Source organism: Myotis nattereri, assembly GCF_964212035.1.
Source record: "Myotis nattereri genome assembly, chromosome: 10".
NCBI lineage: Eukaryota > Metazoa > Chordata > Mammalia > Chiroptera > Vespertilionidae > Myotis > Myotis nattereri.
Window position 1 is genome coordinate 11037800 of NC_138085.1, and position 72089 is coordinate 11109888.

At 48.9% G+C, this 72089-nt stretch overlaps 1 protein-coding gene and 1 long non-coding RNA gene across 2 annotated transcripts in view; one reads left to right on the forward strand and one right to left on the reverse strand.

Moving 5' to 3' along the window:
- The window catches only part of LOC308525685 (uncharacterized protein), a 12988-nt gene extending 8000 nt beyond the window's left edge, over window positions 1-4988 (forward strand). The window contains exons 6-7 of the mRNA XM_081100485.1: window positions 1474-1649; window positions 4731-4988. Coding sequence (XP_080956611.1) covers window positions 1474-1649; window positions 4731-4825 — 271 coding nt within the window. The 3' untranslated portion in view covers window positions 4826-4988. The remainder of the gene's footprint in view (window positions 1-1473; window positions 1650-4730) is intronic.
- An 18953-nt stretch (window positions 4989-23941) lies between these two features.
- LOC308525686 lies at window positions 23942-51592 on the reverse strand. Its single transcript, XR_013996464.1, has 6 exons — window positions 51448-51592; window positions 48652-48917; window positions 47448-47606; window positions 39279-39418; window positions 37061-37152; window positions 23942-25486 (listed from the first exon to the last, which is right to left on the reverse strand). It is a non-coding gene; the product is annotated as an uncharacterized lncRNA (long non-coding RNA).
- Between the last annotated feature and the right edge of the window lie 20497 nt (window positions 51593-72089).

The following is a 72089-nucleotide window of genomic DNA, read 5'->3' on the forward strand; positions in this document are numbered from 1 at the left end:
GCAGAACAGCAGCCCCGGTGGTGGGCGGCTCGGTCCCCGAGGCTGCGGGCTTCCGTCCAGCAGGCCTTCCCCTGCGTCCGGGCCTGAGCCCCAGGAGCTGGGCCTTCAGATTGTCCTGCCCCAGCCCAGCCTTGAGGGCAAATCACCATGAATCCTGCAAGGGCTCTCTGTTGACATCACAAACCCACATAATTTCCCACCCTCCTCCTGTCCCTTGTGTTGGCGGGGACATTGAGGCCTCAATGAGGAAAGTACTCGAGTTGAGTCAGCACAGTGTCGCTCTGTGGCAGAGCCAGGATTAGAACCAGCTGCGGTTCTTCTTGTGACATTAGAATGCCTCCATTTCCGGTTAGCTGCACTGTATGACCCTTTAAGTTCACTGTTGATTCGTTTTTATTTTACTATATATATATATATATATATATATATATATATATATACATATATATATACATATATATATATACACATATACACACATATATATATATGTATATGTATATATATTAGTATATTTTAACTGAATTCAGAGAAGAAGGCTGAGGGTGAGAGAGAGAAACATCAGTGATGAAAGAGAATCATTAATTGGCTGCTTCCAGCACACCCCCCACCGGGAATTGAGTCTGTAACCCGGGTATGTTCCCTTGACCAGAATGGAGCCCAGAACCCTTCAGTCCATAGAGTGATGCTCTACCCACTGAGCCCAGCCGGCTAGGGCTATTCTAATTTTGCTCAATCCTCACCTGAGGATTTTTTTTCATTGATTTCTGGAGAGAGTAGAGGGGAACAAAGGGTTGGGGGGAAGAGAGAGAGACATCAATGAGAGAGACATCAATATGAGAGGCACATTGATTGGTTGCCATCCAGCACACGCCCCCAGTGGGCCCAGGGATAAAACTGCAACCCAGGTACACTCCCTGTGCCCAGAATCAAACCCTTGACCCTTCAGTGCTTGGGCCACTGCTCTAACCCCTGGGGAACACCAGCCAGTGTCCACTCTTTTTCATCCACATGGCCCACTGGGCCCACCCTGTTCCCCCCTCACCCAGATTCCTCAGTGCCGGGAAGGGGCTAAGTCTGCCCCCCTGTCTCACCTATTGGGAGCTCCAGCGGGAAATGAGGAGGCCCTGACTCTCCCTGACATGGCCCTGGGGTGCACAATTGCCAGCACACCTAGATGAGCACAGCACCTCTCCCGGTGCCTCCCGGTGACGGAGAATGGAGGCTGCATGTGAGGTTCTGTTTCCCGAGAGGCTAGTGCGGGTTTCTGCCACAAGGAACGCTTCTCCTGTCCCTGGGTCTGTGCGAATGAACTGCCAATGGTGCCCCACGCCCTGAGGCCACATGCGATGGTCCTGGTGCTGGCGATGCAGATTCGTGGGGAACCTGGTGCTGAACCCCAAGGGAAGGGCCGCTTCCCCAGCTGGAGGGGCAGTGGGGGTTGGCAGTGTCCTAACCCTCTACTCCTAATAGGAAAAAGCGCTGGAGTCGAGCCAGAGCCTTCCTCAAATTGTTCCAACGCCAGAGAGGCCGCTCACGAGGACAAGCCAAGTCACCCGCAGATGGCCGTCCTGGGCCCCTGGAGGCCACCCCATCGTGCTCATACTGGGAGGAGAAGGGAGACACCCGCAGTGGGCCCCCACAAAAAGGTAGGAGGGGCTGGCCTGGCTGCAGGAGGGCAGTGAAGGGGAGGATCTCAGGCCTTCCTCAAGGTCAGGGCAGAACCGACGAGATGCGAGCTGGGTGCGCACACGTGTTCTTGGAGCCTGAAGGGGGCTCCGCACGCCCCCGTCTGCCCCCTCAGGTGTGTTAACACCCAAGTAGAACATGTAAGCCCACGTCACTGTGGCGGCAGTTTCATCCAGATCCATTTAGTTCCTTCAGCATGAGGAGCCTCCCCATCACGTACACTGTAGTGTGTCCTCGGATATCCAGAGCGGATCTCCAGACAGTTACCGCGGAGACACGCTCAGGAGAGGATGTGTTTGGGGCTCCTTGTCTCTGCCAGGCCTCGGATTAGCCATATCTGTCGGGGGAGCCCCCATGTGACCCGTCGTGGACATCTGCCAGGCCTTCAGCCAGGCTCGGGCTCTGCTCTTGCTGTTGCTCTGAAAAGCAGGGGTGGTTCTCTTCTCCCACCTGACCTGGCCCTGAGTCCTCCCACCAGGGGGCGCTGGACCTGCTCATTGAGGGCTGTGATGGGAGTGAGCCATTGGCTCCACAGTGGATTTGTAGCTGCATGTGCTGCCTGTGTTTCCTGGGATCTAAGAGGCTGTCAGCTGTCAGCTGCCCGATTTTGTGCTCATAGAAAGAAAGTGATCCGGTGGTGGCAGTGAGGGTTTTGTCAGAATCGCCACCAGCCGACAGTGACTGGGAGGGATGCTCCAAGCTGCACCCTGATTTCAGAGATGGAAGGTTGAGGGTGGGTGGGGGGATTCCTCTTAGAACCAATTAAACAAAGCCATTGACTGAAAGGTGGTTTAGTTTTCACATTCACTTTGAAATATCATTTTATTGATTATTTGCCTATAAACCTGCCAAACATGCCCCCTGAGAAAGTTAACAATTTGATGAAGGACACTAGGACTTTCTGAAGACGGGGCCAGGCCCGAGACTCGTGGGCTCCCAGGGGCTGGGGGGACAGGCCCTGACATGACCCGGGGCCGTGACTAGGCGCCCTGTGGCTGTGACGGGTGCAGCAGCCATTCCGGGTGGCAGTCACCACTGCAAGTCCTGCTGTGTCACTCAAGATGCAGAAATGAAGTGTGCGCACGCGGACACACTGTCTGGGGGCTGCTGCTTGCGTTCCCAGTCTCACAGGAGGTGAAGTCGGGGAAACGCTCACGTGCAGGTAAATGATCATGAAGCTTACTGCCTTGTTAGCATTGGTTTTCTCCAGAGGGTTCTGTGGCCTGGGGTTTTCCTACTGGCTCCTCACACTTTTGGACATGTATCACGTCCACTTGTGTGATTGGCTAAGTTGATGAATGAGCTATAATCAGCCCAATTGAGTCAGCAAAACCTTCTGAGAAAAAACTGCTTGACAGATCCCCACTGTGGTTTGGATCCCTGAGTGAGCAGGTCAGGGGCTGCAGTTAGTAACGGCAGCCGTGCGAGGGGGCTTTCTGGGCTCAGCAGCCTTTCGGTAGTTGACCCACTTTGTCCGTCTCCTTGAGTTCTAGCTGCCGTGGGAGGTCGGCTCCATTCCTGCCCCCCGTTCAGAGCTGGGGGGGGGAGCTCAGGAATGCTTGACCAGGGTCAGCACTGGCCCAGAGAGTCAGTGTTGGAGCTGGGACCCGAACCCGCGTCTGACAGGTTCCGGGGCCCGAGCTCTTAACCGCTGTGAGCACTGCCTGCCCTTCAAGCTGCTGTGGTCCCTGAAGATGCTCAACCAACTTGGGGCCCCAGCACTGAGGAGTGGGTCCCTTCTCTGTGGTGTGAGCTGTGCCAACAGGTAGCGCTGCGGGGGAAGAAATAGCAGAGGTGCAGCTGTGCACTTGAATCCTCCATCAGGACTGGAGAAATCCCTTCTGTTCATGGATTGACGTGTTGAGGAAGTCACAAGACCAATTGTCTGCTCTCATAAGACTAGAACTTAAAGGCTGTGAGGGCTAAACCAAGAGGAGAGGGTGCGGCACGATCTACACTGGAAGAATGCTTGAGTTTGAGGGTGTTTTGGTATCAGAGAGAGGTCGGTATTTTCATTATGTGCAAAGTCATCCTGCCATCAGAGGCTGTGGGAGGTACCAGAATTCTTAGTGAGCCTGCCTGTTTGTCTCAGTGGTTAGAGCATCGAAGGACCGAAGGGGCGCAACTTAGATTTCCAGTCAAGCGCACATACCTTGGTTGCAGGGTTGATTCTGGCCGCGGTTGGGGTTTTTGAGAGAGGCAACCAGTGGATGTATCTCTCTCCCATCGATGTTTCCCTCTCTTGCTCTCTCCCTCCCTTCACCTACGTCCTCCCATCCACTCTCTCTCTAAAGACCAATGGAAAAAAATCCTCCCGTGAGGACTATTTAAAAAGAAGTATTATGACTGAGGTGTCCAGGTGGTCTGTTTCACTGCCTGCAGCAGGCCAGAAGCATGCCACTAAGTGTTTGGAGGGGAGCAGGAGTTAGTTGTGTGTGAGACAGGATGCCAGGGAGCCTGTCATTAAAATGGATGAGTAAGCGCAGCTGGTGTGGCTCAGTTGGGTGAGCATCGTCCCATGAACCAGGAGATCACCTTCTGATTCCCGGTCAGGGCACACTAGTATGGGCGTGCAGAAGACAGCCGATCCATCTTTCTCATCATGGATGTTTCTATCTCCCTCTCCCTCCCCCTCTCTGAAAATCAATAAAAACACATTGGACAAAAAAGCGGATGAGTAAGGAAAGCTGCCCCCTACATCAATAAACACCCTTGCTTAATAATGTAACCCATGGAAATGGAAAAGCAGTCTAAGATATCCACTCCTTGAGCAGTACAGAATGCTCCTCTCGTGCTACGTGGAGCCCTGTCTCCAGCTGCCACTCCAACACTTGACTGGAGTCTGAGCAGAAAGGGTCCACCGGGCCCTGATGCTGGTTGTGCTGGGGGGAATGTTGCCGTCTCTCCCGGGCTGGACTGGATTCTGACTTCCCAAGTACATTTGGTGAATGTAGCGTCATTTGTCCATTATTCAGTTCATTTACTTGCTGTTTTCTGTGTTTTGATCCTTCCTCCCTTGGTTATCCGGGATGACAATTTAGAGACGGAACAACGCAAGAGTGCCTTTTGGAACAGAAAGAAGCATGTTGCGGTCAAAGACAAGCCTCCAGTGGCCAGAGGGTTGTTCGGGTGGTAACCAACTTGGTCTAACGTCATGAAAAGCTGCATTTAATGCACCCACCCTCTCCTCCCTAACTTGCCTCTCCCTTTTTTCCGACCACGAAGATTTATAATCCTTTCCCTTTATCCCTGTCTTGAACATATACCCTTTATTTCTGAAAAATTTTTAAGTTTCTTTTAAAAGAACAAAAAAACTCCAACAACAACAACAACAACAAAAGCCCAAAGAAAACCAGTTCGCTTGGAAGCAGAAAAATCCTGAACCTAATGGAAACCTCAGTCGCCATGACAACAAGGCCACGCCAAAGCAGGAGTCACCATCGCCCTGACTTAGTGGCTTGATGTGTCCCCTACTTGGCCTCTTGCACCGGCTGTAGCTCCTGGGCTGGCACAGCCTGGTCCTCCCTTGGCCTGTCTCTGTGGGCGCAGTTGGAAACCCGAGGTCTCTCTGGCTTGGCTGTGTGCGCCCCTCTACTCCTCCAGGTGTCGCCACGCAGTGGAGGCCTGATGTCAAGCGGTAAGATTTCGGTGCTTCAGACTTCATGGTGGGTGTGACATTGAGTGGCTGAGGGGTAGGGGGGCAGGTCCTGGGAGAGTGAGGAGGGGCCCGCAATCCCCACAGTGGGTGTGGCTCCGGGCCCACAGCCCCAGGGCTGCCTGGAGCCTACGCTGTGCAAACAGCCTGTCCTCGTGCTCCCGGAGCTCCTCCACACACCTGTGCCACTGGGATTGGAGAGCCCATCGCCTGTCCCACGATGAGGTAGTTGCAGGTCTTTTCGGGGTTTTGCCCTCATGTTTTTTTTTTAATTGGGATTCTGTTTAGCTTTGACAAGAGTATACGTTCATGGTAGAAAATTCAGAGATTGCAGAAAGCACAAAATACCAGGTAAACTCATGGTGCAGTCAAAGTCACCATGCGGAGAGGAGGACTTCTTAAACAGAGGGTTGTTCCGGTGGTAACCAACTTGGTTCTCAAATCCTAAGGGTGCCCTCCTGGACCGTGAGGGCCCGGACCACAGGTGTGGAGTGGTCCTAGGCAGACTTGGGTCAGGGTGCTTTGAAATCAGGGATCTGAGGACACAGTGTCTCACGGCAGGTGTGCCCAGGAGTTATGTTTTGGCCTTGTGCCAACATTTGGTGCAGCCTCGTGAGTTGGTCCCCCAAGTTCTCCCAGCTGCTCAGAGCCCGCCCTGTGAGCGATGGGTAGAGTGGAGGCCTCCACTCAGGCCTGCGGCCAGGGCCTCCCAATCAGACCACAGCCCGTGAGGCGCAGCCCCACCTCTGTCCCTGGGCTCCATGGGCCCCGCTGCCTCTGCTGCTGGGCCTCGGTGTGGTCGCCCCCCCTTGGCATGGGGTGTTGCAGCCCCATTTCTCACTGTCCTTCTCTGCCCCAGGCCCTGGGGACCCGATACTGAAGGGAGTGGCCCTCCACGGAGGCAGACTTGACCACTCAGATGCCTCTGCTGACCCAGCACCCAGGCCTTGCGTACTGACCAAAGGCGCTGCGGGAGCTGGGGTGACGCTAGGCTGTGAACAGGCTGAGCAGGAGCGGGAACTTTGGTCCTGGCCATGTGGCCTGTGAGGGGCGGCCCTGGGAGGGGAGGGCTCTCTGAGAACCCTCCTGCCCTCACTCCGTCCTCTCCTTCCTTCCTCTCTTCTCTGTAGGACACTCCCAGGTGCCTGATGACCTGCCAAGGTACCTGCTCAGAAACACCTTCATCTCCTGACCACCGGGGGCCAGGCAGGCGCACCTGCCAGTAGCAAAGGGAGGATGCCCTCCAGCTCTGTGCCCGCAGGAGGACTGTCAGCCCCTTGCAAGGGAAGCTGCTGAAGGCGGGGCGGTATGTGAAGCCCAACTGGAGACCTGCTGAGCCTGAGGCCCACCCAGTGCGCCCTGAGGCAGCCCTGCCTCACCAGAGCCTTTCTCAGGGCAGAGCCAGGCCACCCCATTCCCCCCTTGCCCCCCCACCTCCCACACAGCTGCCCACTGGTGCCTGTCCCTAAATAGGGCAGTCAGCCTAGCCTCAGCCCAGCTGCTTGGGACCGCAGGCCACAGGCCGGCAAACAGGAGTCACCTGAAGGCGGGGACTCTGAGGACTCAAGGGTCAGAAACAGCCAGCCACACCCTCTGCCCCAGCTCCTTCACCGCCAGGGTCCCCAGTGCCAACCACTGGACAGGAGGCGCTTCTCACTGGCTCCCCCAAAGGAGGAGAGACTGGCTCCCCTGCAGCCTCCGCCACGGCCCCGCCATGGCCACGGGAGGTGGCGGCCGCAGCAGCTCCAGCCCCAGCACCACACAGTGACTGCAGCCCCGGCTACCAGGACGAGGCCTCAGCCCGGGACGTTCAGGGCAAGTGGCCACCGTGGCCCCTGTCCTGGCAGTGTCAGCTTCTCAGAGCCCGAAGGGTCCAGGGCAGGACCACAGGGAGGGGCTCCCTGCCAAGAGCCCACGCAAGTCACCGGACGTGGCTCCCACGCCAACGGGCCCCTGAGAACGTCAGTCATGGGAACAACTCAGAGAGTAGGCGGGCGTCGCCACAGCTGAGTGGGACCAGCAGGTGGAGCTCAGACGATGAGCGTGGCTGTGGGCGACTGGTCTTTTGGACCCGCAGCCCCTGAGCCTTCAAACTCCTGACGCCCCTTCTGACCACCAGGGCCCCCTCTCCCATCGGCCTGAGGGGCCGGGAGCGACTTTGGAACGGGGAAGCCCAGACCGGCCAGACGACCAAGACCTCGCAGCCCTGGGTGGACCTTGGAGTCGGGCTCACTGTTACCCCAGAGCGTTGCCGAGCCAGGCCTGGGCCCCACACTCCTGAGCCCGGGGCCGTCCAGGCAGGTGGCCTCAGCCTGTGCCTCTCTCCAGCTGGCTCCTGGGCCCCGGACCTGCCCCCGGGTTCACTTTTCTACCATCATGGGCTCTGCTCCGCCTGGCGCAGAGAAGCCCTGCCCGCCCCCTCCCAGCAGAGGCCACAGTGTGCAGAGGGGAGCGTGTGCGAGAGGCGGGTGCAGCCTGGTCGCTAACGTGGCTGTAGCCCCCGGTGTCTACCATCGAGGATGACACTTTGAGTCTTTGTTTCTGAGTCACTCCCCGGGATAGAAACCCAATTTACTACATTCCATACCCGTGTAGGCACTCATGGAATATATGTGTTTTGAGGTGTCCCCCAAATGGATGTACCACAGGCTGGCTGTCCACCAAATGTACACGCACTTTAACAGCTGAGAACCCAGTTTTCCCTCATTTCAGGGTGAGCGGATTTGACGTAATGGGTGAAGCCAGACTCAGCTTGGAACCAAGAAGATGTGTCCTCTGGACTTTGTGATGGGGACACATCCAGGATGAAGTGTCTGGTCCCGAACGGGCCCCAGTCCAGGCATCCAGGGCCGCTGTGGACAGAGGATGCGCAGAAACACCGAACGCAGCGATTCTCGGTGTGTGCGGTTCCATTGCTTCAGCAGCAGCAGCGCCTGGACCAGAACTGACGCAGCCACGGAGCCGCACACATCAAGAATCATTCCTTCGGTTCGGTGTTTGTACGCATCTCTCTCAATAGCTGCCCTCGATTCCTGGACTGCTGGGTGTTGGGTCCCCTCAACTTTATCTTTTCTGTGTCCCCATAAAAAGTCTTGTGGAGACATGGTCTTCGTTCAAATCTTACCGTCTTCACTGATTTCTTCAAATCTGTTCAAACTGAAAAGAAGTGAAAATTAAGTGCGTTATCAGCTGTTAATGTGTCTACATTTTGGGGGGATACTACATGTACATTCAATGGAGAGAATTTTCCATCAGTTGTCTGACGTCTTTGTACCTGTTTTGGGGGACAGCCTGTATTTACATTCAATGGGGACTCATTGTCCATCAGCAGCCCTACCTCTCTTTACCTCTTTGGGGGACAGCCCATATTAATATCCAATGGGGACTCATTTTCCATCAGCAGCCCTACATCTCTTTACCTTTTTGGGGGACAGCCCATATTAACATCCAATGGGGACTCATTTTTCCTCAGCAGCCCAACCTCTCTTTACCTTTTTGGGGGACAGCCCATTTTTAAATCCAATGGGGACTCATTTTCCATCAGCAGCCCTACATCTCTTTACCTTTTTGGGGGACAGCCCATATTAACATCCAATGGGGACTCATTTTCCATCAGCAGCCCAACCTCTCTTTACCTTTTTGGGGGACAGCCCATTTTTAAATCCAATGGGGACTCATTGTCCATCAGCAGCCCTACCTCTCTTTACCTCTTTGGGGGACAGCCCATATTAATATACAATGGGGACTCATTGTCCATCAGCAGCCCTACATCTCTTTATCTTTTTGGGGGACAGCCCATATTAACATCCAATGGGGTCTCATTTTCCATCAGCAGCCCTACATCTCTTTACCTTTTTGGGGGACAGCCCATATTAACATCCAATGGGGACTCATTTTCCATCAGCAGCCCAACCTCTCTTTACCTTTTTGGGGGACAGCCCATTTTTAAATCCAATGGGGACTCATTTTCCATCAGCAGCCCTACCTCTTTTTACCTTTTTGGGGGGACAGCCTATATTGACATCAGTTGGCATCAATCTTTCTCTTTGGGAGTCACACCTCTAGTGTGTATATGGCTGGTTTCCTGACACATGGTTTCCGGTTTCCTAAGGTGCTCTCCTGGGATGGGCTTGGCCTGGGGACCGGGGATCTATAAAGAGGTTTTCCTTTGGCCTTAATGTGCTGACAAAGAACTGGGTGTGCTAAAGTGTTCTGTCTCTGAGTGCTGTGACCTGTACTGATGAGCCATTGATTTTGGAACACAAGGATGGGTTTGTAATAAAATGAGTTGGAGTAGAATTGAGTCCTGGATTTCCTCACCGCTCGTCACTGGCAGCGATGCCCGGGCTCCAGGCTCCCCGCTTCTGCCCCCGGGTCCTGGGCCCCTGGAATGCAGACCTCCCTCGGCCAGGAAGCCAGAGAAGGGGAAGCCAGGTTTCCTGTTTCCCAGGCAGCCGCTCTTCCCAGGCCTTGGTGTATTTTAAGTCCCTCTAAGTGGAATCCCATTTTGATTTGGGATTTCTATCACAGCAGGAGCTCAGCTTAAAATGATCCTTGGGTTTTCCAAGGCCACTCAACTAGGAAGAGGCCGAGGAGGGAGGAGGACGGCAGGTGAAGATCCCCCCTGACCTGACCTCATGGCGGCCTGTCCAGCTGCCGCCTGCGTGTCCCTCCTCCCTCACCAGCCTCTTCTGTAAGGTGCTTCCTGTGGCCTCCTTTCCCCTTCTTTCCAAGGCCCTGCCCCTGGGGGAGCCGCCCCCTCTGCGAGCTGCCCTCCCCAAAGATGGGAGCCAAACTGTGCATGTGGACCCCTGCAGGCCGCCTCCCCTCCGCCATTGGCTGTTGCAGGGTCTGAACCTGACCGGTCACCCCTGGGAGCTCTCAGCCTCTGTCCCCTGATTCTCTCCCCTCTGGGACAGCTCTTCAGGGCGCACACTGGCCGGTCCCCGGGTCCCCCCTCATCCTTTCCACAAACACTCATTGGAGTTCCCTGTGTGCTCACTCCCAGGTTCCATCGTGGAGGCAGCCCTCTCCCTGCTCCTCTGCAGGGCTGAGCCACCTGCTCCCCAGCACTGACCGCTCCTGAGCTTCAGGCCTGAGGTTGCTGCCTTAGACCCCCTGCCTGGGCTGCAGGCTTCTCCACTGTCCCTGACTCCTCTGGGCTCCCTGCTTATCCAAGGCCACCAGCTGTCAATCACAGAAGCCAAAACCTGGGGTGCGGTCTGGACCCCTCCTCTCTCCACTTCCCACAGGTGATCGCTCCCCTGAACCTGGGTCTGGAATGGATCTGGAATGTGCCCACCCCTCTTAGCTGACTGTTCTCATCCCAGGTCCCCCCGACACCCCTGTCCCTGGGTCTTGGCAGGGCCTGGCCAACTGGTCTGCGTGCCTCCCACAACTTCTCAGCCCCCTGGCACCTCTGGCATCCACCCCGCTGACCTACCTTTGTGAACCTCCCTCCCTCAGCCTCCACACCAGCTACACCCGTCCTTCTGCGGACTATGTGTTCCACGTGACTCACCGCGGGGTGCACCCCACCCGCTCTCACCCCCCTCCAGCCCCAGACAAGCTGGTCGTACCCACAGCTTTCACTGCCATCTTCCCAGAAGGCTCCCAGCACCACTAGCCCAGGCCTCTCCTGGGAACCGCTAGATCTGTTCCCAGCTTGGAGGTCCCAAAGACACCTCCACCCCACAATGCTCAGCACACCGTTCACGCTCCTCCCCCACCAAAGCCTCTGTGCTCCTCCTCTCATCCCCTCTGTCCCCTTGCCCCAGACCATGCTGGGCATCGCCCTCCCTTCCCCCTGTCCTATCCTTCACTCCCAAAGTTGCTCCCAACTCTGACTTCTCACTCACATACCACCCAACCCAGGTGGGGGTCCCCCGGGGCGGTGCCATGGGATCCTGTTGCTGAGGGAGCACCCAAACCAGGCCCTCCTGAGCTCCAGGGCCCCATATCTCTGCACTGGCTGGGAGCTGCTCGATCTGGGGGGTTGTAAACATCCACGTGACTGCTCAGGGCTGAGGTCTGCCTGCAGAGAGGGCGGGGTCACCTGTGGCACCAGAGGGGCTCCCCCTGGGGAGAGCAGGAAAGTGAGAAAGTGGGAAAAGGTCAGACACACCTCGGGAAAGAAGCATCCAGCCACATATTTATCAACCAACCAGAGGATGAGGAGGGAGTGTGTTTATATGTACACACACACATACACAAACACAGACACACACAGAGACACACACACATAAACACACACACACACACACACACGAGTATATAAAGATGTAGATACACAGCCCATTGACTTCCTTCGAAAGCTCTTCTTGATTTTTGCCAAACAGGTGAATTTATAGCTACCCTATGCTTGCCCTCAACTGATGGATGAGTGTCATTCCAATGAGAATGTTGGGTGATGCTTGCTGTTATGTTAGCAAGTAAGACAAACTGGAGGTGCCTATGAGATGCTCACTCTTTTGTTCATGATGTGACTACTCAGTCAGGTAGTGCTTTTCTGAATGCCAGCCCAGTCCCTCAATTCTTATAATGTGTTGGCACTGCAAGGCCTACAGAGGTCTTTTTAAAAACCAGAGAGACAATTTACGTGTCATAATATTCACCCAGGGCACACTTTTAGGTTTAATCTTCACTATTAACATTTTCTGCATCACTTTCTCAAGTCTAGAGACCACAGGCACAGAAGAAAACAAATCAAGTCGCGATTTGGTAACACTGGCCAATTCCTAGGGTGATTTCAGGCTGCAAATATTTTAACCAGAGGTGATTTCAGGCTGCTGACATGGTGTCCCGACCACGAACATGGGAATAGATGTATGGTCCACCCTGCCCTATAATATCACCTCCACGCAGGTACGATACGTCTGAATAACCCCAAGAGTATGGGTAACAGGGAAAAAATTCCAAGTAACCAGTTTTTTTTTTAATCTATTTTTATTGATTTCAGAAAGGAAGGGAGAGAGAGTGAGAGAAAAGAGAAACATCAATGATGAGAAAATCATATATCGGCTGCCTCCTGTACACCCCCACTGGGGATCAAGCCTGCAATCCAGGCATGTGCCCTTGACTGGGAATTGAACCGTGACCTCCTGTTTCATTGGTTTCTGCTCAACCACTGAGCTACGCCAACAAGGCCAAGGGGCAAGTTTTGAGTATTTATAACCTTTCTTTCTTATTATGTTTTTATTGATTTTAGAAAGAGGATTAGGGAGAGAAAGAGAGAGAGAGAGACATTGACCAGTTGCCTCTGCCAACACCCCTACCATGGACTGAACATGCAACCTGGGCCTGAACCCTGACTGGGAATGGAATCGGTGACCTTTGGGAGCACAGGACAATCAATGCCCAACCACCTGAGCGACACCGGCCAGGGTTACCACCTTTGCTTTTAATATAATTTATTGAATCCCCAAGTTCATATAAGTTAATTGTTAGCCAAGTCTGTGTGTATCACGTGGCCTCTGAAGCCCCTGGACACAGCCATGGGCTCTCACCAGCAGCACAGGCTGCTGCAGCTCAGCCAGGGCCACTGCCTGGTAGGGTGGGCTGAATGGCAGGGGCCTGCGAGGGTGAGATTGAGCCCTCTGCCAGCGCGTGCACCAAAGAGGACCCGCAGGAGGAGCTGCAGGACCATGGTCACCAGGATGGGAGAAGAGACTGGGCGGCTCCCAGGGTCTGACCAAATGTTCTCCCCAGGCTCAGGGGGGAAAACAGCTGGGTGTGGCTGGGTGGCTGGCTGGAGGGAGCTGAAGAAGAGGGTTGGGTGACCTTGCAGTCTAGGGTCCTCCCGTATCCTTTCCCTTCTCACAGGGTCTCTCTATGCTGACCTTCCACCTACCAGATGGGCAAAGATGAAAACCCAGGAAGGAGTCAATGAAGGAGGCGGTGTGGCGAACAGGCACTCACTCTCCATTTGAGTGTGAGCTGGCACAAAAGCAGCTTGGACATTTGCACTTACCTTTTCATTAAAATAGATTCATGCATTTTCCCTAAACTATTTCTAGGATGACAGCCTAGGAATCACTGCATGTCCTGCAAACACACACACACCCACACACCAAACACTCTCTCTCTCTCTCTCTCTCTCTCTCTCTCTCTCTCTCTCTCTCTCCCTCCCTCCCTCTCTCTCTCTCATGCACACATGCGTGCACACCAGCACCCTGTCCCAAGCACTCGCCTGTCAGCCTCCGTGTCATTCTTGAACTCTCTTATGTTTGTAACCAGGCCTTTCACCAGGAGCAGAGAAACAGAACTACCTGTCCACCATCTGCCCTGAGTGCCTGCGGAGGGCGCTGGCATTCATTCACTGAGCAGCTCCTCTGTGCCAGAGCCCTTGTCAGCACTCCGTGGGAATAAATGGATTCACTTCATTTGGTTCCTGTGAAAGGGGGCGACTGACTCCCTCTTCCCAATTAGCACCAGAGAAACCATTGCATGAGAAAGAGTCATGGGCTCCAGGGTGTAAGACCGAAGGGAGACGCTGTAGAGACTTGGGTGGGGGTAGTGAGGGTGCTGAGTACAGGCAGCACTAGAGGAGGTGGGCTCAGACCTAAGAGCAGCTTTGTCACGCCTGCTCTTGAGTCTCCCTCGCACAGCCCTGCGCCCTGGTCCTCAGGCCCTCTGGGCAGATATAAACCCAGGTCCACAGGTCAGGGCACAGGATGGGAGGTGCCCAGGGCATCAGGGATGAGCCAGCACCCCAGGAACCCCTCCTCCTGCTCCTCAGCCCCAGCCTGGAGCCCCTTCCTCTCCTGTGGCTTCTCTCCAGGAGCCCAGGAGGCAGTGACCGGGCAGGTGGGCAGGGACCGGAGCTCTCCACGCTGCCTGTGAGACTCTCAGCCCCGGGATCAGGGAGAGGGCAAGGCTGGTCCCCCTGGGGCTGCAGGGAAAACCTCTCCCAGCTTCGGGTGGAGCCAGCTGTCCTCGGTTCCCGGGCTGGGAGCCCCATCCGCCCACCCATCTCTGCGTCCAAGTCATATGACCTTCTCTCTGCCAGCGAGTCTCATTTCCCTCCACCAGGAAACCTGTCACTCAGTGAGGCCCACCCACCCCAGACCCTGAGACCCCTCTGACCTGGAGTCCACCGGCCAAGGCCCTGTTCCCAACAAGGCCACGGCCACTCTGTCCCATCCGCATGGACCGGGGGCACAGAACACACCCCAGAAGAGGCCCCACATGGCACACGGAGGCACGAGGCCCTGGGTTGAGTGGCAACAGCAAGCTGAGTAGAAATTTCCCGTCAATTCTGGCCAATATGCGCCCAGGCCACGGGCACATTCCCTATGGCATGTTCTTTGCGGTCCTTGTGCCCACGTGTGCCTACGTGATGCCTGCGACCAGCAGGGCCCTCCATGGCGGGGCAGGCGGAGGCATCTGCACTGGGACCTGCAGGGCTTTGCTGTGGGAGCCAGAGCAGCCCCTGCTGCCCCTGCTCAGAGCACAGAGCTCCCCCAGGAGGCACCTGGCTGCTGACACTTCCATGTGCTGCCGCCTCCCGCCACGAGGTGGCGCACAACAGGCCCTCGCAGGTACCGCCCACTGCGCGGAAGTCCCGCCCCTCCCGGAAGTCAGCCAGGAGCCTGTGGAGCCAACAGTTTGGAGGTGTGGGCATTGTCTGACCTGTGTGGCTGCTGGCAGTGCGTGGCCAGGGCAGCCTGGAGGCTTCTGCAGGGAAGATGGCGAGTGGGGGCCGCGGGGCCCTGGGGCGCGGGCTGAGGACCGCCCTGCTCAGGCCTGGTCCTCCAGGCAGCGACCTCGCTCTGCCCGCACCAGTGGCTCCAGGAGGGAGGCGCCTTCCTAGTTGGGGTTTGTGTCTGAGGAAGATGCCCCCTCACCAGCCAAGCCGCCCTCCTCCCTGCAGAGGGCGCTGGACCCGGCCACGGCCCTGCTCTGTGTGGCCCCGCTCAGGGCTCTGCTCCAGGGCTTCCCAGGCCCAAGGCCTGCGGTGTCGGACCCGCAACCTCCTCAGCCCCAGGGTTCAGCTCAGACATAAAGTCTGGATGTGGAGTGAGAGCCACGGACCCCGACCTCCCGCTGCCGGTCCAGCGTCCACCTGACGCAGCCCAGGAGATCACTATGCACTTGGCGCTGCAGCCTTCCCTGCGTGCGGCAGGATGGACACCGGCCATGACGCGCTCAGGGACCGCCTTCAGCTCCAGGCCTGTGGCGACAGGGGCGTCCTCGTGGGGCCCAGAGTGTGTCCCCAGCCCGTGGGCCGCCCCCGAGCTGCTCTTGGCTCCTGGATCCATCAGACAGCAGGTCTGCAGACCTGTGTGCACGTCCCATCGGAGTCACTGTAGGTGCTTGAGTAACTCCAGCCACATGAATGCTATTGCTCCTTTTAAAGGGTCTACAAAACGCTATTTTATTTATTTTCATTTTTTATTTCTTTGGCATTTTCTCTCTTTTTTTTTTAAGAAAAATGATTGTAAATATAATAATGTTACATGCAGTAAACAATGTTTCAAGAAAAATAATTTAAATATAACTAGAGGCCTGGTGCCCAGATTTGTGCACCAGTGGGGTCCCTTGGCCTGGCCTGTGCCCTCTCACCATCCGGGACCCCTCAGGACATGTCGGAGCCCCACAGGCCCGGTGAGGGACCCCACAGGGCCTCTAGTATGCATATAAGATCTTTGTTGAAACTCTTCCCGCCCTCCCCCAACCCCTTCCCTCTGAGATTCATCAGGCTGTTCCATGGTTCCATGCCTGTGCATTGAGCCTCTGCCCCCTGGTGCTCACTACGCATCATAGCAGTGGTCCAACTTTCTCTTAGGCTTTTATATATTTAGATGTTATGTGCAATAAACATTAATATTTCAAGAAAAAAATTTAGAGGCTGGGTGGACAGATTCGTGCACCAGTGGAGTCCCTAGTTCTTGCCTGGGCCCTCGCACAGTCCAGGAACCCTCAGGGCAAGTTGCACTGCCAGTTTCAACCCGATCCCTGCAGTAGGCTGAGGGACCCAACCAGGGGCCTCTAATATGGATATAAGATCTTTGGTGCATCTCTTCCCACCTTCCCCCTTCCCTCTTCCCTCTGATATTCATCAGTCTGTTCCATGTTTCCATGCCTGAGCTTTGAGTGTCTGACTCCTGTTGGTCAATGTGCATCATAGCACTGGTCCAAGGGTAGCTTAGGACTTTATATACACTGAGGGGCTAGATTATTATGACCACCTGATGTTTGTAGGCAAATTAGCTGTACAATTCATTGTTCGGGATATGGAAGCTGAAGGCCTCGTCGAACGCCTTTGCTGTCTGCAGTTACCAAGATAAAACATCTCCAATTTGCACAGGAACACAAGGATTGGCTAAGTTGAGCATTAGAAAAAAGTCATGTGGTCCAAAGAATCATGTTTCCAGTTGCATCAGCAGATGGCAGAGTGAGGATTTGGTGGAAACAGCATGAAAGCATGCACCCACATGCATGAGTACAGTCCTTCAAGCTGGTGGGGTCAGTGTTATGGTTTGGGGCATGTTTTTCTGGCATGACCTGGGCCCTTTAATTCGTGTGGAACAACATCTGAATAGCACACCATACCTAAGTTCATGCTGTCATGTTGATGGCGTATCCCTATGGCGTCTTCCAACAAGACGATGCACCATGACGGTGCTCGTATTGTGCAGGAGTAGTTTCAAGGACATGAGGGAGACTTTACCTTGCTTATGTGGCCCCCACAATCACCAGATCTCAATCCAATTGAGCATTTGTGGGACGAAGTTAAAAGAGCCACCAGGCAGCTGGTTCCACAACCATCAAATCTGACAGAACTGGACAGTGCTATTCATCAGGCATGGTGTCAGATTCCTCACATCACCTTTCAACATCAAGTGGAGTCAATGCCAAGAGGAATCGCCGCAGTATTGAAGGCAAAAGGTGGCCCAACGAAATACTGATGGTGTTGTCATAATAATCTGGCCACTCAGTGTATATATACTTGTGGCCCACTGCCCAAAATTTGTGCGTGGGGGTGGTGCGGTGTCTCTCAGCCCTGCCTGGACCCTCTCCAATCTGGGACCCCTTAGGGGTGGTCCGACTGCTGGTTTAGGCATGATTTCTGGGATCGGGCCTAAACTAGCAGTCAGACCTCCCTCTCACCATCCTGGACCGCTGGCTCCTAACTGCTCACCTGCCTGATTGCCCCTAACCACTCTGCCTGCCGGCCTGTGTACTCACAACTGCACCCCAGCCATCTGTCTTAACCTCAACTGCCCCCCTTGCCGGCCTGGTCATCCTCAACTGCCCCCCACTGCTGGTCTGCTCCCCCCCAACAGGACCCCAATGCTGTCCTGCTCGCCCCCAATTGCCCACAACTACCGGCCTGTTCCCCCGACCCATCTGCCCTTCCCGCTGACCTGCTTGCCCCCCAACTGACCCCCCTGATGGCCTGCTTGCTCCCAACTGCCCCCTACTGCCGGCCTGCTTTCCGCCAGCTGCTTGCTCCCAGCTCCTGGCCTAATCACCCCCAACCGCCTCTACCTCAGCCCCACTACCATGTCTTTGTCCCAAAGTACATCTACAAGGTCTCATGGTCTAATTAGCATATTAACCTTTTATTAGTAAAGATGTTATGTGCAATAAACATTAATATTTCAAGAAAAACTTTTAAATATTACATGCAATAAACATTAATATCTCAAGGAAAAATGATTTAAAATATACTAATCTTAACAAAACTTTATTAACAATATATCACAAAAGTTGTAGGAAATATTAAAAATCTGAAAATAACAGGATTACTTCTATTATATTCTAAAATAGTTTTTGCTCTGGCTCTATTTTTTGTTCATCAGTTTACATTTTTCCTTATATTCCACAAATGAGAGAGCTCACATGATATTTGTCTTTCTCCAACTGGCTTATTTTGCTTAGCATAATGCTCTCCAGGTCCATCCATGCTGTTGCAAATGGTAAAAGTTCCTTCTCTTTTACAGCAGCGTAGTATTCCATTGTATAGATGTATCACGGTTTTCTAATCCACTCATCTGCTAAATAGGGCACTTAGGCTGTTTCCAAATCTTAGCTCTTGTACATTGTGCTATGAACAGAGGGGTGCGTATGTCCTTTCTGATTGGTGTTTCTGATTTCTTGGGATATAGTCCTACAAGTGGGTTTACTGAGTCAAATGGGAGTTCCATTTTTAATTATTTGAGGAAACTCCACACTGTCTTCCACAGTGGTTGCACCAGTCTGCATTCCACCAGCAGTGCCAGAGGGTTCCTTTTTCTCCCCATCCTCGCCAGCACTTGTGTTTGTTGATTTGTTGATGATTACCATTCTGACAGGTGTGAGATGGTATGTCCTTGTCATTTTGATTTGCATCTATCAGATGATTATTGCTATGACGTATGTCTGATATTTTGCTGCCTATGATTCTTCTAAGATTTTTATGGTTTCCCGCCTTATGTTTAATTCCTTTATCCATTTTGAGTTTATTTTTGTGTTTGGTGAAAGTTGGTGGTCTAGTTTCAGTTTTTTTGCTTGTATCCATCCAATTTTCCCAACACCATTTATTGAAGAGACTGTCTTGACTCCATTGTATACTCTTGTCTCCTTTGTGAAATATGAATTGAGCTTAATGGCCTGGGTTGATTTCTGGATTCTCTGTTTGATTTCATTAGTCTACACATCTGTTCTTGTGCCAGTACCAGGCAGTTTTGAGAACTGAGGCTTCGTAATATGGCTTGATATCTGGCATTGTGAGCCCTCCAACTTTGTTGTTCTGTCACAGGATTGCTGTGGCTATTCGGGGTCTTTTAAAATTCCATATGAATTTTTGAATAGTTTGTTGTAGGTCTGTGAAATATTCCGTTTGTATCTTAATGGGATTTTCATTGAACCTATATATTGCTACCAGTGGTATGGACATTTTAATGATGTTGATTCTACCAATCCATGAACACGGTATATCCTTCCATTTATTTTTGTCTTCCTCTATCTCTTTTTTCAACATCCTGTAGTTTTCCGAGTACAGGTGATTTACCTCGTGAGTTAAGCTTATTCCTAGGTATCTTAATTTTTTGGGTGCAGGGGTAAATGGGATTGTTTTATTAGTTTCTCTCTGTGTGAGTTCATTGTTGGTGGATTTTCTGAAACAGTCTGAGGAGTATACTAGTAGGTGTTAGTTCTTTTTTGAATGTTTGGTAAAACTCCCCTGTGAAGCCGTCTCTTGGACGATTAGAGACTTTGACTATGTTATCATATGTCTCTTGGCCTTCTGTATGTACTCTTTCCACAAGTATCTAGTTAGGTCCTTTGCCCATTTTTTGATTGGATTATTTATCTTCCTTTTGTTAAGCTGTAGGAGTCCTCTGTAAATTTTGAAGAATAAACCCTTGTTGGAGATAACTTTGGCAAATGTGTTCTCCCATGCAGTGGGCTTTCTTGTTCTTTTGGTTGATGCTTTATCTTTTGATGTAGTCCCATTTGGTTCTTTTCTCCTTAGTTTTCATTGCCCTAGGAGCTGTATGGGTCAAGATATTGCTATACTTTATTTTAAAGACTTCAAATAAATTCAGACTTTGAGAAAATTTGATGTAGTTAAGTAATTCCATTAGTGTGCTGAAAACATTCAACCATTCAATTCTATGCATAATTTTTATATCTGCAGAATTCTAATTTCTCTTTTTTAAAATCTATTTCTATTGATTTAGGAGAAGAAGGGAGAGGGAGAGATAGAAACATCAATGATGAGAGAGAATCATTGACCATCTGCCTCCTGCATGCCCCGCCTTGGGGATTTAACTGGGCATGTGCCCTGACCAGGAATTGAACCGCGACTTCCTGCTTCCTAGGTCGGCGCACCACCGGAGAGTCATGCCGGCTTGGCTATTTCCTCTTTTTTAAGTTCTATTTGAACATAATGTCATGGTCATGGCTTGCTCTCCAGGTTGATGTTTAGTGAAAAGGCTCCACTAGGTAGTTTACAGGTTAAATTCATTAAATTAGGAATAGCCCCTGTCTATGGGCACTGGGTTCTGTGAAGTCATGGTTCCCTCCTACCCATCTGCGCCTCTTCTTGAGGCTTCCAGCATTTAGTGTTTGCCTTCAGCAGTGACACATGTTTACGACACTCTGACCTGTCGGGCCGAACTCACCTGCAGCCACAATTGAAGCCGCCCCCCATAACCTGCTCTTCCCCCCCGAGGTTTCCCCTTCCAGCTCCTGGTCCTCAGAGTTTGATCTTTTCCATCTAGTGGCCGCGTGGCTGGACACAGCTGCTGGGTCTCTGGGTCTTCCTTCCCAAGTCCCGCAGGACTGTGTCTGGTAGGTCTCCCTACCAGGCTGCCCCTTCCACAGGGCTCCACGCCCCCACCTGGTCCTGCTCCCGTCCCCCCTCCCACCTCCGGGCTCAGGTGTGCTTCAGAATGCGGGCTGTTGGCCTAAGTGCCCATCAGTAGATGAATGGATTAGAAAACTGTGGTACATCTACACGATGGAATACTATGCTGCTGTAAAAAAGAAGGAACTCATACCATTTGCAACGGCATGGATGGAACTGGAGAGCATTATGCTAAGTGAAATAAGCCAGTCAATGAAGGAAAAATACCACATGATCTCACTCATTCAGGGATAATAAAGACCATTATAAACTTATGAACAATAATAGATACAGAGACAGAGCTGCCTGAAATTGATTGTCAAACTGCAGCGGGAAGGGCAGGGAGGGTTGGGGGGCAGGAGGGAGGGAGGTAAGAGATCAACCGAAGGTCTTGTATGCATGCATATAAGCATAACCAATGGACATAAGACACTGGGGGGTAGGGGAGGCCTGGGGAATGTCAGGGGCGGGGGGGAAAAAAGGACACATATGTAATACCTTTTGTAAAATTTAAGCAATAAAACAATAAAAAAATACACATGACATAAAAAAAGATCAATGGAACAGAAAAAAGAGTCCAGAAATAAACCCATACATTTATGGCCAATTAATATTTGACAAAGGACACAAGAATATATAATGTGGTAAAGATAGTCCACTCAATAAATGCTATTGGGAAAATTGGACACATAAGTAGAAAAATCAATGAATGCAGACGACCTTCTTACACCATATTGAAGAATAAACGCAGAATGTATAAAGACTTGAAAGTGAGATTTGAAACCGTAAAAATTCTAGAAGAAAATAACGGCAATAAATTTTCATAGAAATATTTTTTTATTCTGATATATCCATTTGGGCAACAGAAGCAAAAGAAAAACTAAACAAATGGGACTACATCAATCTAAAAAGTTGTTGCACAGCAAAGGAAACCACCAACAAAATGAAAAGACAACCCACTGAAGGAGAGAACATATTTGCCAATGATACATCTGAAAAGGGTTTAATACCCAAAATTCATGAAGAACTTAAAAAACTCAACATCATAACAAAATTAAACAATCCAATTTAAAAATGAGCAAAGAACCTAAACAGACACTTCTCCAGCGAGGATCTGCAGATGATTATTACACAAATGAAAAGATGCTGAGCATCACTAATCATTACAGAAATGGAAATTAAAATCACAGTGAGGTATCACCTCACATCTGTCAGAATGGCTATCATCAATAAATCAATAAACATCAAGTGCTGGTGAATATGTGGAGAAAAGAGAACTCTCGTGCACTGTTGGGGGGAATGCAGATTGGTGCAACCACTGTGGAAAGTAGTATGAAGTTACCTCAAAAATTAAAAACAGACCTGCTTTATGAGCTAACATTTCCACTTCTGAGAATATATCTGCAGAAACCTGAAACACTGATCGGAAAGGATATATGCAATGCTATGTTCACTGCAGCATTACTTACAATAGCGAAGATTTCACAGCAGCCCAAGTGCCCAGCAGCAGATAAGTGGAGAAAAGGCTGTGGTACATTAACACAACGGAATGCGACTCACCCACACACGCAAAAAGGAAATGAAGGAAATCTTACCTTTTACAACAGCATAAATGGAGCCGGTATTATGCTAAGTGAAGTGAAGTAAGCCAGTCAGAGAAATACAAGTTCCTTACGGTTTCACTTATATGTGGAATCTAATGAACAAAACAAACTACAATCAAAATAGAAACAGACTCATAGGTGCAGAAAACTGACTGAATACTGTCAGAGGGGAGGAGGTTGGGGGACTAGGGGGAAAAGGTGAAGGGATTAAGCAAAGAAAAGACTTATAGACACAGACAACAGTTTGGTGATTATCACAGAGAGAGGGGTGTGTGTAGAAGAGGGCTTAGAAAGGATAAATTGTGATGGAAGGAGACCTGACCTGGGGTAAGAGGGGAGGGAGGTGAGATACATACTTCAACATACAGGTGATGTATTACAGAACTGTATACCTGAAAGCTACATGATTTCATTACCAATCTCACCCCAATATATTCAATTTAGAAAAAGAGGCCATTGTGGCACATGCTACAACCTGGATGGACCCTGAAGACATGATGCTCAATGAAATAAGCCAGTCACAAAAGGACAAATAGTGTGTGATCCCACTCACATGAGGTCCCTAGAGCCATCAGAGTCATAGAGGTAAGATGGAGGGTACCAGTAATGGGGGAGTGGATGCAGAGTTGTTGTTTATTGGGGACAGAGCTTCAGTTGGAGAAGATGAGAACAGTGATGGAGCCGATGGTGGTAAGGGCAGCACAACAATATGATTGTTAAGTTGTGTTAAGGACCACTTAACACCACTGGACTGTGCTCTGAAAAATAGTTAAAATGGTAAATTTCATTGTGTATATATTACTGTGATAATAATATACCAAAAAAAAAACAATAGAAGGCTCTGTCCTGGGTGTGGGAGAATCAGGTAGAGCTGTTTTCTATCGGCCCTACATGGGCGATTGGGTCACTGTGAATATCCTGGTTGTGAGATTTTTATAAGATATTATTGAGGGAAACCAGGTCAGATGCCATGGGCTACCTCTGCGTTATCTCTTATAAATAATGGAATCTACAATTATATTTTTAAAAGGTTCAAAACTAAAAGGGGCGACAACCAGATTTGGTTGTCTTGCCCCAGGGAACCTGGTCCAGCAGGTCCAGTTGGGGTCAGGGCTGAGGATAAGGAATTGCCCACAGGAACTGGTGGCCAGTGGGATTGAGGGCCACCATCCAGACCAGTCACCTACACAGCTAAGTTCTCATACCATCATGATGCTTCCACAGCTTTTAATACAGCTGCTGTGTCTGAGCCACCTCTAATGCGATCACTCGGGTGAACAGCTCCTTCACTCTGCCACCTGGTTTCTTAAAGGAGCTTCAAACCTTTAACCATCTCACAAAACACAATGCAGGTAGTGCAATCCTCCCACAGTGACCCTCTGCTTCATTAAACCACATCCACCAAGTGACAAGGATGGGCCTTTTGTGCCATTCCTGGAACGCTGGGCCAGGGTCTCGTCGGCAGAGCAGATTCACTTTTCGTTGTCTTGGTTGGGACCTGGGCACAGGGCCCAGGAGTGACGCAACCCAAGGACAAGGATGAAGGAAGGCAGCATTGTCCTTGGAAGCAGGTGCCTTTTAATCATCTACAGATCTCAACTGTAGAAAAGATACCTATGCCCTGTTAAAGGTCAGGAAAGATAAATAATTTTTCTCTTTGTACTCGACAGAGTGGTGCTCAAAATGAACTAAAAATCATACCCTGTCTTCATATGCTCTCTCCTTCCATAGATGGCTCCAATTTTCCTGTCAACTTGAATGCGAGATGGAAGAAGTAATGCTGGTGGATGAAATCAACACATCCCTATTTAAAGGGGTGAAACGTAGATGAGAGACGGAGTGTCACTCATTAAAGGTTTGGTACTTTACTCTGTGGTCAAGTAGGGAGTTTGTCATTGTCCATCCAAACCTGTACCATTAGGGTAATAATGTAGGGCTGTCATGAAGGCCTTTTCAGTGTCTGTACCCCATAAAATCTTGTTCTTTTTGTCCATGATGTGGGCCAGGGAGCCACCAATGCTCATGCTCTGCACGCAGTGACTCAGGGCTCCAGGGCTCCCCTGGCTTGTGGACTTAGCTGGGAATGAGCACAGCTCAATGGTGTAGAGGTCGGACAGATGAGTGGTGTCAGGATGGCCTGGGAGCAGCCACTCATGGCTATCCTTGCCTCTGGCCAGAGCTGATTCACATGGTGAGAGAGGCTCAGAAATGCAGAACAGCACAAACTCCTTGCTACTTGGCACACAGGGCAGCACACTCACCCTCTTGTTCCTTTACCTGTGCAGCCAGCCAACTCAGTCACCTTCAGGGAGAACATCCAGAAAGAATAATAAAATAAAAGTACCTCATGCCAATCCACATAGCACTTCAAAGTACTAAGAGTAAAAAACTCAGTGTCCATGCATTTCTACAGAGGCTACTTGCTGTCCAGACCCATATTCTTGCTCGTTTTTCTTCTTCTCAAAAGAAGGAAACACATCATTCTGGAGCCATCGAGACGGAGCAGACCAATGGCCAGCTGTCCACCCAATGATGTCAACCATGGTCTCAGAGAGAATAGTATCTGTGGACTCCACAGAGAGCAGCAGTGTGCTGAGTGGGGAGAGAATTGAGAACCTGACCAGAGACCAGCACGATGGTGAGCTGATTTGTCTTGAAGGCAGTGAGTCTTAGCACTGCTCTGTGCAGAGGACGGGAATGACTCAGAGAGGACTGGACCAGGGGCCTGTTGGAGCCAGAGTGGCGGCTGCCCTGGACCCTTCCCCCTTGTCACCTGGCCAGGCCCTGGACTCCAAAGTATTGTGGCGACTCCTGATTATTTTTCGTCTTTTCTCTTGCCAGTTTTCCCTGAAAACCATCCTGTTATATGAAGCTTCCACACAGCTCATGGGTGGAGAGGAGTGTAAGGTTCTGAGAGAACCAGAGCTTCTAGCAGAAGGACCAGTAAGGTGGCTGAAATCCAGGGAGAGAGGAGCTGTGGGTGAGCTGGACCCGCACAGAGCACACCCTGGAGGCCAGCATAGGCTCTGCGCATGCTGATGCTGAGGTCACCCCCAGAGCTGCTGAGACACAAGTGACTCTGAACTTCATATGCTCCACAGCCTTACACAGGGGACTCTCACCTCTGACACTCCGTGGTGGGAAGACAAACTGTGGAACCCATCCAGCAGGGGCAGCACATCCATCACCAGCCTCATGTGAAGTCTGGAAGGAGAAAGGATCTGCATGTGAATAGGCACAGGGCTCAAGTGCAAGGGGCCAGGGCAGTAGAGCCCCAGCCTGCAGACCCACCACACCCTGCACTTTAGTTCCAAGTACAAGCTCTTTTTTGCAATAGTAACAATTGTAGATTTGACTTTGAAGAAAAAATAACCCAAATTACATTAGAGATTTCAATTTTGGTTTGTCACATCTTCAGTACATGTTAGCTGAACCCACTGTGGTAGTCATTTCACAATGTAGGCAAATCAAACCATCCTTTTGTCTGCCTTAAACTTATACAGTGGTGTATATTGATTATTTCTCAATAAAGCTGGGAAAAATAAACAGTGCCTTCATAAACGGGAAAAAAGTGGTTATAGATGCAGTGGAATGAAAACACCATAACTAAGAGAAAACACATCAGGATACACACATAACAAATAGTATCATCTTGCCCTGGAGGCGTGCTCACTGGTAGAGCCTTGATCTATGAACCAGGAGGTCATACATGGAGTCCCTGTCAGAGTACGTGGGGCTCCATCCTTAGTAGGGGGCATGTAGGATGCAGGTGATGAATGATTCGTTCTCATCATTCATATTACTACTACCTCTCTCTCTCCCTCTCCTTTCCTCTCTGAAGTCAATACAACATATATTAATATAAATGAATTAATTGTATCACCTCAAAAAGGTATCTAGATATATAAATGTACGAAAGACAAAAGGAAATACTTTGAAATGTTGACAGTGGTTAACCTTGGATAGTGGAAAGAAGTGATTTCCTTTACTTTATACTATTCTTTTTAAAATTCTAATGATCCTATATTATTTTGATAATGAAAAAAATCTTCTAAAACACATTTAAGTAACTTTTTTTGGTGTAAAACGCATTTTGCATCCATGTTCAGTGACCATCCACTTATCTTTGAGAAGCTTAAAAAGTGCTTTGGGTTGTGAAATATCCTTTAAAATGCATTCTTGCACTCCAACAGCTCCTGAATGAGAACACTGGGCTTTGGAGATGCTGGGTCTGCTTGGAAAAAATAATGGGCAGGGGTTAGAGGCACGGTAGGGGATGGGGCGGGTCAGCAACCCTGAAGAGAGGCTCTTAGGCAGGATGCCTCAGGGTCCACAGCTCAGGCTGTATTTGAAGAATTCCTCATTGGAAGGATGATATCTACAGTAAAGTTTCAGATTTGATAAACTTCAGACATGAGCCACAGTAACTTTTTTAAAAACGGTTTTTGCCGTTCTTATTGCAAATCCATATATATAAAAGGCTAATGTGCTAAGGATTCCACCACCTGACCACTCGCTATGAAGAGCACTGACCACCAGGGGTAGACGTTCAATACTGGAGCTGCTGTGACCTGAACTGGCCCTTTACAGAGGAAGGGCACTGCGCACCCAGAGTCCACAAGCAACACTCCGCTTTTCCCAAGTGGGACACAGGCCCCGCCACGAACCCATGGCACAAAGCCCACAGGCCAGCCCAGCACAGAAATGGTGGCTGTGGGCACCAGGTAATGATGTCACATAGTAATGCCAGGCTTCCTCTCCCTAGCGACTAGCCTCCTTGGAGTTTCTTCATCCACTTGCTTTATAGCCAGGTGCAAACATTTTACACTTTAACCAAATGTCTTTGAAGTGTTTTCATGTGCCTCATCTCATTTGATCCTCACTGAAGTCCCGGAATAGGTAGAGAGGAGACTCGATAGAATCCTGTTTTCATTTCATTAGCCAGAAAATGAAGATTTAGAATGTTTTAAAAATTGACCCAACTGAAAAGAAGCAAGAAATCGTAGAGCCTGAACATGACTTCAGGTTTTCTCACTGCACGGAATATAGTCAAACGGGGTTATAGTTAAATATTTCTCCCTTTGTTATCTCTGCATGATCCACAATAATAATCTGCTTTCATTTTGGTATTTATGCTGTTTTGCTTTCAATATCCTGAAAAAGAAACTGGGGCACTTCACCAAGCTGGAAAAAGTTTACCTAATCAGAAAGCAGGTCTAAGTAAGCAAATATCTATATATCTATATCTATATCTATATCTATATCTATATCTATATCTATATCTACATCTATCTATCTATCTATCTCTCTGGCGCCAGTTGCATGTGTTTCCATCTGTCATTGTTGATCGTGAATTTGGTATACACTTCTATTATTGAGAAAGAGCAAATAGTGATCTTACAATATTTCTTCTAATTAATTTCCTTTCAATGTGCACCAATTCATGCACTGGGACTCTAGTAATTAAATAATACTATCAAGACTCCTAAGAGAAACATATGTATACAGAAAAGATTTTTAAAGGATTCAGATCTCCTAAGTCACAGCTCTATGGTTCTAACCTCAACTGGGTCTACAGAGGCTGACAGGAAAAATAGAATGAGCACTTCCCCTGGGTTCTCATTTGATCTCTGCTATTAATAGCTTGTGGTCTTGGGGATTTCACTTACCCTTTCTGGGTCTCCAGGCTGCATCTATAGGATGAGGGTAAAATAGACCTCTTAAATAAGGTTTCTACAAACGCTTCAAAAAATAATTGTAGGTTCAGACTTCTACAATGTTCCTAAATATCTCAGCAATAATAAACTTTTCCTTGTTTTAAACTTTGTGGTACAAAACTTCACAAAAATGTAAACACAGTTTTATAATACTACTCATTTCAAAAATATACAATCTCTATAAACCTTATCCTGTAACATATTGGTAGATACTATTAAATATTTCTTAGTAACTGTACTATAACCCAAATTAGTAAATTTAGCATTATCTTTTTAAAACATCAATTGCATATTCTTTGTATTGGTGTGAAAAGGCTCAGAAAATACAGATGTGTTGAGCACCATATGTCACTTTTATTAAAATTCAACAAGTAACTTCCCAGGTATGGAAAACTTCAGCTGAAGCCAATTTTGGGGGTGTAAAAATCAACTCTTGTAAACATCAAATTAAAATGTGGCTGTATTTTCTGCCTTAAAAATTAAAAAAACATAAGAGTTGTTATTTAACTCACTCAAATGGTTTGTGAAGCTGAAATACTTCCATGTAGGGTCTGCCCCAACCTGACATTAGTTTAGTGCAAGGACTGAGAGCCACATGTCACCTATTCTCCCCAGTGAGGAAGGGAGCTGTGTGTGAATCATTCCTGCCACTAAGCCCCTTGCACAGCCAGCCACGAGGCAGCAAGGATACCAGCCTCAGCCCACAGGTGGGAGAAGTGCTGCCATCTCTCTCAGAACACTTCCAAACTCAGCCTGAGAAGGACAGGCCCTACCAGCCAAGACCCAGTCAGGCCACTGCTGGGCTCTAAGTAAAGACTGACGATTGTCTCTACCTCTTATTTCTTCTGAGACCAAACCAACCAACCTCCCACCCACCCACCCAACCACCCACCCAACCAACCAACCACAATTTAATCATCATCCTTGCACTGAAGCCACTGCTAAATAAACACCAAGTTGTATATGGGCTCACGTGGTGACTACCCTCCTAGACACATATTCATAGGCCTGGAATAAGCTCTGCCCATGCCCATTCCCTTCCCTCAGCTCGATTCTCCAACCTCCCCTGCTCACCCCCCCCACACACACACACCCTATTTGACCAGGTAGTTAACTTTCTGGGGACTACAGATCCGTCTTGTCCCCTGGCTTGAGACACAAGCCCCAGAGAAGCAGGACACCTCACTTCCTGGCTTAATAGACAGGGGGTCCTGCTGGGGTCTGGCGGGAACTCTGTCCCCAGCTGCCTCCTGTCAGCTCAGCAGCCACCACTCCTCCAGGTACAGGGAGCACATGCAACCTGCCCCACAATGACAGGGGACCAGCCCTGCACAGGGAAGGCGCCCACACTGGGGCTACTGGTCTCTCACTGGGGCTCTTGGTCCCAGGTGGCGACTTGATGGAGCCTCTCCACTCTCCTGGTTTCTCCCAGGAACCAGGGGCTGGACAAGTCCCACCCTTTGGGAAAGTGACTCCTTGGCTGCCCCCACAGAGCAAGGCCCAGGGGAACCCCAATCCTCCAAGCGTTTTAAATACCTGACAAGCCCAAGTTCACCCTTGGAATGAGCCCTTCCCGACCACAACAGCCACTACCCCATGGGACACTCCAAGTCCCAGCACCTGGGACAGCCATGGGCAAACTATGGCCCGTGGGCTGGATTTGGCCCTTTGGAAATAATAAAACTAAAAAAAAAAAAAAAAAAAAAGACCGCACCCTATTATTTAATGATGTTTACTTTGAATTTACATTAGTTCACACAAACACTCTATCCATGCTTATCTTACAGCCTGCCAAGAACCCATTGTGGCCCTCAAGTCAAAAAGTTTGCCCATGCCTCTTCTAGAGACAACTTCCTTTCCAGCTCACTTGAGTGGAGAAGGTCAGGAGACCAGGATGTCTCTCTGTTGCTTCCCGTTCTTCTGAAGCTCTGGGAAGAAGAAAGCCCAGGGCAAGAGATGTTTCTGTTGCTGGGGAAACAGGCGCAAGCGCCACCACTGATGCCCCTCGCCCTCTGGCACGAGGCACACACAGGTAACCAAGGGCAGGCCCTTTCAGCTCACACTTGTGCGCCAACTGGGGGTCATACCTGGGGAGCCCACACCTCTTACCCCTCATCCCAGGTGTGTGTGTGTGTGTGTGTGTGTGTGTGTGTGTGTGTGTGTCCGGGATGGTGAGGTGAAGAAAGTGGTGGATGAGGGATGCTCAACCTGGGCTAAGGAGCAGGTTGGTAAGTGTCAGAAGCCTGGAGGGTGTTGGAGGGTGTGTCATGTTCACTGCCCAGGTCATGGCTCACAGGAAGGGAAGCTGAGTGCTGGGGTCGGAGCTCTGCTACCCACTTGTTAAATCGCAGGGGTGCTCAAGGGGTCATCAACTTCACTCCCTGCCTGGAGGTCTTTGCAGATGCCCCTCTCTGCCTGATCTGGGGAGCAGAATGGGTGGTGGGCATCTTCCCCACTGGTAATGCCCGGGCCCCTCATGCCTCCTGGCCCGGTAGCGGGCTCTGTCTTTGCAGAGCTCCAACAAGGGCAGCGTCGAGGAGCTGGCTGACAGGTTCACTTATGCCCTCAACGGGTACAAAGGACAAGTGCGTCAGGACAGGGAAACCGTCCAGTGCCAAACTGAGGTGAGAGCTGGCCCACACCTAGGACCCTGAGGTGACTGGGGTGGGACCAGAAGTCAGACACAAATCTGGGGCCTCAAGTTCTCACAGGCCCGCTCCCAAAGTGATCTGCACCTTCAATCCTCCCGACCAGCTCCCTGGTAGGGGAGAAAAGCAGTCTTTCTTCCTGTGCTTCTTGGGATCAGAGAGAAAGCATCTGTTGCTCTCTTTGCCTCATGCTCCTTTCAACTGATGAAATCCCTGCCCAAAGTATCCTGTGGACCAGCCCCAGCCCGACTGTCCTTGCAGACCTTCTCCAAGCTATACACATCATCCCACTTGATAGTGCTGTGTATTGGAAAAAAAAGGGGAGGGGCAAGCGGGGGTGGGGGTTAGGGGTGTAGGAAGGGATAAAGGCCTTGAATACTTTTCTCTGCAACCTATCACCTAACAGAGGACGACAAACCATTGCAGTGTGGCCAGCTCAGGAGCTGTGGCCTGACCCAACTCCATATCATCCCAAAAAGGACAGAGTTTTCCTCAGTCATTCAGGCTTTCACTGTGGCTACACCTTGACACAAATCAATTGTTGCAAGCTCAGCAGGGCTGCCAGAAACATCCTCACTGTCCTCATAGGCTAGGTCTGCCATGACACAGGACCACAGATTGGGTGGAAGGTTCCTGATGCCTCCTGGCTCAGTACCCACTCTGTCTTTGCAGAGCTCCAAGGAGGACATCATTGAGGTGCTGGCCCATGGACCCGACTACACCACCTACGGGGTCAGGGTGCAGGTGCACCAGGCTGACGACACAGACCAGTGCCTGTCTGAGGTGAGAGCTGGCCTCGAGGGTCTCTACACCCAAAACCCCAACACAACCTGGCAGTGCCCAGAACCCACACTCAAATCTGAGGACTCCACAGATACCCTCCCAGGACTCTCCCTAGTGTCCCACTGCCCCAAGACAAAGAAATGAGGACCCCCCGCCCCCGTCCAGCTACATGGGACGGTAAAGACACGCTCCTCACATATTTGTAGCAATATCAGAGAGAGATGTCGTGTGAACTGTGTCCTGTCGGTCATCTTGCCATGGCCACGGTACCAGCTTTCCCAGGGGGAATCACCCCCACGTCTCCACGCTGGCCTTCTGCAGAGCCCAACGGTTCCTGGACGAGCTTCTATCTAGGTGAGCATACACTCGTGACTCTGCCCACTGCTAGCTGTGAGGCATGAAAATGTCACCACATCTTCCCGAGTCTCAGGATGCTCTTCTGAAAAGTGGGTTGCTGGGGGGGGAACCTCATAGCACTGCTGTGGGGACAAGCCATGGCAGGTCTCACCTACTCCCTGGCTCTGCAGACAGGGTAGCTGGATGTGCAGCAGTTGTTGTTGGCAATTCTTTCACTCTGTCCCACGGAAAGAACTCTGACACACCCATCAGCGGCCTGTGGCATCAGAGGTTGGAAAAGCACATGCAAAGCAACCTGTTAAGCAGTGTGAGATTTCACCTAGCCGGTCCTGGTCCTTGGTGTAACCACTCTGGGGATTTCTGGGGAGAGCAGGAGCCCAGGCCCACTCAGATGTATGGCATGCTCCTGGTTGGAGTTTCTTTACTCGACAATGTGCACGCACTTTTGGAGACACTTAGCCTGACTCAAGGAATGAAGCAGACACAATCCCTGGGCCTCAGTTCTGGGCACTGGGTCCAGCAGTCACGCTCACCATCATTCGCAGCTCGTGTCCACCATCCATCAGGGCTGATGCGATCAGAGTGATTTTTCCATCTGGATGCACACCTGTTTAGAATGACCGGGCTGACACATCGCAGGACCAAGTCATAAAGTGAGTGGTCTCCGGGTCCAGAAGGAGGGCCCTCAGAGTCAGCATCGTGGGGACTGTGGTGGGTGGGGGATGGAGAGTGCCTGGCAGAACCCTAATCTTATACATCATCTGATTCCCAAGAAAGGCCTGGGCTCTGGAGTCTTCTATTCCAAGAGGATAGGAGTCAAAGACGACAGTGGGTGGGGTCCCGGGCCTTGTAGACCCAGAGGGGACGCTGTGCTGATTGGTCCCTCACAGTCCCCTCCCCCCCCACAAACCCACCCGCTCTGCCTGCCCCTCTCCATATCCATCTCCCCTGACCACGGTGGCCAGGCTCAGAACAGGACTGTGGTGAGCAGGGTGCTCACAAGCCTGTCTCAGTCCTCAGCCCAGATGCCCAGGGCCTGGAGGGTGGGGGTGGGCAGTGCACTGGACCTTTAGGTGAGCTGCCAGTGGGAAGAAGAGTCTCACACAGACTCCGTGTTGAACCTGCTGGATCCCACAACTGCTACAACCATGACAGCCACACAAGGGCCAGGGTTACCATGGTGCTCTCCCATGGGTGGTCATGGGAGACCTGCACAGAAGCTCAGATCTAAACAAGTGTACCATGGGAGGGCAGACTGGAAGGAAAGAGCAGGACTCAGAATCTGGTGCCCACCTGCCTCTCCCCAGGGCCTTTGCTGCGATGGTGGGGACCTGGCTGGACCATGTCCAGGGTTTGGGGCAGCCCCTTCCCTCCGCCTTCTTCGAGGTAGAGCAGGCCTTGGTGCCCATCAATTCCCCTGCCCAAACCTGGTGGGCCACACCCAAAATCTATGGTTGGCGCTGCAGCACCTTGAGCCCACCGAGGCAACTCAACAAGGTGAGGCAGAATGATCATCTGGGCAGATCATCGGGGGAGGGCAGGCTCATGGGCTGGAGTTCCCTTAAAGGTGGTGGCATCTTTCCTGTCTGCACTAAGTCACAGGAAAGCCAGGAGTGTGAGTCAATGTGTCTCTTTCTCCTGCTCCACGTCCACGCCCAGTGCTCCAGAGCTCTCCGGAGGCAGAGGAAGGGCCTGCTCAGGGGCCAGAGCCTGGTCCAACGAGAGGCCCTGCCCTGGCCAGGCCTGGCTCGAGGCAGTACCTGAAGCCATTATGGAGCCAGCTACTGGCTGCGCTGGAAGCCTTCTCTCGTGCTGTCAGAAGAGTTCTAGGCGATTATCTTCAATAATTCAGAGGAATACATCCCAACTGTACATTTATAATAGTAAATAAGGATAATTTCTAAAGTACCTACCTATTTATGTAGACTATTTCCCATTAAGTTAAATACTCCTTTTGAATAAATAAGGTTGTTTATTAAAAACACGTGTAGACCATGTCTTCTCACGTACATATACATAATTCCATACACACACACACACACAGACGTACACATATATGCTGACATGGAAGGTGCTCACTGTATAATACAGTTTTAAAATAAGTTTTGAAACATTTAATTTCCTCTGATAACTACGTATACACTGATAAAATGGGGAAATAAAATCTGGAAATATATACACCAGAATGTTCACACTGGCGAACTGTCAGCAGTGAAACTACCAGAAGTGACAGTTTCTTCTCATTTTGCTTCATGTATAGGTTCTGGTTGACACAAGGATCATACCTCCAATATATAGACATAGACAGTAGAGAGAGGAAGGGAGAGGCAGAGAACACAGATGAGAGGTGCACCAGCCGCCTCCTGCCCACCCTGACATGGAACTGACCGCAAAACCCTGCCACGTGCCCTCCCTGGGAACTGATCCGGAAACCTTTCAGTGCAAGGGGAGATGCCCATCCAATGAGCCCCATCAGCCGGGGCTAGACTCAGTATATATTTTAAAAAAATACACTTTGATTGATTTCAGGGAGGGAGAAAGGGCGAGACAGGAATGTAAACCATGAGAGAGAAGCATGGATCGGTTTCCTCCTTCACGACCCCTATTGGTGATCCAGGCTGCAACCAGGCTTGTGCCCTGACCCGGAATCAAACCAACTGTGCACTCCTGCCTGCTTCACAGGCGGATGCTCGACCACCGTGCAGCACTGGCCAGACTCAATCATATCTTTCTAAACTTTCCCAAGTGCCAATTTGTATCTTGAAATGGTCTCAGGAAAGGAAAAATTACTTAATGGGGGGCATTCTACTTCCCTCGCCGTTTAGCTGCATTTGCTATTTGGCCAGAAACAACCAGTAGACTAGCTCTCAACCATACTTAAAATCACTAGGGATAGCAAGAGCATTGCTTTGGTTGCAACAGGAGTAACTCAAAACAACTCCCTCCACTAAACACTTCCTGAATCATTTCCCTTCCTCCATGAGCCCAGAATTTAACTCACCAGTCAAACTCAGCTTAGGGAGAGGAAATGGTTCCACTGGAACAGGACGGTACGGAAACAAGGTACACAGCCCTGGTTCTACCCGAGGGGCCATAGTTCACTGACACCACCACCACGGGAACAATCTATAATTAAAATGAAAACCACCATGTCAGAAAATTCTAAGCATAAAAGGACAAAGGAATGCCACTGGTGAGTATTTCAAAAGGAGGCATGCTGTGCAAGAGGGATCCATTCAGTGCTGTGGCCCAATCATCCAAAGCTCATCGTTCTCATGTGAGCAGTACTCTTGCTCTGAGGGGAGACACATTTCCTTTCTTTCATTTCATATTTGCTTTCAAGGAAAACCAGCTAGCTGGTCAATACACCAAGCCAACACTCCTCAGGTATCCAACAGGAGAAACCTAAATGTCTCAGTGAATTTTAAGTTTTACTAAATTTGAATTAAAAAAAAGTTTCATTTTAAATTGATATGTGGCTGCCCCACTGGCGTGGCTCAGTGCTTGATCGTGGACCCCGGAACCAAGAGATCCCCGATTCATTCCCAGTCAGGGCCCGTACTGGGGTTGCGCGCTAGGAGCTATGGGACTGATGATGCTCTCTCATCATTGATGTTTCTCTCTCCCCTTCCCCAGCCTCCTCACTGACCCCACCCCCACCCCCACCCCCGGCTCTCTCTGTTCCCCTTCCCTTCCTCTCTCTGAGATCAATAAAAACATATATGTTTAACCAGTTCTATGTGGATAATATGGACCCTATGAGACAGGGTACTTCAAAACACTAGGCAACTGTTGTGAAACAGTCATCCCTGAGTCTCGGGACACCTTTCCTCCACAAGTCCACACAGAAGAAATGTACGGGGCCCTTAGTGATCACAGTAGAAACAGGAAGTTCTCCATCCGACAGGTCCCCACTGCCCTTCCCCTCACCACCTCCTCCTGGGCTGAGGCACCTCCTTCGGGAGCACTTTGACACTAAACTGCCCCATGTCCCTTGCAATTTGGCCCGTTCTGCCCAAGGGTTCACGCAAGAGTCTCATAGTTGATTTCTGAGACACTATGTTCCTCCCTGATATAAAGCACAACAGCGAGGAGAGGATTTTTTTCCTCACGGTGATGCTGGGAGCTTACCCTGACATCACTGAGCAGCTGAATTCAATATTGGATCCACCTATCTGTTGACTTGTTCTTTTGTGAGAAAGACAAGTCCCTACTGTTAGCTTCATCACTATTCTGCTGCTTATAATTCTCAGCTTCCACACTGAATGAGATCCTTAAAACTCCTGAGGGTGGACAAGGTTGTAGCATTTCATGGTATTGCAAAAGAACAACAACACCAAACACGAAAACAAAAACAAAAAACAATGGGAGCAGAGAGCAGGACAGGGGAAAGATGGGAGATGCCGGAAAGTACACCAGCCTTCCACCGACTCCAGAGGGAGATGTCGGGATACAGGGCATGGCACAGCTCTAAGCTGGGCTGGCAGGGTGTGATGCCAATGAGGATCTCAAAGTGTGACCACAGAAAAGGGGTGAGGGAGAGACAAGACTGCAATAGGAGCTAAGGTCGGATCATGGTCGGCCTGGACGGACACGCTAAGGATTTGGGACTCATTTCTAAAGGCCATAGGAGACCACTGGCAGTTTTCAGAAGAGACATGATCATATTGACATTTTCAAAAGATCCTTCGGGCTGCCGGTAGAGAATGCTTAGGGACCTGGCGATACTAGAGGTTGACAGGTCACAGAGCACACATGGGATCAGGAGGCCCCGAAGTCAATGGGGCTTAGTACTCTTGCTGCTAACCTTGATGGCTTCACACTAGAATCGTTGTATCAGGAATGTCAAGGTGGAAATCTATCCCACTCATGGGACTAGACAGCTTATGTCTAGAAGTTACAATAAAGTAGCACGATATGCCGTATCTTTTCTCAGATCAAAACACTCTCAGAACAAAGTGGAGAACATACCAAAACCAAGACTTGCTAAAGTGGTAAGGAAAAGGGGGTGGACTCAGCTTCCAGACAGAACAACAGGTCAGTGGCACAGACAGAGACGCACACACACAGAGAAAGCGAGAGAGAGGCTGAGAGGAAGGAAGGGACCTCAAGGACGAGAGTACAAGACAAGTGACAGGACCTGACACCCCATCAGCTGGCCTGTACTTGATGTTGTTTAGAAGTGAGTTTATAACATAGAGTCCAAACATAATCAAAATACAAGCAAATGTCACCATACTGTTCACAAAACCTTTAATGACACAGTTGCTTACCTTGATCAAGTGTGCATACTTCTTCAGTTGTTCTGAAAAGCATTGTGTAATCTTTGCAGTAATGATCTAAGTAAAACTCCATTTTTAAGTCCCTACAACAACAAGAACATATAAAATACAAATAACTAGGAAGGTATTCCAATATTTACCCCCAACAGTTAGCAATCATCAATAGAACTTTCCCATTTAAAAACACTTATGAGAAAAAAGATAATCAAATCCAGAGCCCCTTTATTCTATTTCTGGACTTTCCTGTGCCCACTATTGTAAGTGCAACCTCAACTACTTTTGCTAGACAGATGTTGTGCAGGTGAAACTACTGTAAAAACACTGTGATCTCGGTTCTCTTCCATTACCTATTGGCTGTTGATCTTGAACAAACCATCTCTAGAGCCTCAATATTTTCTTCCAGAAAATGGGGAAATACCAGTTAATTCACTGTGAAGTTTTAAAACTAAATAAAATATGTGAAAAATACCAGAGCCCATAATTAGGGTTGGAAATCATTTCATTATAAAAGTTTTCACGATAGTAATGATTTGTCCTAAGAGAAATAAAAAAAAAAAATTAAAAGTGCCATGTCTAAGAATACAACTTCTTTATCTCAAGGAAGATCACAAAAATTAGAAAACGTTCTGTAATATTAACTCAGATGTTGGTATTTTTATTCCATTCAATTTTATTTATTATCAACGGTCACAATACCCAAGTGTGTGACCTTTAGAATTCAGTGTTAAACAGAGCGCTGGCCAGGCTGTGAGAGTGCAGTGTTAGCACCATTTAAACGTAGATCCACCAGGAACCTGACAGACACCGAAGGCGACAGCACAAGCGCAGCAGAGCCCACAGCGAACCAGGCGTCAGGGTCTTGGAAACACACTGACAGGTTTTCTCATCACTAATGGGGGTCATGGTTCCCTGGCCTGGTTGACAATTTATGTAGCTAAACTGCAGTTCTCTGAACTGTAAGCACTACTAGAATGTAGGTATTGTTACAGCATAGCAGGTATTGTTATAGACCTTCCACCACAGTGCAGGCAGTCAGCCTGTCAACATGAAATGCTCTTCGGGTCACCCCCAGTGTTTACCATGTTTCCTGACTTCCTACTGATCTTAGGACAAAGATGACTCACAAGCCCTTACATAGCCAGTATCTTCAAACAATTCTGTGTTTTGCAAAAAATGCTCTGGGTTCTTAAGGCCAACGTCTGAGTCACCTGAGCACTCCTGGAAGTTTTCACTCTACACACAGTATTTACCTTGCCAACTGAACAAGGGGCGTCAACAAGTGAATGAATTCCTTCTCCCATCAGAGTATTCCATTTAGGCTCCTCAGAGACCCAGTGAAGTAGGAAAAAGATTGCAGGTATGTGAGAGAAGTGTAGAAGAATCCAGACTAAGATTCTGTGACAAGTCTTCATCCTTCATCTGAGAAACTTTCCAAAGGATTCAGACATAAAGATCTGTTCAAAAGGTGAGACTCAACCTTCTGGTGGTGGTCTGAATTCAGTAAATAATCCCAATCCCGAGAAGAAGAAACAGATATTGATTTTTTAAAGCATGCCTCCTTGTAATTAGGGGGGTGGGAGTGATCAAGGAGGGGTCGATGAGGGGAGAAGGAGACATATGTAATACTTTAAACCAGTGTTAAACTCAACCTTCCTAATGCCGCGACCCTTTAATATAGTTCCTCATGTTATGTTGACCCCCACTTTCACTGTTACAAATTAAATATAATTAAAGCATAGTGATTAATCCCAAAAACAATATGTAATTATATATGTGTTTTCCCATGGTATTAGGCGACCCCTGAGAAAGGGTCATTCGACCCCTAAAGGGCTCACGACCCACAGGTTGAGAACCGCTGCTTTAAACAATAAAAAAATTCAATTAAAGCAATTCAAGTTCCATTTTCGTATTAAGTTGATCTAAGAATATGAAAAAAAAAATCACAATGCTGGCCCAGCAGGTGTGGCTCAGTGGTTGAGCATCAATCCATGAACCAAGAGGTCATGGTTCAATTCCTGACCAGGGCACATGCCCAGGTTTCTGGTTTTATTCCCAGGAGGGAGTGTGCAGGAGGCAGCCAACTGATGATTCTCTCTCATCAAGGATATTTCTATCTCTCTCCCTCTCCCTTCCTGTCCCTGAAATCAATTAAAACATTTTAAAAATTAAGTAATCACAATGCTGGAAAATGAAAGGAATATCAAAACACCTAAATGACTTTAGTGATCTTCTAAATCCTCTGTTGTCATTTCCAGTCTCCAAAGCACTTTCTCCACGAGATGTGAGGCTCTTTGTTGTCATTTCCACAGTCTCCACAGCACCTTCTACGGAAAGAGATGTGGACTCTTCCTTTAATGAATAATATAAAAATGCTTAGACAAAACCACCATTATTCATTTTGTTTTGAACAACAAAAAAAGAGGTATACATTTGGAATCAAAAAGTTCAATAAAATTCCAAAAAGAAACTTATTGTAGGCTTTTTCAGACTTACCCTGTGATATGATAAATGCCTAAAATTAAAACAAAATGCTTATCTAAGAATTGCATCTAAATAATAGCCTATTAACAAATCATATCTAAATAAGAATTGTGGTGAGCTAGAAGGGGACAATAAAAAAGGGGGGACATCTATAATACTTTCAAAAGGAAAGATTTTAAAAATAAATAAATAAATAATTATGACATATAGCTATATACTATCTTCTCACCAACTCAACACATGCACCATGGGAACTAAAAAAGGTAAAATAAAATTAAACAAATGAATGATAAATATTATAAGATAAAGTATGTGTGTAAATAAATTTTAAGAAAAGAGTAGACAAACATTTAAAAATCTACTAGCTAGAAGCCTTGCCACAAAAGTGACCTCAAACCGTGGCTCAACCTGTATTGACCTTATGTCCTTTATAAAACTAAAGATTACCAGAAGAGCTATTCATAACCTACAGGTTTCTTAATGATCTTATCATTCTTAGACAGTCAGAAAAATATCTTTAGAAAAACTAAACTTTCCCTTTCATCTTGCAAAACATAAACTAGGAAATGCCATTCAACTTTCACTAGCATGCCTAACAATCACTTACTTGAAATTATTTCATGGTATTTTATGGGTTTTTTAATTGTGGTTAAATATACATAATGTAAAATTTACCATTTTAACCATTTTGTGGTGTACAAATTCAGTACCATTAAATACATTCATTCATAAAGTTGTGTAACCTCAATGCTATCCATTTCCAGAACTTTTCCATTATCCCAAACAGAAACTGCCAATTCAACAACTCCCCCTTTCTCCCTCCCTCAGCTTCTATTATATTTTCTGTCCTTATGAATTTACCTATTCAAAGCAAAGTACCCCATGAAGGTGGAATTATACAGTATTTATGTTATGTTGGGTATAACATCCTCAAGGTTCATCCATGTTGTAGCACATCTCAGAATTTCCTTCATTTTAAAGGCTAAATATTTCATTGTAGGCATATACCACATATTGTAAATCCAGTCATCTCTCCATACACACTGGGGTTGTTTCCAATTTCAACTATTATGAATAATGCTGCTATGAACACTGGTGTTCGACTGAGTCCCCACTTTCAAATCTTTTCCTTTTATTTCAACATTTTTTTTATTAAGGAATTACATATGTCCTTATCCCCCAATTGCCCCCCACCCCACTCCCATTCATGACCTCACTCCCCTGGGTCTGTGTCCATTGGTTATGCTTATATGCATGTATACAAGTCCTTTGGTTGACCTCGATCCCTTACTCCCACCCTCCCCTAACTTCCCTCTGAGGTTTGAGCATCTGATCGATGCTTCTGTCTTTTGTGTATATATAATCAAAAGGGGAATTGTTGGATCATATGGTGATTCTAGGTTTAACTCCCCCCCCTCCTAATTTATCTTGAAATTTATTGTTGAAATTATTATAGATGTCCCTTTCTATCCCCCATTCATCCCCTCCACCCTGCCTAGGTTTAATATTTTGAGAAACAGCAAATGGTTTCCCACAGTGGCATTTTTTACTTTTCCACCAGTAATCACAGGGTTCCAGTTTCAACATCCTCACTTATTTTTTTCATTGTTTAATAAATCAGTCATCTCAGTAGGTATGACATGGTATCGCACTGTGGTTTTGAATTGCATTTGCCTAATGATTAAACATGCTGAGCACTGTTTCATATGCTCATTGGCCATTTACATATCTTTAGAGAAATGTCCGTTCAAGCCCTCTGTCCAGTTTTAAATTGAATTGTCTGATCTGTGGTTGTTGAATTTAGGAAAAACCGGCATGTACCTATTATTGACTCAGCTTCCTTTTATGAAATCCCATCCTCCCAGTCTATAAAAGCAGATAGTATTTTATTTTATTTTTATTTTTTAAATCTATATTGTTGAAAGTATTACATAGGTCCTCCTTTCCCCGCATTAATCTCTTCCGGGCCACTCCCATCCCCACCCCACCCCAATAGTATTTTCATACTCTCCCTTACTCCTGATGTCTCAGGATTTGCACATTCCCTCAGCTCTGTCTCTCATCTCTGTCTTCTCTCTTCAGAGCCAATCTTTTTCCCCTGAACTATCATAGAACAGTATCCTTGACAACAGTCTCTCTACTCTACAGCCAATCCTACACATCCTACACATTGCCACCAAAGTCATATCTTCTCAAAATACAGAACTGAAGATGTACTTTCCATTTTAACATCCTTGACAGGCTCCTTCTGTGTACAGTTTAAATTTCAAGTTCCCAGGTACAAACAAGGCCCTTAAGTTTGGATCCACTCAGCACCTGCAAGCATCTCTCCACACCCAAACCTTGTGTACATCCATTCTGAACTTAAAAACATCATGTTTTTCCATAAATAGTTTGGCTGATTCGCTCTGCCTAGAATGCCCTTCTTTTACCAACTTCCAGTTCAATCAGCAACTTCTTTGAGAAATCCTTCCTTCAGAGCCAGTCCCCTGACTCTCACCACACTGTGGACACACAGGTATTATGTGGCATTTTAATTTATCTGCATACAGCATTTTAGTTATCTGTTTATTTGTTCAACTAAATCTGAGTCACATACACCTGGTATTGATTCCTAACCAAAATATAAAATATCTTCCCGCATATAGTAAGAAGACTAAAGAACAATATGTTTTCCAGACCAAAAGGACTGAAATTAAAAATCTTATCGTTCTATTTACAAGCAGACTTAAGATAACGGAGACAAAAGAGACAATTCATCTAACTGCACATCCATGGAATCTAGTAAACATGCAATCATCCTTTGGAGAATTTAAGATGGAAACATAGAAGCAAAGAATGAGTTTGAGCCCGGCCAGCATGGCTCTGTGGTTAAGCATCAACCAATGAACCAGGAGGTCACAGTTTGATTCCAGGTCAGGGCATATGTTTGAGTTGCAGCCTCGATCCCCGGGAGGCAGCCAATCAATGATTCTCTCTCATCATTGATGTTTCTATCTCTCTCTCCCTCTCCCTTCCTCTCTGGAAAATAAAAATACATATTAAAAAAAAACCCTTCTTGGATATCATCATGCCACTTTCACAACTACACTAACCATATGGTTACGGGGGGGGGGGGGGGGCGGAAATATCATCAAAATGGTCACTGGGGCCCTTGCTGGTTTGGCTCAGTGGATAGAGCATTAGCCTGTAGACTGAAGGGTCCCAGGTTCAATTCCAGTCAAGGGCACATGCCCAGGTTCCGGGATCAATCCCCAGTAGGGGGCGTGCAGGAGGCAGCCGATCAATGATTCTCTCTCATCATTGATGTTTCTATCTTTCTATCTCTCTCCCTTCCTCTCTGAAATCAATAAAAATATATTTTTAAAAAAATGGTCACTGGCTTCAACACTCCTGGACAGAAATGCTTTTACACATGCCCTCAAGTTTAGGAATAATTCAGTTTATCGTTCCCAGTATATTGTTAGAAGGGTACAATGTTCATCAGGAAACAGTTAATGGGGGAAAACACAAAAGCAATGTCCAGGTATCAAGATTGCAGTGTTTACCACTAAGGAATTTAACATTAGTCAAAAAGTCTTGAAATCTCTTGTCAATAGCCCAATAATTAATTCAACTGCTATAAATATATTCTCCCCCGCCCCAAAACTTTTTATTCTAAAGATATTCAGTAAAAGTTGAAATAATACAGTGAACACCTGTTTCATCTAAATCTAACAGTTGTTAAGGCCTAGCCGGTTTGGCTCAGTGGATAGAGCATCGGCATGCGGACTGGTCCTGGGTTTGATTCCAGTCCAGGTCACATACCCAGGTTTCGGGCTCAGTCCCCAGTAGTGGGCATGCAGGAGGCAGCCGATCAATGATTCTCTTCTTACCATTGATGTTACTGATGTTTCTCTCTCTCTCTCTCCCTCTCCCTTCCTCCCTAAAATCAATAAAAAATGTTTTAAAAATAAACAAATAAATCTAACAGTGGTTACCAATATGCCATATCTGCTTATGTGCATGTGAGGGATTTGACTGCGGGATGATGACTACCTGAAAACCCCCCACATCATGACTTCATCATGCATTTCCCCAAAATAAATATTCTCTCCTATACACCACAAAACCATCATCTTGCCTAAGAAAAAATTTTTCTAACATCACCTAATATTCAGTCCATTTGCAACTTTTTCAAATTTTCCCCAAAATGTTTTTTTAAGACAATTTTCTAGAACCAGGACTCAATCAAAGTTCATTCAAAATGGTGCAAAAAATATTGCATTTGGTGATGTCCTTTAGTCTCTTTTAACCTACAATAGGCCCCACCTTTTTCTCCCTCCATGACTCTTTTGTTTTTTTTGCTTTCTACTACTGTTCTTTTTTTTTTTATTAATTAAACCTTTATTGTTCAGATTATTACTTTTGTTCCTCTTTTTTCCCAACATAACTCCCCTCTACCCTGTTCCCACCCCACCCACTTCCCTCACTCCCCATCCACTGTCCTCATCCATAGGTGTGCGATTTTTGTCCAGTCTCTTCACACATCCCCCTCACCCCTTTGCCCCCCAAGAATAGCCAGTCCACTCCCTTTCTATGCCCCTGATTCTATTATAATCACCAGTTCATTCTGTTCATCAGATTAGTCACTTGATTTTCACATTCACTTGTTGATAGATGTGTATTTGGTGTTCAAAATTTGTATCTTTACCTTTTTCTTCTTCTTCCTCTTCTTAAAGGATACCTTTCAGCATTTCATATAATACTGGTTTGGTGGTGATGAACTCCTTTAGCTTTTCCTTATCTGTGAAGCTCTTTATCTGACTTTCAATTCTGAATGATAGCTTTGCTGGATAAAGTAATCTTGGTTGTAGGTTCTTGGCATTCATCACTTTGAATATTTCTTGCCACTCCCTTCTGGCCTGCAAAGTTTCTGTTGAGAAATCAGCTGACAGTCGTATGGGCACTCCCTTGTAGGTAACTGACTGTCTTTCTCTTGCCGCTTTTAAGATTCTCTCTTTGTATTTTGCTCTTGGCATTTTAATTATGATGTGTCTTGGTGTGGTCCTCTTTGGATTCCTTTTGTTTGGGCTTCTCTGCGCTTCCTGGACTTGTAAGTCTATTTCTTTCACCAGGTAGAGGAAGTTTTCTGTCATTATTTCTTCAAATAGGTTTTCAATATCTTGCTCTCTCTCTTCTTCTGGCACCCCTATAATTCGGATGTTGGTACGCTTGAAGGTGTCCCAGAGGCTCCTTACACTATCTTCGTATTTTTGGATTCTTTTTTCATTTTGCTTTTCTGGTTGGATGTTTTTTGCTTCTTCATATTTCAAATCGTGGACGTGATTCTTGCAATCAAGGCTAGAGAGTCTGCTGTTGGGAGTCTGTATAATATTCTTTATTTCAGTCAGTGTATGCTTAATTTCTAGTTGGTCCTTTATCACAACCTCGAGGGTCTCATTAGATTTCTTATAGATCTCATTAAGTTTATCGGCAGTTTCTAGAAAATTCTTGAAAAACCTTAAAAGTGTGGTTTTGAACTCTATATCCAGTAGTTTGCTTTCCTCCATTTCTGTCATTTGTGTCCTTCTTCTTTGTCTCCGCATTTTTATGCTTCCCTGTGTTGATAAAGTGGTTTTCTGTTTTGAGTGTCCACTAGGGCCCAGTGGTTCAGCCCCTCCAATTACCTGAGGAGGACACTCTTGGTGCACCCCCTTGTGGTCTTTGTGCACAGTCTTGTTGTAGTTAAGCCTTGATTGTTGTAGTTATCACTGGGAGGAATTGACCTCCAGGCCAATTGGCTGTGAGTATCAGCTGTGTCTGCAGTGGGAGAACTTCTGTGCTGGACACACTCCTCTGGGGCAAGACTTGCTTCAATGGGGCTTTGGTGCTCACTGAGTCTGCCCCCTGAGTGTGTCCTTTATGGTTCCACGGAGCTGCAAACTGGATGGTTCCACTCTGACCTCTGGGTTTCCTGGCTCCTGGATCTCTAGGGAGGTGCTAATCTAGCCTTTGCCTGATGCTATACAGCAAAATCTTCCCTGCAGGGCTTAGGCGGGGCGGGTCCCACGGGATCAACAGGGTGGGGCTAGCAGTTATGGCTGCTCTCAGTCCAGCCCTCAGAGGCTCTGCTTCTCAATGTCCTGGTAATCGCTGCAAGCACCTCGGAGAGAAAGCTGCCCTCGAGTTCTGACCTATGCCAGACAGTCCCGCTTCTCCCGTATGAGTCTGGGTCCCTAGAAACTTGCCTGGAACTGGAGCTCAGAGCCTGAGACTCCCTTCTGATTGAAAACGACAACCATGCCCTCAGCCGCCAGCCCGCTCCGCATGCATCCGCACCATAGTATTTTACTGCCATACTGCGTCTCCTCTGAGTCTCGGTATGCTTTTCTCTTTCCTTCTCCCTTCTAGTTGTACAATTTCCACTCAGCCACCCTTCCTGTGGTTCTGGATGGTGTCCGTTCCGTCCTTTAGTTGTATTTTTGAAGTGGTTGTTCGAGGCAGCAAACTCCAGTGTTTACCTATGCTGCCATCTTGGTTTCTCTCCATGACTAACTCTTTAAGGAGACCAGAATGTAGACTATCCCATATTCTGGATTTGTCTAATTGTATCTCATAGTGGTTTTTTCTTTAAGTCTTTATTATAGAAAATTTCAAATATATACAAAGGAAACAGAGTAACATAATAAATCTCCAACAGCCAGCTTCAATAATTCTCAATTTCTGGTGGTTCTTGTTTCATCTATACCTCCACCCATTCCTCATCTCATTTTACAAACTGATCCTCTAGGCCCCATACTTCCTATAACTGGAAGTTATGTCTACATATTCATATCAAATATTTGGGGGAAGAAAACTGAGTAGATGACATCATGTCTCCATGCCACATTACAGCTGTAGGTATAAAGGAGTCCTCTGTCACCTATCAGTGATGGTAACCCACCAGGTTGTGGAGGTGGAGAACAACATGCAGCTTCAAAGTAGAGATGCATTTGTTTCTTCACTTTGGGTGACACCTTGGTGCCATGCTAACACCTTTCACGCAATGGCATTACTATCCCATTTACAATCCTTGTCTGAATCAGAGGTTACACTGGAGTAAGAGGTTACACAGAATAGCGATTTTCAAATTCTACCAGTCCTTCTATATTTATTAGCTGGAATTCTACTTTAAATAACGGTTTTCCTTTATTAACTGGAGATGAACTGCAAGGCTTCCTAAAAAGGCAGAGCAAATGCTTAATTCTGTCCCTTTAATTACTAATTTTTATTTGTTTCTATTCTTTTTTTATAATCAGTTAGAAATGTATGTAGTTTACATATAAATAAATATACATATGAATTTATATATAAATTTATGAAATATAAATACATATATAAATATATTTTCATTGACTTCAGAAAGGAAGAGATAGATAGAAACATCAATGATGAGAAACTTTGATTAGCTGCCTCCTGCATGCCCCCTACTGGGGATCAAGCCAGCAACCCAAGCATGTGCAATGACAGCAAATTAGATTTTTTTTTTCCTTTCCCGTACTCTCTATTTTTACTATGAACTTGATTTTTATTTATTCAACACTTTGCAACCAAATATAATCATGTGCTAATATATTCTTATACCCTTAAATTTAAGTCATAAATTTTCTCGGCAATAACTAATTAAATTACTCAAGTGTTTAAACATTACCATGAAATTGACAAAGAACAGTGCAAAAAAATGATGATATAGAAAATAAATGAAATGTTTATTTCCCTACCATTATCTTCACTACATGTTAAAACATATATCTAGCTACTGAGATCATTATATATTGTTTTTATTATTTCTGTTAAAATTAGGATAAAAGCTTTGTTTTTTAAAAAAAAAAAACACTCAATAATCAATCAAATACTAAAATTCAAATCAACTCACCTGTTGAACAGGACTATCAACGGTAAAGGCCTTGTAAAGAGCCAATGCCTGGCTTTTACTCCCTTTGCTCCAGATCACCATATTTCCAGCCACATAGAGTTCCTCGTCATAATCCATTTCTCCAATTTCACTTCTGCCTCTCCTTAACTGCCAGCTTTCCTAAAAAATTTACATATGTAAGACATGTTTAAGCAGTTTTTATTTCTTTTGCAACATTATGGAGCAAGATTTATTAATTAAAATTGAACAGCAATTCAGATACAAGTCTCCTGCTCTGTCTGTGGAGTAAGGCTCAGTCCAAGCCCAACTCTTAGGTTCGGTGCCACTGATTAACAGAGGAGGGGGTGTGGGTGTATGTATCATACTGTATCTTACAGGATTTCAAAAATGGGAATTTACCTCAAGAATTCTCTATATTAAGTATTTTATTATTACGTTACCATTTTATGCTGCCAAAAACATAAATAAACAAAAATTAGACCTTACCTATATATCCAAAAATTAAACCAACATTCTTGGGAGACGAAAGACATATGAAGCATATGGGGGGTGAAGCAGAGGGGGCAGTGAAGTGCACATGGGACACTGGGGGAGCTTACCAACCATGCAGACTTCCCTGCTTCACAACTGCATATACATTCACCTTCCTGCCCTTGTGCCAACCATCAGAATGAACAGAAAAGAGAAAGGTTTGGATTCCTAACTACAGACTTCCGCTCCTGGAAATTTTGGTATCCCAAAAGGGATACAGAAATGGAATTAAGATGAGAATGACTGACTGTTTAACATGCACTTACTTCTCATTCCCCTATTTAAAAACTAGTACTGTATCTACTTATGTGGCATTTCCTTTCTCCTCTAGAAATATTAAGTTTTGGGCAGCAGGGACCATTGCTAACTCGACTATCTAACCATCAAATAACATGAAATCTGGTCCCACGTACTAAATGAAGAAAAAGAGATTTAAATGGACCATAATCATAGTGACTCTCATTATAAATCCCTGAGTTATATGTCTAAACAGCCATGACACTGTAATACAATTAAGGTCATTATTTTTAGCTTTCATGAAAATTACCAAATCTTAACCAATACCCTAGAAGTAGCATCATACTCATTTCTCAGTTGCATCTGGGTAGCCTTAAATTACAAGTAGATCGAATCTCTCTACATTTCAAAAGCAAACTGAGAATCTTGATAAAACCTTCTGTTTTTCGTGGATTGTAACCTCCTGCAGGGATCCCACCAAGCCAGCAGCACCATCAGATGGCCACAACTCAGAGGCTGGCTGCAGCTGCCGAAGCTGAAGGTTCAAAGCATTAGGGTGGTGTCTGCAGTGGTCTCGACCAAAAGGAACAAATTCCTGCAAATCCCCAGCTGCAATCATTGTTGCCCTTTCTTCAGAGAAGTTCAACATGGCTTTCAGATATCAATATTATTTCTGTATGAATTCAAACACATTCTGGCCAGCTGTTGGAATCAAAATGAGAAGAAAATTATCAGAAGTTTACAGAAGAGCCATAAATCCTTAAATGAGTGTCATACAATCCTATCACATTGTAGGTGTACAAGTAACCATAACATCAACGGGCATTCCAGATCTGATTCTTTCAGGTTATTAGTTTCCATTTCATAGTTACCTTACACTATCAGTACATAATTAACATTACAGCTACATGTTAGTTGCTGACAAAATCAACTGTAGGAAATCACTGGGCTGAGAGATAAGCACTTATGTCTGACAATATTGATCCTACATTTCCTACTACTACTCACTAATTTCTCCACATTTCACATTTAAGGATTTAGACAAGTTTTACTTTATAGTAAATGGCTCTCAACATTTAAGGGCATTTCTGTTCAAATGCTGGAACAACATTTAAAAAGCACACCTAACAGATCACTGGCATATTGAAATGAAACAAACAAAAACAATATATCATTTCTAATTCATCAAAAGTTGACCCACTTGGTGCTTTAAGAAACTAGTCAATGTCATCATTAATTGTGAGCCTCAATCCACCTAAACATGTAATTGCAAGCAATGCCAATTTTTGGTGCAAACCCCAAAGACCAAGGCATGAACAAAATCACTGGCGATGGAACAGTCATGCTTGTTTGCAAACTTAACAGTTCTGGCTTTGAAAGAACACAATCTACTACAGTTCAGCTCATTACTACAAAGAAGTGGGCGAGCTGTGGGTGGAAAGAGCCCTCACCCCTTACTTCCAGAACATTTCTACGAACAGTCACTGACAGCCAGTCAAATTCGGCCATTGTAGAAGGTGGATGACAGTTCTGCCTCAAACAACTCTTATATGGAAAACGGTTTTGTGGCATAGCGGTTAAGCTGCAATCCTCAAATACAGGAATCAAAACACACATTCATGTCAGCACTAGACAACCTTTAAAAACAGTGTTTGAAAGGGCTTTCACATCACAAACAGTTTAATATGACTTCGTTTCTCCTCTGAGATCTTTTTGGCACCAGCAGCTTTCTTGGCTGAAATATCTAAGCCTGTGGTTCCCATGCAGCTCCTCTAGGGTTGCAGTTATGTTTTCTGTGAATTAAGTGTTATTCCTGAGAGAACGGTTATGTCACATTCATGACACATTTTCCTCCTTCTGATAAGTCAGTTTTGAGAACAGTTTAACTTGGGCCATGACTGAGATAGTGCCTGTGGGAGCCTAATCAGAGTATGCCAGATGTTCAAGGCCAATCTGAGCAGGAGAATCCTAATTGGGATGTTCAAGGCCAATCTAAGCAAGGACACAGAGATTGTACTGTACACACTGGGCAGGAGTACCTTACTATCACCCAAATACTGATGTCACTGTTGGGCAGGAAGCCTTTGTGTCTAAGTTAGTATAAACGTGTTACTAACCAGCCAGTGGGTGGCTGCTTGGTATGGCTCCTGTTTGCTACTGTATTAGCAAGGGCTGCTTGGCGCAGCCACTGTGTGAAGCTACTTTGAAGAACTGTTTTGTCTGATGGCTCCTTGTTAGCAATGGCTACATGGCCTGCAAAAGAGACTCTCCTGCCCTAACCGGTTTGGCTCAGTGGATAGAGAACAGCCTGCGGACTGAAGGGTCCCAGTCCAGGGCATGTACCTTGGTTGCAGGCACATCCCCAGTAGGGAGTGTGCAGGAGGCCGCTGATCTATGTTTCTCTCTCATGATGTTTCTAACTATCCCTCTCCCTTCCTCTACGTAAAAAAAAATGAAAATATATTTTTAAAAAGACTCTCCTATATGCCTCTGTCTCTCATGTCCTCTTTGTCTACTGCCCGGCGTTCACGTGGGTACAGCCCCTGGCAGAGGACTGTGCACCCCACAGTGCCTTATAAAACTTACACCAAACACCACAAAATCCAGCCGGCCTTCCTATGTTCTAGTCAACAGGTTATCCAACATATTAACTCTGAGAGGAAGCCACAGAATCGGAAATTAAAGGATCGCCTGCACAGAACAATGGCCACTTTGTGCTGATTAGTATATTTAGATCTTTGCAGCCCCAACTGTGTGTGCGCTTCCTGGGGGCCCTATAACAGCACCGCATTGAACTGATGCGCTCCCAGGGAGACCGCGGCCTCGCTTCCTGGGAACAGGGACCTGCCAAGAGCACCCGAGGCTGCTGGGCGGGGGGGGACCCGAAGACACAGGAGGCACCAGAGCCCGGTCTGGGCGGAAGGGCCGCGTCAGGGGCCTCAGGGTCGGCGAGACCCGCGGGCTGAGCCGAGGCCTCAGCAGCACCGGCCGCCGGGCGGGCCCGCTCTGAGCTGCAGCCGCGGAGACACCGCGCTCAGCTGGGAAGGAGGCCGGGGGCTGCGCGGGGAGGGGCGGCGCGGAGCCCAGGCCATGCCGCCCGGGGCGGTCGGGTGGGGGGTCAGGGACACGCGGCGACCAGCAGCGCCACAGGCCAGGCCTCGCCTGAGTCACTCGGGACGCGCGAGGCGCGGGAGCCCGGCTGCGCCCCCGGGGCCACAGCAGAGTCGGTCACCTGGACTCCGCCGCCGCTGAGCGTTTCCTCCCCCTCCGTCCCCCGCTCCCGGGAACCGGCGAGCAGCAGCCGAGGACCGCGGGCGTCAGCTCCCGCTCTAAAACCAAAGGAAGGACTCCGCTGAATTTCCCGTCCTGCTTCGAGCAGGGCCCGGGGGCGGGGCCTTGAAGCACCGGGTCTCGCGGGAGGCGCTGCAGCCCACGGTCTGCCTCTGCTCGCCTCCGGGGAGGATGCTGGGTCCGCCCGCCGGTACCGCCTTGTCCCCGGCGCCGCGTGGAGCCAGGAAGCAGGACCCGGTCAGCTGGAGTCTGAGCTGTGACCGGACTGTCCCGGCCTCTCCATCTGCGCCGGGTCCTGTCACTAGGAGCCTGAGCTGCCTCCACCCGGAGCTGCTGCACTTCCAGGCCGGTTCTGCTCGCTCCCCCGTGGGACTGGGGCGGTGAGGGGCGCGCTGATTTCCCCTCTGCTGGTGCTCCTTCACCCTGTAGGGCCAGACCCTGTGACAAGTGCAGGAAAGACACGGAGGTCCTCACAGAAACATGGCGTGCCATTTCTGAGCTTCACAGACACACCACCAGGTGAAGCCTAGACCTGGATGAAGCACCCCAGCTTTACCTGCCCTCCCTCTCCGTGGACTTAGCTGTACAATCTCACACTGATGGAAACTAGAAAACTTTCCTGAGCTGTGCTCTCCCACGGCATAGGATGTCTAGGTTAAAAATGTCAATGGAGCCCTAGCCGGCTTGGCTCAGTGGATACAGAGTCAGCCTGCGGACTGAGGGGTCCCAGGTTCCATCCAGGCCAAGGGCATATGCCTGGGTTGCAGGCTCCACCCCCAGTAGGGGGTGTGCAGGAGGCAGCTGATCAGTGATTCTCTCTCATCATTGATGTTTCTATCTCTCTCTCCTCCCTTCCTCTCTGAAATCAATAAAGAAATATATATTTTTAAAAAATATCAATGGATCTCTGACCCCGTTGTTCAATTGGTTGAGTGTCCTCTTGTAACCAAAAAAGGTTGGGAGTTTGATTTCCAATCAGGGCCCATACCTAGGTTACAGTTTGATCCCGGGTGAGGGGCATGCAGGAGGCAATTGATTGAAGTTTCTCTCTCACATAGATGTCTCTCTCTAAATAAATAAATAAATAAATAAATAAATAAATAAATAAATCCTCAGGTGAAAACTATATATATATAGTTTCCTCTCTCTCTCTCTCTCTCTCTCTCTCTCTCTCTCTCTATATATATATATATATATATATATATATATATATATATATATATATTCATTCATTCAATAGACAACTTATGGCCTAAGAAATCAAGTTCAAATTCTTTATCCAGAAATATAAAATTGGCTGAAACCTATGTCTGCACTAAGATCATCTCCTGAGTGTCCCCAAACACACCTTGCACTTTGTGGTCTTGGGATCTGGGTACATCCTCATTTCTTTATTTGGAATGCCAGCCCTCAGGGTTTAGCTCAAATGCCTCTTCTCAGAAGACTTCAATACAAGAAGGAGTTTGCTGAGAGGACTGAATACTTGCCCCCCCCCACCCCAAAATTCCCATGTGGAAACCATATGCTGTATGTGATGGTGTTTGGAGGTGGTGCTTAGGTCATGAGAGTGGAGCATTCCTGACTGGCATTAGTGCCCCTTCCACAAAGTGAGGGCCCAGTGAAGGGAAGGTTGTCAATGAGCGAGAAAGCAGGCCCTCAGCAGACACTGAAACTACCAGCACCATGATCTTGGACTTCCCAGCCTGCAGAACTATGAGAAATAAATTGTTGCTTATAATCCATGCAGCTTATGGTATTTTCGTCATAGCAGCCCAAACATACTAAGATAGAGTCACTCTTAGAAATTTGAGTGGCCTGCCGTTCTCTATGGTCATTTCCCTAAAAGCAAAATCTCCACGTATTTCCCTGGCCTGAGGATACAGGGGGCAAAGTTTGATCTGTAGGAATAAGGCAGGAAGGAGCCAGTTAAGTCTCATTTCTTCTCTCTCGGGTACAAGGAGATTGTCCTGTGTGACTGAGTGGGCACACCTGCCACACAGGTTCTCACTCATTGCCCCCAAAGGGTACAGGAACTTCCCTGCGGTGCCCCCCAGGGCCCTGGGCTGTGCTGCATGAACCGGGGCCTGCACCTGTGCACAGGGCAGAAGGTGGAAGTCCATGAAGGGCCTGGTCAGGGATGGCTAGTTTGGGTGCTAGAGTGGGAGCTGGAGGATATGCAAACCTGGCGCCCACAGCTGCAGGACTCCTGCCCCCAAGAATCACAGATGCAGCCCCAGCTCTCAGGAGAACACGCCTCCTCCCTGGTGGTTCCATGGACGGTGAAGCTGGGCTTCCAGCCACAGCCTTTGGGGAAAAGCCCAGTAAGGGCTTCCTGTCCTGGGACCCTGCTCCACTTGCTGACCGTCAGGGCCTTGGGTCAGGGGATGGTCAGGCTGTGGGACAGAGACACACCCAGTCAGATCATTCAATGACAATTCAGTGGCCACTTCTCTCAAGTTTCTAAATCCACAGGCTCCTCGTGCCCACACCCTCCTCACACACACACTGTCACTCAACCCCAAATGGTGGCTTATGGTAGGACACCCTGGCATCCACCCCACTGATTCTGATCCCATCCAGCCCCATCCAGGAACACATCTGAAGACAGCACGAGAGCACATGTCCACCGTGGTGGCAACGACACATTGACAGGTTCCTCACACAGACTGCAGTGGCCATTCTGCTGGAGTTGCTGGCCCTTTGCTCTGTGGGCTCTGCAGCAGCAAGTGGCCCACGGGTCAAGAAGCTCCCTGTGGCCTCTCGGAGCTGAGGACGCCTGCAGCCGCAGCCACAGGAGATCCACCCTCAGTCCTACACCTGCAGGAAACCGAATTCTGCCCGCAACTGGGGTGAGATTGAAAGCACCTCCTTTCCTCCTGGACACTCAGGGGAGACCACCGTCTCAGCCAAAACCCTGGTCTTCTGAGCCCCAAATCAGAGGGACCACTTATGCCAGGGGTGGGCAAACTTTTTGACTCGAGGGCCACAATGGGTTCTTAAACTGGACCGGAGGGCTGGAACAAAAGCATGGATGGAGTGTTTGTGTGAACTAATATAAATTCAAAGTAAACATCATTACATAAAAGGGTACAGTCTTTTTTTTTTTTTAGTTTTATTCATTTCAAACGGGCCAGATCCGGCCTGTAGGCCGTAGTTTGCCCACGGCTGGCTTACACCATGCCCTGATCCTGACTGCAGAAGCTGTCAGATAGCCACGAATGTGTACTAGGTTAGTGATAACAGCAAGGAATATACACCATGTCCTTTATCAAATCAGGTTCTCTGTCCTTAGTTGACTTGTATAGAAGAACCTTCCTATTGGAGAGGGTGCTCGTTCATAACACAATTTCCTGAAAGTGAAAGGTACATGTTGCCTGATGGGAGACAGTTCTCTGGGGCTCCCCCATGGTTCTGCCTGTCTTGCACGGGGCACTGTCTGCCCTTGTTCCTTGGTGTGTAGGGAACAGTTTTGGAAGTGCGTGCCAGCCTCTGGAACAAAGGGCAGGCTTGCTTTCAGCCCTAGGAGATGCAGATGAGGTCTCCCTTTGAGATGTGGCTGGTCAAGGAGAATGGGTCCTGTCCATGGTGCTGATGTACACTTTGGTCAGGACACTGAAAGCAGACAAGCTCTGAAGGGGTTGGTGGGTTTTGCTTAGCTTATCCTGGTAGACATCAAACTCATGACTCAAGAAAAGTGGTGTTCTTTCATCCTTACTGGGAGTAAAATAGTTGTATCTCGGCATGGATTTCTTGGGTTTATCCTAGTTGGGGTTTGTGTAGCTTATTAAATCTGTAGCTTATGTCTTTTGCCAGATTTGGGGATTTTTCAGCCATTATTTTCTCTATTACATTCTGGCTCCAAACTCTCCTGGGCACCTTAGAATAAATAAAATGCAGTCTCACCTTAAACACAAGATAATAGTCAGAAGGAGTTTGTACTCCAAGAGTCCAGGTTGATAATACATATTACTTTAGGGAGAGTTTAAATAAATTCATGTGCATTAGGTGTTGAGGGAGAAGGGAACTTTCGTATGTGGAAAACCACTGGGATGCCCGTGAGATACTGCTATCTGCCTACCAGTAGGGGCTTGGAGGGCAGTGGATTGAATTTGACCTAAGCTGACATGTTTGGGGGTAATTTCTAATTACTTTTAAAGCTTAGTTTTAGAAGTGCTATACTAAAATACATTTGTTGAAAATAAAAATTGATTATTCCTTTGAAAGATGCCAATTTTGACCATACATTTTCGTTGTGTTTCATTGTTTTATGTATATTGTGGGGCTAAGTTCTACAGTGGCATTTTAAAGAAATAAGTTGCAGGAAGAATATAATGTACTAGAGGCCCAGTGCACGAAAATCGTGCACGGGGGGGTGGTCCCTCAGCTCAGCCTGCACCCTCTTGCAGTACAGGAGCCCTTGGGAGAAGTCAGCAGTCGGACATCTGCTGCCACGGAGGCAAGAGAGGCTCCCACCACCACCACTGTGCTCACCAGCTGTGAGGATGGTTTCTGGGTGAGCGGTGCTCCCCCTGTGGGAGCACACTGACCACCAGGGGGAAGCTCCTGAATTGAGCATCTGCCCCCAGGTGGTCAGTGTGCATCATAGCGTCCAGTCGTTCCACCATTTGGTCAATTTGCATAGTAGACTTTTATTATGTAGGATGGGCCTTGAGATCGTGAAGAAGATGGAAGCCTGTATCTGAGCTGTTGCCTCGTCTGTCTGAGGGGCAGGTGAGGGACTACGTGTGAAATCCTCTGACAAGGTCACATGTCCTAAAAGGTCATTTGTACCCAAAATTTCACTGACTTTTCTGATAAATCTAGTTCAGTTCAGATGTATCTAACTTAATGTAATTTATTACTAGTGCAAAGATCTGAGTCTGGGTTCATTTTATTAGTTCCTTTTCTGTTTTATAAATAAGTCCTATAAAATTTGTTTTTGTTAATCATTTTTAAAGTGATATATGTACTTGATTTTTTTTGGCATTGCCTAAATGTCCTTGCATTTTTTTTAAAAATTATTAGTGAAGGTATTACAAATGTGTCCTCATCCCCCCCATTAACCCCCAACCTCCCCACCCGACCCCCCCCCCCACTCCCCGCACACTCATGCTCCCATCCCCCTGTTGTCCATGTCCATTGGTTTGGCTTATATGCATGTATACAAGTCCTTTGGTTGATCTCTTCCCATTACCCCCTCCCTCTCCAACTTTCCTTCTGGGGATTGATAGCCTGATCGCTGTTTCTCAGTCTTTGGGTCTGTCCCTTTTCATCAGTCTATGTTGTTCTCTATAATCCACAAATGAGTGAGATCATGTGGTATTTATCTTTCTCTGACTGGCTTATTTCACTTAGCATAATGCTCTCCAGTTCCATCCATGCTGTTGCAAAAGGCAAGAGTTCCTTCTTTTTTACCGCAGCATAGTATTCCATTGTGTAGATGTACCACAGTTTTCTAATCCACTCATCTGCTGATGGGTACTTAGGTTGTTTCCAAATATTAGCTATGGTGAATTGTGCTGCTATGAACATGGGGTGCATATATCCTTTCTGATTGGCGTTTCTGGTTTCTTGGGATATATTCCTAGTAGTGGGATCACTGGGTCAAATGGGAGTTCTATTTTTAGTTTTTTGAGCAAGCTCCATACTGTTCTCCTATGTACTTGATATTAAATGAAAAGGAATCACAGAATTGCACAAAGAAAGAAGTGAAAGACCCTTCTCCCCCTGCCCCAGACAGCATAGTCCCTGTTAACTGTTTGGGGTGTTGAGGTTTCCTGGTGTTTCAGAGAGCTTCCTACATGCTTCAAATGGGAAAATATCATTTCCGGTTCTGAGCATCATTTGTTCAGTCAGAGCCACATGGCAGCCTAGAAAGCCCAAAACATGGACCTTTCTCCCCAGGTTAGTCATCTGCTGAATGAATGCAGTGGAAGGTGAACTTCTCTTATCTGTCAAGTGATAGGCAATTAATTTCTAAGGCGAGAATGTAAAGTGTATTTCTGAAATGGCATGGTTATGTTTAGAAAATATGGGGTCAGATTCAAATCTTTAGATTATTTAATGTTCTTTGAAGATGTAGATAAAAATTACTCACATTATTGACTCAGCAAAGTCATAATTCCTATGAATCATCTCATTCAATGCATTTCAGGGTTCAAGTCTAAGAAATCCCCTCTGATGAAAACAGAAAAATGACATTTCGGAGGTGTTCAAAGATGAAAGCTGTGCTTTCTTCAGATGAAATCAAGGTTGACGCCTAGGTGCCTGGGACATCACGCCCAGGGACTGTTAATACAGGGATGAAAGGACTGGAGTGAGACCCGGTGGTTTCCAACCCCTGAGTCAGCACTGCGTGGCAGCAATGAAGACGAAGGTGTCGGTGCTCATTTGATAAGATTACTTGTCTGTGGTTTATTTCACTTTATTTTCTCTTCCCTCACATTTTCATTGCTTTAGTATTTACTTCCCTGCCACACTAGTTCTCGGGTGTCCCTGCACCCTAAGAACCTTCATTAACTCCCTCTTATGGCATCAAAAGACCTTAAAGCAGGACAGCGGTTCAGTGAGAGGGCACCAGGTGTGGCAGAGGTGCCTGTATGCTGTGTGCTGTGTGTGCACACGTGTCTGGACTACAACTCCTGAAAGGCCCTGTGATCCTCTAAGCTTCCTCCTGCTGGTAGTTTGGCACAACACTTCATAGTCCTGCTGTGGCGTGTCTGTGTATGTGAAGTGTTTGGAGTAGAGTTTTCTAATGTTTTCTCAGACACAGAGGTGAACTGTTTGGAAGGATAAGTATGTTGAATGAAATTAAGCATCTGTGAGGAACAAGGCACTCTTCCTAGGTATTGAGGGAACTTACATGGTGTTAGGGAAGGAACCTGTGCACACATAATTAAACACCTGTGTTTATGCAGCTCTAACCATGTGCATTATCTCAAGGAATCCTTAGAGCACCCTATGGGGTGGGTACTGTTAGAACTGCCTCAATGGCAGAATGTAGCAGTTATGGTCCTCCTGTGCTGTGGAAGCACAGAGGAGGGAGAACTAGACCTTGAAGGATGGTGGGGTTTTATTGTCAGGAAAGAGGTATGTGGTTGTTCCAGGAGAGGGAGGAGAATGAGCAAAGGGAAATTCACAGGGCTCACATGCCAATGTGAGTATGAAGTATTTAATTTTAGCTCTGTTCACAAGGAACTGTGGCCAGTATAAAGATCTTATATGTGCAAATGACATCCATCACACCTCTGGGTGCGTAGGTGTAGTACTTGTTTTACTTAGCCTCTCTAAGGAAAGGGTAAGTGAACGTAAAGTTATTTCCCTTTAAAACAAAGTTAAAGTTTTATATTTCAAATCATTGGCTCAGATGAGTCCAGTCCATCTGCTTTTTGTTTCCTGTAAGAGACCTTTACTGTGCTACAAGTTCATGAAGCATTTACAAGTGAATGGAGCTGAACACTCCCCCCCACCCCCGTTTTAATTTTTATTGGTGACTTTAATTTTTTCATTGTTTCAGGTTACTGGCACCTAGCCATGCTTGCTTGATGGTGATTGTTTCATCAGGTCAAATCCTTCATCCCCAGATCTTGGAATATTATTTGACCTTAGAATGTCTTATATTCCCAATGTATGTCAGTTGAAAGTTAAAGCTTTCTAATGTATCAATTAAAAGAGAAAGTTTCATAAAAAAGCTTGTATTTACCAGTAAAATAATTGATGTTCTTAGTGTAGGAGAACTGTGATCCTTTAGGAATGGGGATGGCAGTGGTTTCACTTTTACATATATATATATATATATATATATATATATATATATATATATATTAGTATATTTTAACTGAATTCAGAGAAGAAGGCTGAGGGTGAGAGAGAGAAACATCAGTGATGAAAGAGAATCATTAATTGGCTGCTACCAGCACACCCCCCACCGGGAATTGAGTCTGTAACCGGGGTATGTGCCCTTGACCAGAATGGAGCCCAGAACCCTTCAGTCCATAGAGTGATGCTCCACCCACTGAGCCCAACCGGCTAGGGCTATTTTAATTTTGCTTAATCCAAACCTGAGGATTATTTTTCATTGATTTTTGGAGAGAGTAGAGGGGAACAAAGGGTTGGGGGAAGAGAGAGAGACATCAATGAGAGACATCAATATGAGAGACACATTGATTGGTTGCCATCCAGCACACCCCCCCAGTGGGACCAGGGATAAAACTGCAACCCAGGTACATGTCCTTGACCCAGAATCAAACCCTTGACCCTTCAGTGCCTGGGCCACTGCTCTAACCCCTGGGGCATACCAGCCAGTGTCCACTCTTTTTCATCCACATGGCCCACTGGGCCCGCCCTGTTCCCCCCTCACCCAGACGCCTCAGTGCCAGGATGGGGCTAAGTCTGCCCGCCTGTCTCACCTATTGGGAGCTGCAGCGTGAAATGAGGAGGCCCTGACTCTCCCTGACATGGCCCTGGGATGCACAATTGCCCGCACACCTAGATGAGCACAGCACCTCTCCCGGTGCCTCCCGGTGACGCAGAGTGGAGGCTGCATGTGAGGTTCTGTTTCCCGAGAGGCTAGTGCGGGTTTCTGCCACAAGGAACGCTTCTCCCGTCCCTGGGTCTGTGTGAATGAACTGCCAGTGGTGCCCCACGCCCTGAGGCCACATGCGATGATCCTGGTGCTGGTGATGCAGATTCGTGGGGAACCTGGTGCTGAACCCCAAGGGAAGGGCCGCTTCCCCAGCTGGAGGGGCAGTGGGGGTTGGCAGTGTCCTAACCCTCTACTCCTAATAGGAAAAAGCGCTGGAGTCGAGCCAGAGCCTTCCTCAAATTGTTCCAACGCCAGAGAGGCCGCTCACGAGGACAAGCCAAGTCACCCGCAGGACACTAGGACTTTCTGAAGACAGGACCAGGCCCGAGACTCGTGGGATCCCAGGGGCTGGGGGGACAGGACCTGACAGGACCCGGGGCCGTGACAAGGCGCCCTGTGGCTGTGATGGGTGCAGCAGCCATTCCGGGTGGCAGTCGCCACTGCAAGTCCTGCTGTCTCACCGAGATGCAGAAATGAAGTGTGCGCATGCGGACACACTGTCTGGGGGCTGCTGCTTGCATTCCCGGTCTCACAGGAGGTGAAGTCGGGGAAACGCTCACGTGCAGGTAAATGATCATGAACCTTACTGCCTTGTTAGCATTGGTTTTCTCCAGAGGGTTCTGTGGCCTGGGGTTTTCCTACTGGCTCCTCACACTTTTGGACATGTATCACGTCCACTTGTGTGATTGGCTAAGTTGATGAATGAGCTATAATCAGCCCAATTGAGTCAGCAAAACCTTCTGAGAAAAAACTGCTTGACAGATCCCCGCTGTGGTTTGGATCCCTGAGTGAGCAGGTCAGGGGCTGCAGTTAGTAACGGCAGCCGTGCGAGGGGGCTTTCTGGGCTCAGCAGCCTTTCGGTAGTTGACCCACTTTGTCCGTCTCCTTGAGTTCTAGCTGCCGTGGGAGGTCGGCTCCATTCCTGCCCCCCGTTCAGAGCTGGGGGGGGAGCTCAGGAATGCTTGACCAGGGTCAGCACTGGCCCAGAGAGTCAGTGTCGGAGCTGGGACCCGAACCCGCGTCTGACAGGTTCCGGGGCCCGAACTCTTAACCGCTGTGACCACTGCCTGCCCTTCAAGCTGCTGTGGTCCCTGAAGATGCTCAACCAACTTGGGGCCCCAGCACTGAGGAGTGGATCCCTTCTCTGTGGTGTGAGCTGTGCCAGCAGGTGGCGCTGCGGGGGAAGAAATAGCAGAGGTGCAGCTGTGCACTTGAATCCTCCATCAGGACTGGAGAAATCCCTTCTGTTCATGGATTGATGTGTTGAGGAAGTCACTAGACCAATTGTCTGCTCTCATAAGACTAGAACTTAAAGGCTGTGAGGGCTAAACCAAGAGGAGAGGATGCGGCGCCATCTACTGTGGAAGAATGCTTGAGTTTGAGGGAGTTTTGGTATCAGATAGAGGTCGGTATTTTCATTATGTGCAAAGTCATCCTGCCATCAGAGGATATGAGAGGTACCAGAATTCTTAGTGAGCCTGCCTGTTTGTCTCAGTGGTTAGAGCATCGAAGGACCGAAGGGGCGCAACTTAGATTTCCAGTCAAGCGCACATACCTCGGTTGCAGGGTTGATCCTGGCCGCGGTTGGGGTTTGTGAGAGAGGCAACCAGTGGATGTATCTCTCTCCCATCGATGTTTCCCTCTCCTGCTCTCTCCCTCCCTTCACCTACGTCCTCCCATCCACTCTCTCTCTAAAGACCAATGGAAAAAAATCCTCCCGTGAGGACTATTTAAAAAGAAGTATTATGACTGAGGTGTCCAGGTGGACTGTTTCACTGCATGCAGCAGGCCAGAAGCATGCCACTAAGTGTTTGGAGGGGAGCAGGAGTTAGTTGTGTGTGAGACAGGATGTCAGGGAGCCTGTCATTAAAATGGATGAGTAAGCGCAGCTGGTGTGGCTCAGTTGGGTGAGCATCGTCCCATGAACCAGGAGATCACCTTCTGATTCCCGGTCAGGGCACACTAGTATGGGCGTGCAGAAGACAGCTGATCCATCTTTCTCATCATTGATGTTTCTATCTCCCTCTCTCTCCCCCTCTCTGAAAATCAATAAAAACACATTGGACAAAAAAGCGGATGAGTAAGGAAAGCTGCCCCCTACATCAATAAACACCCTTGCTTAATAATGTAACCCATGGAAATGGAAAAGCAGTCTAAGACATCCAGTCCTTGAGCAGTACAGAATGCTCCTCTCGTGCTACGTGGAGCCCTGGCTCCAGCTGCCACTCCAACACTTGACTAGAGTCCAAGCAGAAAGGGTCCACCGGGCCCTGATGCTGGTTGTGCTGGGGTGAATGCTGCCGTCTCTCCCGGGCTGGACTGGATTCTGAGTTCCCAAGTACATTTGGTACTTGGGAGTCATTTGTCCATTTGTCCATTATTGGGTCATTTGTCCATTATTCAATTCATTTACTTGCTGTTTTCTGTGTTTTTATCCTTCCTCCCTTGGTTATCCGGGATGACAATTTAGCGACGGAACAACGAAAGAGTGCCTTTTGGAGCAGAAAAAAGCATGTTGCGGTCAAAGACAAGCCTCCAGTGGCCAGCTCTGCTTGGTCTAACGTCATGAAATGCTGCATTTAATGCACCCACCCTCTCCTCCCTAACTTGCCTCTCCCTTTTAACCGACCACGAAGATTTATAATCCTTTCCCTTTATCCCTGTCTTGATCATATACCCTTTATTTCTGAAAATTTTTTAAGTTTCTTTTAAAAGAACAAAAAAACTCCAACAACAACGACAACAACAACAACAAAATCTCAAAGAAAACCAGTTCGCTTGGAAGCAGAAAAATCCTGAACCTAATGGAAACCTCAGTCGCCATGACAACAAGGCCACGCCAAAGCAGGAGTCACCATCGCCCTGACTTAGTGGCTTGATGTGTCCCCTACTTGGCCTCTTGCACCGGCGTTAGCTCCTGGGCTGGCACGGCCTGGTCCTCCCTCGGCCTGTCTCCCGTGGGCACAGTTAGAAACCCGAGGTCTCTCTGGCTTGGCTGTGTCCGCCGCTCTGCTCCTCCAGGTGTCGCCACGCAGTGGAGGCCTGATGTCAAGCGGTAAGATTTGGGTGCTTCAGACTTCATGGTGGGTGTGACATTGAGTGGCTGAGGGGCAGGGGGGCAGGTCCTGGGAGAGTGAGGAGGGGCCCACAATCCCCACAGTGGGTGTGGCTCCGGGCCCACAGCCCCGGGGCTTCCTGGAGCCCGATGCTGTGCAAACAGCCTGTCCTCGTGCTCCCGGAGCTGCACAGCACGCCTGTGCCACTGGGATTGGAGAGGCCATCGCCTGTCCCACGATGGGGTAGTTGCAGGTCTTTTCAGGGTGTTGCCGTCATGTTTTTTTTTTTTTTTAACTGGGATTCTGTTTAGCTTTGACAAGAGTGTACGTTCATGGTAGAAAATTCAGAGATTGCAGAAAGCGCAAAATACCAGGTAAACTCATGGTGCAGTCAAAGTCACCATGCGGAGAGGAGGACTTCTTAAACAGAGGGTTGTTCGGGTGGTAACCAACTTGGTTCTCAAATCCTAAGGGTGCCCTCCTGGACCGTGAGGGCCCGGACCACAGGTGTGGAGTGGTCCTAGGCAGACTTGGGTCAGGGTGCTTTGAAATCAGGGATCTGAGGACACAGTGTCTCACGGCAGGTGTGCCCAGGAGTTATGTTTTGGCCTTGTGCCAACATTTGGTGCAGCCTCGTGAGTTGGTCCCCCAAGTTCTCCCAGCTGCTCAGAGCCCGCCCTGTGAGCGATGGGTAGAGTGGAGGCCTCCACTCAGGCCTGCGGCCAGGGCCTCCCAATCAGACCACAGCCCGTGAGGCGCAGCCCCACCTCTGTCCCTGGGCTCCGTGGGCCCCGCTGCCTCTGCTGCTGGGCCTCAGTGTGGTCGCCCCCCCTTGGCATAGGGTGTTGCAGCCCCATTTCTCACTGTCCTTCTCTGCCCCAGGCCCTGGGGACCCGATACTGAAGGGAGTGGCCCTCCACGGAGGCAGCCTTGACCAGTCAGATGCCTCTGCTGACCCAGCACCCAGGCCTGGCGTCCTGACCAAAGGTGCTGCGGGAGCTGGGGTGACGCTAGGCTGTGAACAGGCTGAGCAGGAGCGGAAACTTTGGTCCTGGCCATGTGGCCAATGAGGGGCGGCCCTGGGAGGGGAGGGCTCTCCGAGAACCCTCCTGCCCTCACTCCGTCCTCTCCATCCTTCCTCTCTTCTCTGTAGGACACTCCCAGGTGCCCGATGACCTGCCAAGGTACCTGCTCAGAAACACCTTCATCTCCTGACCACCGGGGGCCAGGCAGGCGCACCTGCCAGTAGCAAAGGGAGGATGCCCTCCAGCTCTGTGCCCGCAGGAGGACTGTCAGCCCCTTGCAAGGGAAGCTGCTGAAGGCGGGGCGGTATGTGAAGCCCAACTGGAGACCTGCTGAGCCCGAGGCCCACCCAGTGCGCCCTGAGGCAGCCCTGCCTCACCAGAGCCTTTCTCTGGGCAGAGCCAGGCCACCCCATTCCCCCCTTGCCCCCCCACCTCCCACACAGCTGCCCGCTGGTGCCTGTCCCTAAATAGGGCAGTCAGCCTAGCCTCAGCCCAGCTGCTTGGGACCGCAGGCCACAGGCCGGCAAACAGGAGTCACCTGAAGGCGGGGGCTCTGAGGACTCGAGGGTCAGAAACAGCCAGCCACACCCTCTGCCCCAGCTCCTTCACCGCCAGGGTCCCCAGTGCCAACCACTGGACAGGAGGCGCTTCTCACTGGCTCCCCCAAAGGAGGAGAGGCTGGCTCCCCTGCAGCCTCCGCCACGGCCCCGCCATGGCCACGGGAGGTGGCGGCCGCAGCAGCTCCAGCCCCAGCACCACACAGTGACTGCAGCCCTGGCTGCCAGGACGAGGCCTCAGCCCGGGACGTTCAGGGCAAGTGGCCACCATGGCCCCTGTCCTGGCAGTGTCAGCTTCTCAGAGCCCGACGGGTCCAGGGCAGGACCACAGGGAGGGGCTCCCTGCCAAGAGCCCACGCAAGTCACCGGACGTGGCTCCCACGCCAACAGGCCCCTGAGAACGTCAGTCATGGGAACAACTCAGAGAGCAGGCGGGCGTCGCCACAGCTGAGTGGGACCAGCAGGTGGAGCTCAGACGATGAGCGTGGCTGTGGGCGACTGGTCTTTTGGACCCGCAGCCCCTGAGCCTTCAAACTCCTGACGCCCCTTCTGACCACCAGGGCCCCCTCTCCCATCGGCCTGAGGGGCCGGGAGCGACTTTGGAACGGGGAAGCCCAGACCGGCCAGACGACCAAGACCTCGCAGCCCTGGGTGGACCTTGGAGTCGGGCTCACTGTTACCCCAGAGCGTTGCCGAGCCAGGCCTGGGCCCCACACTCCTGAGCCCAGGGCCATCCAGGCAGGTGGCCTCAGGCTGTGCCTCTCTCCAGCTGGCTCCTGGGCCCCGGACCTGCCCCGGGTTCACTTTTCTACCATCATGGGCTCTGCTCCGCCTGGCGCAGAGAAGCCCTGGCGCCCCCTCCCAGCAGAGGCCACAGTGTGCAGAGGGGAGCGTGTGCGAGAGGCGGGTGCAGCCTGGTCGCTAACGTGGCTGTAGCCCCCGGTGTCCAACATCGAGGATGACACTTTGAGTCTTTGTTTCTGAGTCACTCCCCAGGATAGAAACCCAATTTACTACATTCCATACCCGTGTAGGCACTCATGAAATATATGTGTTTTGAGGTGTCCCCCAAATGGATGTACCACAGGCTGGCTGTCCACCAAATGTACACGCACTTTAACAGCTGAGAACTCAATTTTCCCTCCTTTCAGGGTGAGCGGATTTGACGTAATGGGTGAAGCCAGACTCAGCTTGGAACCAAGAAGACGTATCCTCTGGACTTTGTGATGGGGACACATCCAGGATGAAGTGTCTGGTCCCGAACGGGCCCCAGTCCAGGCATCCAGGGCCGCTGTGGACAGAGGTTGCGCAGAAACACCGAACGCAGCGATTCTCGGTGTGTGCGGTTCCATTGCTTCAGCAGCAGCAGCGCCTGGACCAGAACTGACGCAGCCACGGAGCTGCACACATCAAGAATCGTTCCTTAGGTTCGGTGTTTGTACGCTTCTCTCTCAATAGCTGCCCTCGATTCCTGGACTGCTGGGTGTTGGGTCCCCTCAACTTTATCTTTTCTGTGTCCCCATAAAAAGTCTTGTGGAGACATGGTCTTCGTTCAAATCTTACCGTCTTCACTGATTTCTTCAAATCTGTTCAAACTGAAAAGAAGTGAAAATTAAGTGCGTTATCAGCTGTTAATGTGTCTACATTTTGTGGGGATACTACATGTACATTCAATGGAGAGAATTTTCCATCAGTTGTCTGACCTCTTTGTACCTGTTTTGGGGGACAGCCTGTATTTACATTCAATGGGGACTCATTGTCCATCAGTAGCCCTACCTCTCTTTATCTCTTTGGGGGACAGCCCATATTAATATCCAATGGGGACTCATTTTCCATCAGCAGCCCTACCTCTCTTTACCTCTTTGGGGGACAGCCCATATTAACATCCAATGGGGACTCATTTTCCATCAGCAGCCCTACATCTCTTTACCTTTTGGGGGGACAGCCCATATTAACATCCAATGGGGACTCATTTTCCATCAGCAGCCCTACATCTCTTTACCTTTTGGGGGGACAGCCCATATTAACATCCAATGGGGACTCATTTTCCATCAGCAGCCCAACCTCTCTTTACCTTTTTGGGGGACAGCCCATTTTTAAATCCAATGGGGACTCATTTTCCATCAGCAGCCCTACCTCTTTTTACCTTTTTGGGGGACAGCCTATATTGACATCAGTTGGCATCAATCTTTCTCTTTGGGAGTCACACCTCTAGTGTGTATATGGCTGGTTTCCTGACACATGGTTTCCGGTTTCCTAAGGTGCTCTCCTGGGATGGGCTTGGCCTGGGGACCGGGGATCTATAAAGAGGTTTTCCTTTGGCCTTAATGTGCTGACAAAGAACTGGGTGTGCAAAAGTGTTGTGTCTCTGAGTGCTGTGACCTGTACTGATTAGCCATTGATTTTGGAACACAAGGATGGGTTTGTAATAAAATGAGTTGGAGTAGACTTGAGTCCTGGATTTCCTCACCGCTCGTCACTGGCAGCGATGCCCGGGCTCCAGGCTCCCCGCTTCCGCCCCCAGGTCCTGGGCCCCTGGAATGCAGACCTCCCTCGGCCAGGAAGCCAGAGAAGGGGAAGCCAGGTTTTCTGTTTCCCAGGCAGCCGCTCTTCCCAGGCCTTGGTGTATTTTAAGTCCCTCTAAGTGGAATCCCATTTTGATTTGGGATTTCTATCACAGCAGGAGCTCAGCTTAAAATGATCCTTGGGTTTTCCAAGGCCACTCAACTAGGAAGAGGCCGAGGAGGGAGGAGGACGACAGGTGAAGATCCCCCCTGACCTGACCTCATGGCGGCCCGTACAGCTGCCGCCTGCGCGTCCCTCCTCCCTCACCAGCCTCTTCTGTAAGGTGCTTCCTGTGGCCTCCTTTCCCCTTCTTTCCAAGGCCCTGCCCCTGGGGGAGCCGCTCCCTCTGCGAGCTGCCCTCCCCAAAGATGGGAGCCAAACTGAGCGTGTGGACCCCTGCCGGCCGCCTCCCCTCCGCCATTGGCTGTTGCAGGGTCTGAACCTGACCGGTCACCCCTGGGAGCTCTCAGCCTCTGTTCCCTGATTCTCTCCCCTCTGGGACAGCTCTTCAGGGCGCACACTGGCCGGTCCCCGGGTCCCCCCTCATCCTTTCCACAAACACTCATTGGAGTTCCCTGTGTGCTCACTCCCAGGTTCTATCGTGGAGGCAGCCCCCTCCCTGATCCTCTGCAGGGCTGAGCCACCTGCTCCCCAGCACTGACTGATCCTGAGCTTCAGGCCTGAGGTCGCTGCCTTAGACCCCCTGCCTGGGCTGCAGGCTTCTCCACTGTCCCTGACTCCTCTGGGCTCCCTGCTTATCCAAGGCCACCAGCTGTCAATCACAGAAGCCAAAACCTGGGGTGCGGGCTGGACCCCTCCTCTCTCCACTTCCCACAGGTGATCGCTCCCCTGAACCTGGGTCTGGAATGGATCTGGAATGTGCCCACCCCTCTTAGCTGACTGTTCTCATCCCAGGTCCCCCCGACACCCCTGTCCCTGTGTCTTGGCAGGGCCTGGCCAACTGGTCTGCCTGCCTCCCACAACTTCTCAGCCCCCTGGCACCTCTGGCATCCACCCCGCTGACCTACCTTTGTGAACCTCCCTCCCTCAGCCTCCACACCAGCTACACCCGTCCTTCTGTGGACTATGTGTTCCACGTGACTCACCGCGGGGTGCACCCCACCCGCTCTCACCCCCCTCCAGCCCCAGACAAGCTGGTCATACCCACAGCTTTCACTGCCATCTTCCCAGAAGGCTCCCAGCACCACTAGCCCAGGCCTCTCCTGGGAACCCCCAGATCTGTTCCCAGCTTGGAGGTCCCAAAGACACCTCCACCCCACAATGCTCAGCACACCGTTCACGCTCCTCCCCCACCAAAGCCTCTGTGCTCCTCCTCTCATCCCCTCTGTCCCCTTGCCCCAGACCATGCTGGGCATCGCCCTCCCTTCCCCCTGTCCTATCCCTCACTCCCCCAGTTGCTCCCAACTCTGACTTCTCACTCACATACCACCCAACCCAGGGGGTGGTCCCCCCGGGGCGGTGCCACGGGATCCTGTTGCTGAGGGAGCACCCAAACCAGGCCCTCCTGAGCTCCAGGGCCCCACCTTCTGCACTGGCTGGAAGCTGCTCGCTCTGGGGGGTGGTAAACATCCACGTGACTGCTCAGGGCTGAGGTCTGCCTGCAGAGAGGGCGGGGTCACCTGTGGCACCAGAGGGGCTCCCCCTGGGGAGAGCAGGAAAGTGAGAAAATGGGAAAAGGTCAGACACACCTCGGGAAAGAAGCATCCAGCCACATGTTTATCAACCAACCAGAGGAAGAGGAGGGAGTGTGTTTATATGTCCACACACACATACACAAACACAGACACACACAGAGACACACACACATAAACACACACACACACACACACACACACACACACGAGTATATAAAGATGTAGATACACAGCCCATTGACTTCCTTCGAAAGCTCTTCTTGATTTTTGCCAAACAGGTGAATTTATAGCCACCCTATGCTTGCCCTCAACTGACGGATGAGTGTCATTCCAATGAGAATGTTGGGTGATGCTTGCTGTTATGTTAGCAAGGAAGACAAACTGGAGGTGCCTATGAGATCCTCACTCTTTTGTTCATGATGTGAGTGACTACTCAGTCAGGTAGTGCTTTTCTGAATGCCAGCCCAGTCCCTCAATTCTTATAATGTGTTGGCACTGCAAGGCCTACAGAGGTCTTTTTAAAAACCAGAGAGACAATTTACGTGTCATAATATTCACCCAGGGCACACTTTTAGGTTTAATCTTCACTATTAACATTTTCTGCATCACTTTCTCAAGTCTAGAGACCACAGGCACAGAAGAAAACAAATCAAGTCCCGATTTGGTAACACTGGCCAATTCCTAGGGTGCAAATATTTTCACCAGAGGTGATTTCAGGCTGCTGACATGGTGTCCCGACCACGAACGTGGGGATAGATGTATGGTCCACCCTGCTCTATAATATCACCTCCACGCAGGTACGATAAGTCTGAATAACCCCAAGAGTATGGGTAACAGGGAAAAAATTCCAAGTAACCAGTTTTGGTTTTTGTTTTTTTTTTTTAATCTATTTTTATTGATTTCAGAAAGGAAGGGAGAGAGAGTGAGAGAAAAGAGAAACATCAATGATGAGAAAATCATATATCGGCTGCCTCCTGTACACCCCCCACTGGGGATCAAGCCTGCAATCCAGGCATGTGCCCTTGACTGGGAATTGAACCGTGACCTCCTGTATCATTGGTTTCTGCTCAACCACTGAGCCACGCCAACAAGGCCAAGGGGCAAGTTTTGAGTATTTATAACCTTTCTTTCTTATTATGTTTTTATTGATTTTAGAAAGAAGATTAGGGAGAGAAAGAGAGAGAGAGAGACATTGACCAGGTGCCTCCGCCAACACCCCTACCATGGACTGAACATGCAACCTGGGCCTGAACCCTGACTGGGAATGGAATCGGTGACCTTTGGGAGCACAGGACAATCAATGCCCAACCACCTGAGCGACACCGGCCAGGGTTACCACCTTTGCTTTTAATATAATTTATTGAATCCCAAGTTCATATAAGTTAATTGTTAGCCATGTCTGTGTGTATCACGTGGCCTCTGAAGCCCCTGGACACACCCATGGGCTCTCACCAGCAGCACAGGCTGCTGCAGCTCAGCCAGGGCCACTGCCTGGTAGGGTGGGCTGAATGGCAGGGGCCTGCGAGGGTGAGAGTGAGCCCTCTGCCAGCGCGTGCACCAAAGAGGACCCGCAGGAGGAGCTGCAGGACCATGGTCACAAGGATGGGAGAAGAGACTGGGCAGCTCCCAGGGTCTGCCCGAATGTTCTCCCCAGGCTCTGGGGGGAAAACAGCTGGGTGTGGCTGGGAGGCTGGCTGGAGGGAGCTGAAGAAGAGGGTTGGGTGACCTTGCAGCCTAGGGTCCCCCCGTATCCCTTCCCTTCTCACAGGGTCTCTCTATGCTGACCTTCCACCTACCAGATGGGCAAAGATGAAAACCCAGGAAGGAGTCAATGAAGGAGGCAGTGTGGCGAACAGGCGCTCACTCTCCATTTGAGTGTGAGCTGGCACAGAAGCAGCTTGGACATTTGCACTTACCTTTTCATTAAAATAGATTCATGCAGTTTCCCTAAGCTATTTCTAGGATGACAGCCTAGGAAACACTGCATGTCCTGCAAACACACACACACCCACACTCCCACACACACACACTCTCTCTCTCTCTCTCTCTCTCTCTCTCTCTCTCTCTCTCTCTGTCTCTCTCTCTCTCCCTCCCTCCCTCTCTCTCTCTCATGCACACATGCGTGCACACCAGTACCCTGTCCCAAGCACTCGCCTGTCAGCCTCCGTGTCATTCTTGAACTCTCTTATGTTTGTAACCAGGCCTTTCACCAGGAGCAGAGAAACAGAACTACCTGTCCACCATCTGCCCTGAGTGCCTGCGGAGGGCGCTGGCATTCATTCACTGAGCAGCTGCTCTGTGCCAGAGCCCTTGTCAGCACTCCTTGGGAATAAATGGATTCACTTCATTTGGTTCCTGTGAAAGGGGGCGACTGACTCCCTCTTCCCAATTAGCACCAGAGAAACCATTGCATGAGAAAGAGTCATGGGCTCCAGGGTGTAAGACAGAAGGGAGACTCTGTAGAGACTTGGGTGGGGGTAGTGAGGGTGCTGAGTACAGGCAGCACTAGAGGAGGTGGGCTCAGACCTAAGAGGAGCTTTGTCACGCCTGCTCTTGAGTCTCCCTCGCACAGCCCTGCGCCCTGGTCCTCAGGCCCTCTGGGCAGATATAAACCCAGGTCCACAGGTCAGGGCACAGGATGGGAGGTGCCCAGGGCATCAGGGATGAGCCAGCACCCCAGGAACCCCTCCTCCTGCTCCTCAGCCCCAGCCTGGAGCCCCTTCCTCTCCTGTGGCTTCTCTCCAGGAGCCCAGGAGGCAGTGACCGGGCAGGTGGGCAGGGACCGGAGCTCTCCACGCTGCCTGTGAGACTCTCAGCCCCGGGATCAGGGAGAGGGCAAGGCTGGTCCTCCTGGGGCTGCAGGGAAAACCTCTCCCAGCTTCGGGTGGAGCCAGCTGTCCTCGGTTCCCGGGCTGGGAGCCCCATCCGCCCACCCATCTCTGCGTCCAAGTCATATGACCTTCTCTCTGCCAGCGAGTCTCATTTCCCTCCACCAGGACACCTGTCACTCAGTGAGGCCCACCCACCCCAGACCCTGAGACCCCTCTGACCTGGAGTCCACCGGCCAAGGCCCTGTTCCCAACAAGGCCACGGCCACTCTGTCCCATCTGCATGGACCGGGGGCACAGAACACACCCCAGA